Below are 71,834 nucleotides of genomic sequence, written 5' to 3' on the forward strand. Positions count from 1 at the left end.
CCAGTCCTGACATTGTTATTAGAGGTTCTATGAATGGAGCACAACAATTAAGTTTCTTTTGTTCTTGCTCCGTGGGGCCCACAATTGTGAATCTATAACTTGCTGTACGGATTCCAACTTATTAATCATTTGAAAGCAAAATTCTATGTAATGATTGAAATCGAAAATGAGGATTTGATAAAGGGAAGTGTCACCTGACACCATCTTCTTCCCCGGTGGATGCCAAGTGGCAGATTCTTGAGTTGCCCCCGACCCCAGAGTGGGTGGTGGGGAGCCGAGGTGTGGGCCAGACTAGGGAAGGCTGGAATGTTCCTGGGTGAGGGTGTCATCCCTGCCCCATGCACAGGTGTGGACCAGGCCTAGTGGGTCCAGGCAAGACCTTCGGTTTGGCCATGGTGGTGTTGGCGGCTGCCTCCTGGGTTTCCTGCCTGGTTTGCTGCCAGAACTAGGAGGCTGAGCTGGGAAGGGTTCAGCTTTTCGGGCCAGACCTCATCGTGAGAATTCTAAGTTCTCACACCTGGGCAACACTTTTGGATTCAGGAACTGTTTTACAACCACGGACCCATTTAACCTCACAGTGTTCATGGGAGGTGACAGGACTGGATTTATTATCCCCATTAGGTAGGTAGCAAACTGAGGAGCAGAAAGAAAAAGTGACCTGGCCAGATTACAGAGCAAGGACTCCAGTGAGGTCTCCTGACCTGTAGAGCAGTGAGCCCCCATCCCCCAATCACACTCTACTCTGTGCCAGGTTGGGCCCCTCCAGGGCGTCCAGGACTTGGGGCACAATGTCCAGGGCTAGGTCCTGGGAAGAGAAAAGGATCTACTTCTCTTTCCAACAGGATTGTGCAGTGGAGAAAATCTCAACCCTAGTGGTTTGGGGAAGGGAGTATAACTTGGTTTTTGTTTTAATTACTAAAATAAAAATTTTTAAATGGGGTCTATGCCCAACATGAGGATCAAACTCACAACACTGAGAGCAAGAGTCTTGGGCCACTCGCTATTTACAGGAAACCAGAAATGAATCACACTCCTATCTGCTGATCGGGCGAGTCTGGATCTTGGCCATTTGTGACTTGTTGGATGCTGTGTTTCAAGGCACAACCTTGGTGGTGTGGGAGGAAGGGTTTGTCCAAGGGGACATAATTTGGGGGCACAACGCCCCCTGTCTTAGTCCTCCTCAGCCTCTCCATGATTACTGTCTGCCCTCAATGCCCACGTTGTGACCCCAGATCCCTTGTCCATGCTGCTGGGACAGTGGTCTGGACTCTTAAGCCACCTTGAGAAGACCAGGAGTTCTCTTATTTTCAACTGATTCCATCATCCTTTGCTTCAGAAGGACGCTGCCACATCCACGTTGACACAGGGTGCTGCGGCTCAGAGACTGTCCCCAGGATTTAAGTATCGAAGGCAAAGGCCAGGGCTGGGTGCAGGAGACCTGGGTCCTAGCTCTGTCGCTGAGGTCCTGGGAGACCAGCACAGACTCTATAATTGCTCAGCACCTTGGTCTCCCTCCCTTTTATTTATTTATTTATTTATTTATTTATTTATTTATTTATTTAGTCTCCCTCCCTTTTAAAGTTGGACTCATGGCTCTGGTGCTCTTCCAGGCAAGGGTGACTGGGAGGCTGGTGTAGGAGCATGAGGAAGGGTTGGTGATGATGCTGGCTCTGGAAGGAGTGTCATTGTGATCCTAGAGCTAGGTGGCCTGAGTTTGAGATTCCAGCTCCTTCGCTTACTGACCTGCTTCAGTTTCCCCATCTGCAAGACGGCGATTAAAAAAATCCTGCCGGGATCCCTGGGTGGTGCAGCGGTTTGGTGCCTGCCTTTGGCTCAGGGTGCGATCCTGGAGACCCGGGATTGAATCCCACGTCGGGCTCCTGGTGCATGGAGCCTGCTTCTCCCTCTGCCTATGTCTCTGCCTCTCTCTCTCTCTCTCTCTCTCTCTCTGTGACTTTCATAAATAAATTTAAAAAAATAATAAAAATAAAAATAAAAAAATAAAAAAAATCCTGCCATAATAAAAATCTTTAGAAAAAAAAGGGGGGGGGTAGCCCCGGTGGCGCAGTGGTTTAGTGCTGCCTGCAGCCCAGGGCGTGATCCTGGAGACCCTGGATCAAGTCCCACGTCGGCTCCCTGCATGGAGCCTGCTTCTCCCTCCGCCTGTGTCTCTTCCTCTCATTCTCTCTCTGTGTCTCTATGAATAAATAAATAAAAATCTTAAAAAAAAAAATCCTGCCTGCTTCATGGTATTACCACGAGTATTAGCCAAGTTGGTTTTAGTAAAGCAACCAGCCTAGTGCCTGTAAGTAGTCAGCAAAAGGCAAGAGCACCGTTTCCTCGCTCCCCTTTGCAGCTGACAGCATCCCTATGGCATTGGGCAGAGGGCTTGCCTTCCTGGAGAGCCTTGCTCTGCCCTGAGTCCACATGGCTCTGGGATGTGGCCTGGTGGAGGGTCAGAGCCAACAGGCTGGTCAGGATTGGCTGGAAGACAGGTTGAGAAATAATGACCAACACAGAAGCTTTCTGGAGATTTTCTTGAGGGTTCTTGGTCTTTTTGCTAACTTCCATGGTGACAGTGCCAAAATCAAGTTCAATAAGAGAAAATGTTACGGTGTTGGGGAAGGGAATGGATTTTGATGCCCTCTCTCTAGCTGTGCGGCTTGGGGAAATTCGTTTAACCTTGCTGATTCTCAGTTTCTGTATCTACAAAGTGTGGGTAGTGGTCCTTCCCTTTCAAGATTCTTGTGAGAATTATCTGAGACGATCTAAGTAAATAACATAGCCTCTTTGTCTCAGATTAAACATGGCCACAACATTTTGTAATTAAGTTTTTATTTTAATTTCAGTTTGGTTAACATAACAGTGTAATATTAGTTTCAGGTGTGCAATATAGTGACTCAACACTTCCATACAAAACCCAGTGCTCTTGACAAGTGCCCCCTTCACCCCCATCCCTTCACCCACCTCCCTTCCTATAACCGTGTTTGTTCTCTATAGTTAAGAGTGTTTCTTGTCCTCTCTCTCACTCTCTGTTTTGTTGCTTAAATTCCACATATGAGTGAAATCATATGTATTTGTCTTTCTCCGACTGACTTAGTTTGCTTAGCATTATATTCTCTAGCTCCATCCATGTCATGGCAAGATCTCATTCTTCTTTAGGGCTGAGTAATATATATATATATATATATCACCTCTTCTTCATCGATTCATCTAACAATGGACACTTGGGCTGCTTGCATAATTTGGCTACTGTTGATAATGTTGCTATAAACATAAGGGTACATGTATTCCTTTGAATTAGTGTTTTTGTATTTTAGGGGTACATATCTGATAGTGGAATTCCTGGATCATAGGGTAGTTCTATTTTTAATTTTTTTCCCCACAACATTCCATTTATACACAGAACTAAATAGACAAGCACAGTCACTAATGCGGTTAGAAGTTGGCATCCTGGGAAAAGGAAGGAACAGGTGGGGAACTAGGGTGTCATTAAAAAATACAGGTCCCCCCAAACTGGGGTGCCTGGGGGGAACTTGGTCTGCTTCAACCCAAGAGGAATCAGAAGATCAAAAGCGTTTTGGGAAAGCCAGAACCGTCAGGGATAGAGAGAGGAAGAAGGCCCAGGGGATGAGGGGGCTGTTTGGCAACTGGGGTGAAGAGATTGCCCTCCCCTTGCTGGGATCCCCCCAGCCCCTCCAGTCTAAGCAGGAAGGGGGCAGCTGCAACCCCCATGGGCAGGTCTGGAGGGGGCTCACAAAGGCTTGCCCTCCAGAGAGATGATGGCACTGCCCCCCAGTTTCTCTGCCAGGGTGCAGTGGACCTTGACCTCCTTATAGCAGATTGCTTAAAATTCATGCATGATCCAGGTCCTCTTTTTCTTGATGGCATCCTTGGATCTGGCATAAATCATTTTTCTCTTAAGGAGTGCAGACTCAGGTGCCCAGAAAATAAACACCAGGTCCTCCTTCTTGCTCTCCTTGGTCTCATAGGTTGCATCATAGAGGGCATAGCGGCAGTCCTTGTCTGGTAGCATCTTGACAAAGGTGGCGTAGAGGTCGTCTACAGTCCGGCCCACATCACCTACCAGGATCTCCTTGCCCTCCTCGAGGATGATGTCCTTCTTGTCTTCGCTCAGGCAGAAAAGTACTGCCTTCTTACGCTTCTTCACCTCCTCTGGTGTTGAGGACTTAGGCACCTTCATGTCATTGAACATTTTGATGACACCGTCAGAAACCACCACGCCAGAGGCCATGTTTCTGGAAGTGAAAGGGAGGTAGCAAAAAGGGTCAGAAGAGATGAGAGCCACTGCAGCTGCTGCCAGGATCCGACTGAATCTATTTTTAATTTTTTGAGGAATCTCCACACTGATTTCCGGAGTGGCTGCACCAGTTTGCATTCCCACCAACAGTGCAAGAGGGTTTCCCTTTCGCCAACACCTGTTTGTTATATTTTTGATTTTAGCTATTCTGACAGATGTGAGGTGATATATCACTGTACTTTTTTTCTTTAAATTTATTTATGATAGTCACACAGAGAGAGAGAGAGAGGCAGAGACACAGGCAGAGGGAGAAGCAGGCTTCATGCACCGGGAGCCCGATGTGGGATTCGATCCCGGGTCTCCAGGATCGCGCCCTGGGCCAAAGGCAGGCGCTAAACCGCTGTGCCACCCAGGGATCCCTATCACTGTACTTTTTTTTTTTTTTCACTGTACTTTTGATTTGTATTTCCATAAAGATCACTGATGTTTAACATCTTTTCATGTGCCTGTTGGCCATATGGATGTCTTCTTTGAAGAAATGTCTGTTCATGTTTTCTGCCCATTTTTAAAATTGGATTATTTGTTTCTTGGGTGTGGATTTGTATCAGTTCTTTATATACTTTGGATACTAACCCTTTATCAGAGATGTCATTGGCAAGTATCTTCTCCCATTCTGTAGGTTGCCTTTTAGTTTTGTTGATTGTTTTCTTTGCTGTGGAGAAGCTTTTCATTTTAAAGTAGTTCTATTAGTTTATTTTTCCTTTTATTTCCCTTCCCTCAAGAAACAGATCTAGAAAAATGTTACTATGGCTGATGTCAGAGAAGTTATGCCTGTGTGCTTTTCTAGGATTTTTATGGTTTTGGGTTTCACATTTAGGTCTTTAATCCATTTTGAGTTTGTTTTTGTGTGTGGTGTAAGAACATGGTCCAATGTCTTTCTTTTATATGTGGCTGTCCAGTTTTCCTAGCACCATTTGTTGAAGGAACAGTCTTTTTCTCATTCTGTATTCATTCCTTATTTGTCAAAGATTATTGACCATGCAGTTGTGGGTCCATCTCTGGGTTTTCTATTCTCTTCCATTGATCTGTGTGTCTGTTTTTGTGTCAGTATCATAGTCTTGATCACTACAGCTTTGTAATATAGCTTGAAGTCTGGAATTCTGAGGAGTCCAGTTTTGCTTTTTTTTTTTTTTTTCCTCAGGATTGCTTTGGCTATTTGGGATCTTCTGTGGTCCCACACAAATTTGAGGATTGTTTGTTCTAGTTCTGTGAAAAATGTTGTTGGTATTTGGAGAGGGATTACATTGAATGTGTAGATTGCTTTGGGTGATGTAGACATTTTAGCAATATTTGTTCTTCCAATCTATGATCATGGAATGTCTTTGTGTCATTTCACTTTCTTTCACCAATATTTTATAGGTTTCAGAGTACAGGTGTTTCACCTCTTTGGCTAAGTTTATTCCTAGGTGCATTATTTTTGGTGCAGTTATAAATGGGATTGTTTTCTTAATTTCTCTTTCTGCTGTTTTGTTATTAGTTTATACAAATGCAATAGATTTCTGTACATTGGTTTTGTGTCCTGAGACTTTACTGAATTCATTTATCAGTTCTAGTAGTTTTTTGGTGGGGTCTGTGGGGTTTTCTATATATAGTATCATGTCATCTGCAAATAATGAGAGTTTAACTTCTTCCTTACCAATTCGAATGCCTTTTATTTCTTTTTCTTATCTGATCACTGTGGCTAGAACTTCCAGTACTATGGTGAATAAAAGTGGTGAGAGTGGACATCCTTGTCTTGTTCCTGACCATAGGGAACAAGCTTTCAGTTTTCCCTCATTGAATATGATGCTGGCTGTGGTTTTTCACATAAGGCTTTTATTATGTTGATATGTGAATGATTCTTTAAATGTAACATTGGATTCGGCTTGCTAGTATTTTGTTTATCAGAGAATTGACCTATAGTTCACTTTTTGATGCTGTCTTTATCTGGTTTGGTATCAGGGTAATGCTGGCCTCATAGAGTGAATTGGATGTTTTCCTTCCTTTTCTATTTTTCAGGATTATTTTGAGAAGAAGAAGAGTTGTTACCTCTTCTTTAAATGTTTGATAGAATTCCCCTGTGGAGCCATTTGGTCCTGGACTTTTGTTTGTTGGGAGATTTTTGATTATTGATTCCATTTCCTTGCTGATTATCAGTCTGTTCAAATTTCCCATCTCTCCCTTACTCAGTTTTGGTAGTTTGTATGTTTCTAGGAATGTATCCATTTCTTCCAGGTTGTCCAATTTGTTGGCATATACTTTTTCATAATATTGTCACAATTGGTTGTATTTCTGCGGGGTTGGTTGTTATTCCTCCTCTCTTGTTTGTGATTTTGTTTATTTGAGTCCTTTCTCTTTTTTTCTTGAGTCTAGCTAGAGGTTTATCAATTTTGTTGATTTTTTTTTTTTTTTCAGAGAACTGGCTCCTGGTTTCATTGATCTGTTCTATTGCTTTTTAAGTTTCTATATTATTTATTTCTGCTCTAATCTTTATCATTTCTTTCCTTCTGCTGGTTTTGGATTCTGTCTGTTGTTCTTTTTCTAGCTCCTTTAGGTATAAGGTTAGGTATAAGGCTTATTTGAGATTTTTCTTGCTCCTCAAGGTAAATAGGGCCACAACATTTTGCTACTCTTTCTATAGAGGAAGAATCTATTTCCTGACCTCTGAATGAGGCCTGGCCTTGCCACTGGCCTTGCCCAGTGCAACACAGCAGAAGGGACATTGCAGACTTTGGAAGCTCGGCCTTATGGGGCAGTGCAGCTTCTGCGTTGGCCCTCCTGGAAGCTGCCCTGAGCCCACTAGGTCAGGAAGCTGGTCTAGGCTCCTGCAGGAAGAGAGGCCACACAGAGGGCCACCAAAGTGCCAAGCCAAACACCCCTGCACAGCTCCTTGTCCCGTGAATGAGCACACCCTGGGACTCTCCAGCCCAGGGGAACTTCCAGCTGAAATAAATAAGAACTGCCTAGCCAACTTAGAGAATTGTGAGAAACAATACGTCGTTGTTGCTTTGTCATCAAGTTTTGGGATGGTTTGTTAATGTAGCAAAGGCTGCCCCAAATGGTCCACAGTATAGACTGGTTGAATTGAATAATAGTAGAGGTGAGCACAGTCCTGTGGAAAATAGAGCCTGTGCTTTTAAACCCAAGCTGCTAATATCATTATTGTCCACACTGATTGGTTCTCATAAGAAAATAAAGTAACACAATGGAATAATCATTATTGGTTGATGGCTTCTTATTTCCCTCTCTCCTGGGAGAAAGACCACAGTCAGGTGGAAAGCTTCGACAGGCCAAAGGAACAGTAACTTTCTTTGTGCACAAACCTTTAAAATCTCTATCTTTTCATGTCTGCAGTAACTGCGTCGCCTCATTTGGCCACCTGGGATGGTGCCACAACTCCTATTAATATTGCCGTACGTGGCAGCATTGCGCTCCAGTGCCACGCTCTCGGCTGCCTGTGTGGGGCACAGAGCCTATTTTTAGTGTTTTACATCTATAATTATGTATGTTTCACTGCCTCTCAAATGCATATTTGTTCTGGGGAGAGGTTACGGTTATGTAATCTAGGTTATTTTTGATAGGGCAAATGTGTTATACCAACCTGCTAAGTCTCTTTCAACCAGAGAAAAATGTCCAGCTGTTTCTCCCTCACTCAGACTCCCATGGAATCAGGGGTGAATTTAAAAATATTGAAGTCCTAATAAATCAGAATAAAACCAGCCATTACATCAACTGATATGTATGAGGTGGATATTAGTCTCGCTTGTAAGGACTAGTTCAGTCTATGACTCAATTTGTGATTTTTACAAACTAAAGTTCCCTTCAAGGAAACTAATCTACTGGGAATAATGCTGGTCTTAACAGGATGATATCAACCTTGCTGACTGCTTGGATCAATTTCCCAAGGTGTCACGCATTTGGCTAAAACGTTTCCCCAATGGTGGTTTCTAACCCAAAAGGAAGGACCAGCAAAGCCAAGGCTAAGTGGGTGGGCCCCAGGGAGGGAGATCTGGAGCCAGGACTCACAGATGGAGCAGGTGACCTGGGGGGCGGGCACCACTGCGGCAGACCAGAAGGAGTCTAGGCAGCACCCCCAGAGCTTGGAGCTGCAGATGTCTACGCAGGTAGATGGGTGGAGGTTAAGGTATCAAAGCAGCTGGAAGCAAGAAGCAAGCAGCTATGGATAATCAGGCCAGCAAAATATACCCCCCAAAAGTTAATTTTGCTTGGGCAAATGCATATCATTTTAAAAATGATTTATTTATTTACTTAAAATTATAATTAACATACTATGTCATATTAGTTTCTTTTTGGGGGGGGGGTACAGTATACTTTATTGATAGTAATGACAAGGTAGTGCTCCCCAAGCCCCTCCCCTTCCTTGGGGTCTGGGATGTAAATTGAAGGTCAGGAGATTCTCAGTGTGTTGGGGGATTAAGTTGGGGCAGGGACTCCCCAGCAGCTGAGGGCCTCTCTCTTCCTCTTGTTCTTGCTGGGGTTGGTGGTCCAGGAGGCTCTTACTGCTTGGAGGCCATGTGGACCATGAGGTCCACCACCTGGTTGCTGTAGCCGAATTCATTGTCATACCAGGAAATGAGCTTGACAAAGTGGTCATTGAGGGTAAAGCCAGCCCCAGCATCGAAGGTGGAAGAGTGGGTGTCACTGTTGAAGTCACAGGAGACAACCTGGTCCTCAGTGTAGCCCAGGATGCCCTTGCAGGGCATCCGATGTCTGCTTCACCACCTTCTTGATGTCATCATATTTGGCAGCTTTCTCCAGGTGGCAGGTCAGATCCACAACTGACACGTTGGGGGTGGGGACACGGAAGGTCATTCCAATAAGCTTCCCGTTCAGCTCAGGGATGACTGCCCACAACCTTGGCAGCGCCAGTGGAAGCAGGGATGATGTTCTGGTCAGCCCCTCGGCTGCATGCCACAGCTTCCCAGAGGGGCTGTCCACAGTCTTCTGAGTGGCAGTGATGGCGTGGATGGTGGTCATGAAACCCTCCACGATGCCAAAGTGGTCATGGATGACTTTGGCCAGAGGAGCCAAGCAGTTGGTGGCACAGGAGGCATTGTTGACAATCTTGAGGGAGTTGTCATACTTCTCGTGGTTCACGCCCATCACAAACATGGGGGCATCAGCAGAAGGAGCAGAGATCTTGGCCCCGCCCTTCAAGTGAGCGCCAGCCTTCTCCATGGTGGTGAAGACCCCAGTGGACTCCACAACATACTCAGCACCAGCATCACCCCATTTGATGTTGGCGGGATTTCACTCCTGGAAGATGGAGATGGACTTCCCATTGATGACAGGTTTCCTGTTCTCAGCCTTGACAGTGCCGTGGAATTTGCCGTGGGTAGAATCATACTGGAACGTGTACACCATGTAGTTGAGGTCAATGAAGGGGTCATTGATAGCGACAATATCCACTTTGCCAGAGTCAAAGGCAGCCCTAATGACCAGGCTCCCAATACGGCCAAATCCGTTCACTCCGACCTTCACCATCATGTCTCAAGGACGCGGCTGGCACTGCACCAGTAGATGCGACTGGCTGTTGAATGGGGAGGAGCAGAGAGCATGTCATATTAGTTTCACGTGTATATTCAACAATTCTATATTGTATTGTGTTCCCCGTGGTAAGTGTGCTCTTAATCATCATCCCTTATTTCACTCATCACTCTCCCACCTCCCTCTGGCAACCAACAGTTTGTTCTCTGTAGCTAAGAATCTGTTTTTTTGTTTTTCATTTATTTGTTTTATTTCTTAAATTTCACATATGAGTAAAATTGTATGGTATTTGTCTTTCTCGGACTGACTAATTTCACTTAGGCTTATACCCTCTAGATCCATCTATGTTGTTGCAAATGGCAAGATTTAGTTCTTTTTTGATGGCTGAGTAATATTCCGTTGTATATATATTTCACATTTTCTTTATCCATTCATCAATTGGTGGGCGCTTAGGTTGCTTCCATATCTTGGCTATTGTAAGTAATGCTGCTGTAAACACAGGCATGCATATATCTTTTTGAATCATCGTCTTTGTTTTCTTTGGGTAAAATACCTAGTAGTGCAATTGCCGGATTGTAGGGTTGTTCTAGTTTTAATTTTTTGAAGAACCTCCATATTATTTCCAGAGAGGCTGTACCAGTTTGCATTCTCAACAACAGTGCATGAGTGTTCCTTTTTCTCCACATCCTCGCCAACACCTGTTATTTCTTGTGTAAGATACACCATCTTTTACTCGCTCACTCATTCAACAAACATTGACAAAATATGCACCGTGAACCAGATACTATCTTAGTTACTGAGGAAACATAAAAATTGCCCTAAGCATCCACCTTAACTTAAAAGGTATCTTTTTTCCCAGTGTATCAAAATATTTCTCAGTTTTCTTAGAAAATGGAAGAAAGGAAGAAAGTTCATCATCTGGATTCCCATCTCTTAGGGAGAATTCTTGTCAATATCTCATATATATCTTTCTTACTGTTTGTATATAATATTTTTTTCCCTAAGTTTGTTTAGGTAATCTCTACACCCAACCTGGGACTTGGGCTCATGACTCCAAGATGAAGAGCTGCACACTCTTCCTACTGAGCCAGCCAAGTGCCCCTATAATAAATATTTTTTTAATCTCAGAATTGAGATCACATCTTATAAACTCTTTTTTCTACTTGGTATTATATTGTGAGAAGTTTCCTATTCCTCCAATATCCTTTATGAATATGACTTTTAATGGATGTAGAGAATTCTGTCTCAGGAACATGCAGTATATCACCTAACCAGCCTCCAGTTGCTGGTCAAAAATGTTGTCTCCAAATAAAGAATTTTCCATCCCCCTTACTTGTCATTTAAATGCCATGAAAAAATGCCACCTACTGCTTTCAGGAAAAAATGAAAAGCATCTAAATAAAGAGTGGAGGTCTCTCCCATTTGAGAATTGCATCAGGGGAAATTATAGAATTAGAGCAAATAACCTTCAATTTGCTCTAATTTGTACAAAATTTTTCAAACTTCTGTACTTCTGATACATTATTTTCACTATTATTGCTTGCAGAATGATAATCACCAGTGTCAGCAAGGGCGGAGAGAAAGGAACACTTATATATTTCTGGTGAGATTCAAACTTCCATTGTGTTGAAAGATTTAAAAATACTCAGATCCAGCATTTTACCTTCTAAGAATTTATGTTAAGGAATTAGTATTAGAGATGTGTCCAAAGATTTATGAAAAACAATATTTATATCAGCATTATTTTTGTGCCTCATACACAGTAACTTCTAAAAATGGAAGCTATAATTACTAGTATTACCATCAATTCCTTTTCCAGCCCCATCTGGCTTTTAGAATAAGAATATTATAATTAATATATTTTTACATTGTATGTCATCTCTTTCCAGAATTATTTTTTGACACTTACATTGTTTTATAATCATGTTAACTGCAATTATTGAGAAATTAACTTTAAGTTTTTTGGTTCTCTGCTTGGCAATCTTTCTTTTATACTGCTTTTCCTTCTATCTGAATTATTTATTTCGCTTCCTTTTTCAGCCACCTGGAGTATTTCTTTGATCATTTTTTTTTTCAACAAAGTAATAGCCATGGCATATGTTCTGAGTCCTTCCATGTAAGATTTCCAAATATACAAATGGCAGCATAGCTACATACACAATTCTTAGTTCCCAGTCTCCTTCCTCCAAAAGTCTTCCCATTTTGAAACATTTTATCCTAGAATTTGCTAAGAAGTTTGGCCTAATGCAACTTTTCCCTCCCTTTTTTTGAGGGAATTTGGGATTTTTTTTCCTCCAGAGGACTAAATCTTTATAGGATTTAAAAAAAATTGTATCCTTGAAATTCAAATATCTTACCCACATGTGTCCCAAAGAACTCTTATAGGGTCAACAAACCTTTTCGTAAAGGGCCATGGAGTTTTGTGGGCCTCGGTGATTCCATTCTGCTATTGTAGCCCAAACACAGCCATGGAGGATACAGTAACGAGCAAGTACGGCTGTGTTCAAATAAAACTTTATTTACAAAACTGGTTGAATGGCCCACAGAATGTATTTTGCCTTTAGATTCTAAAGGCACAAGTCTTTCTTCAGCTCAGAAGAATTCTCCATCAAATTATTAATGAAGTTTTTCTCCCTCATTTGTTATCACCATTTCAAATCTCCCCTACATGGATATTTGGTCCCCAGCATCGAGTTTCTTCCCTCTCCCTTTCTTTGCCTCTCTCTCTCTCTTTTCTCATTATCTCCATTTGTTTTCTCTTTCTCATTGATTTCGGGGAGAGTTCCTTGAGTTCATTTCCTAACTCACAGATCCAGTTTTCTGCTCTATTAAATCTGTTCTTCATTGCCTTCATGGCTTTAGCGAGTTTCCAGGATTGTTTTTCACTGGGGAGCTATCTCTCTGAATTTCAGGCTTTTCCATGAAAAGAAACAAAATCTAAGCTTATGGGGAAATACTCCAATCAGAGATTTTTTCCCCCTTATTTCATGGTACAGTTTTACATGGGGAAATTTTTTAGCACATTTTCTTTGATTTCTCAGAATGAGCTCCATTTTGTAAATCACAGAAACTTTACACATGCTTGTTAAATTTTATCATATACACTCACAGAGAGAAAACCTGTTTACCCACCACTGCAAATTGAAGTTCTGTGAGAATCTTTCTTTAAATATACTACTCACAGAGGGAAAAAGAACTTCATTTTCCATCCTACAGTTTTATTTTTTAGTTTGGGAATTCAACTGACTGTAAGAAGCAGGATGTGAATTCCTGGGGAGGGTGAATGGGCAGCCCAGGGTTTGCCAGTTTGCTGGTGCGGGCATGGGACTTCAGTGTCTGAAGCCACCTGTGGGGCTGATATGTACTCTTATGGCTTCGTCCTCTCCCCAGTTACACTCACCTCTGTCTTTCAGGTAATAGCTCCACTTGGTCTCATTAGACAGAGAGGTTTACTGCTGCCCCAAGCACTATTCTGTTGTGACTATAATAATAGCCCTAAATGAGGGCACCAAATTCATTCCCTCAATGGCACAGTCATTCTCATTGTGAGTCTCCTCAGCAATACCTTTTTTTTTTGCTTTGCTCACAATTCATGCTGTGGGAAAGGCCGGGTATTGGTAGTACTGTTGGCTATTTCCCACTTTCCAAAGTCCTTGAATATGTCCCATACCAACTGCTCTGTTGGCCAGCTTAATAAAGAGCAAGACTCCAAGTTTGAGGGGGGGGTTTCAGACTCCTGGGGATTTATTCTTCCTCTGACTGGACCTTCCCCACCCACTGGACTGTGAGCTTCCTAATTCTTTACTTCAACCACTTCTTTCTCCCTTATATCTTTTAAAAAATCCTCCAAGATTCTAGTTCCATCATGGCCTATTCTCAAACATTGATCCGCCTTCCTCCCTTCCTTCCTTATTCCTTCTTCCTTCTTCCTTCCTTCCTTCCCTTTTAAATTTTGGTCCTAATGAGGTTTTGAGAGGAAGGTGAGTTAAAAAGATAAGCCAAAGAGCTACCTAGAAATGGAAGCCACAGTTTGTTCTTGATTCCCTCTAACTAATTGAATTAATGATCTTAGAAATTTTTCTTGCTTCTTGCAATAAGTCAACTTTCTTGGAAGGTATCTGTAGTCCCTCTTTCATTGAACAGTTCTGTCCTCTCACAGGGCCTCTGATTTTTCTTTGCTTCTCTGTGTCACAAGGAGTTCTGTGGGAGATTGTATGGGTTCCTGTCTGAGTCATTCAGGCTGGGGTGATAGGACAATGGGATGGATTAAACACAATGAAGTTTTATTTTGCTGATTCAAAGGTCCAAAAGCTGAAGGGAGAGGGAGCTAGATATGGATAAGGTAAGGGAGTTGGAGTTGGAGGTAGTCACAGCAGGAAGCCCCAGCTCTTTGCTCAAGAGTCCCTTTTTTTGTGTATGTTTTGTCTTTTATTGCAAGTGACACAGAATCCAACTCAGACTGGGCTAAGTGAGGAACAGAAATCAAAGGGCCAATCTGGTTTCAAGTGAAATTGGATTCAGAGCATAAACTCTGAGACTTGAGAATAAAGTCTGTTCTTGAGAATAAACTCTGTTCTTGAGAATCCAGTTTCTTTCTATTACTTAGATTTGCCTTCAGCCATCACCTTCATTTTCAATGTAGCCCTTGGAACTTCTGTGTGGTAAAGTGGCTACCACAGCCCTGGCCACTTGGAAGGCATAAAATGTAAATTTTTTGTAGGCCATTTCCTGCTTTGCATTGTGTTGTCACTAAGCTTTTTTTTGTAACAGCTTTATTGAGATGCAATTCACATATCATACAATCTGCCCATTTGAAGTATACATTTCAATGGTACCAGTATATTCACAGAATTGTGTAACCACCAGTCATTTTAGAACATATTTTCATCATCTCAAAAAAAAACCCCATATCCATTAGCAGTCATTCCTCACTCCTCACCTAGCTCCCAGATCTAGGCAATTACTAACATATTTTCTGTCAACAGATTGGCCCATGCTGGAAATTTCCTATAAATGGAATTATATATCACGTGTGGTCCTCTATAACAGGCTTCTTTTGTCTAGCACATATTTTCATCCATGCGGTAGCATGTATCAGAACTTCATTCCTTTTTATGACTGAATAACATTTCATTGTATGGATGTACCACACTTTGTTTATACATTCATTGGCTGGTGGACATTGGTTTCTTTCCACGTTTTGGCTATTATAATGCTACTCTAAACATTTGTGGACATTGTGCAGACATTTGGTTTCATTTCTCTTAGGTATATATTTAGGAGTGAAATTGCTGGGTTGTATGGTAACTCTATATTTAAGCTCCAGAGGAACTGCCAGACTTCTTTTCCAAAGAAGCTGCACCATTTTACAATCCCACCAGCATTGTGGGAGCATTCCAATTTCTCCACATCCTTGGCAATCTTGGTTAGTATTTATCTCTTTGGTCACAGCCATCCCAGTGGTGTGAAGTGGTATCTCATTGTGTACACCCACCAAACTTCTGAGAGCCATTCTGATTAGACTACCCTGGGTGGTATGGCCATTCCTGAACTAATCACTGTGATCCATTTGGTGCTGTATTGGCCAGACCTAGATTATGAACTCTACCTCGGAAATCTGCCCAGACCAGGTGGACTCAGAAAAAAAGAAGGATTGATCCCAAGGTTTTGTTTTTGTTTTGTTTTGTTTTTAAAGGTTTTATTTATTCATTTAACAGGGAGAAAGGGAGTTAACAGAGAGAAAGGGAGCACAAACAAGGGGAGTGACAGGCAGAGGGAGAGGGAGAAGAAGAAATAGGCTCCCCTCTGAGCATCCTCTCTGGGCTACTTCAACAATCCAGTACATACGGAGCCCTTGGGTGGTTACCACAGTGTTTTCATTTGCAAGTTGGAAGAAAAACTCTTCCAAAAAATCTGCAAGTCCCCTTTCCGCTGTAAATGTCAGGATCCCACATATTATCTGATCATAGGGTCTACAGCAGGTAAGCACGGCCTCATATTTTCCATCCTGATTTCTCTGTCTTTGTCTCTCTGCACACCACTCCCTAGCCCATGTCATTTGGTCACCTCCAAGGGGCACCCTGTTCCTGGATCCTGGAAAACTGTCTGGGCTCTAGGAATAGCTATTTATTTCAACTTTAGCTGAGTCTTGGATCCTGTAGTCCTGCAGGTGGAGGTCTGAGCAGTGGGTCCCTGGCATGCTGTGTGTCCAACTTGAGAAATAAAAGGCCAGGCTGCAGGATGGATAAACAAACTCATACATTTGCTACCAAAAAAAAAAAAAAAAAGGGAAAGAAAGAATGAAAAGATATTGATTATGTGGCATTGAAGTGCCTGGGGCTTTAACAGGCATTCAAAATTGGATGCGTTGCTCAAGATCAATAGGAGGTTTTATGCTTCTGACCTTAAAAAGTATAGCACCATGTAATTTCAACACAGACAGCTATAAGTAGATCTCCTAACATCTGGCATGTTCTCCTCAGGTACTTCTGACACATGCATGCACATCTCTGGGGCCATTTTCCTTCTTTGCCAGCGGATAACAGTGGACAAATATAAGGATCTTTGAGAATGTAGAATCAATTCTTCCTGGTCTGGTTACCTTAAATGATACCCTCACGAAGCAATGGTGAACCCCGGATGGGCAGCTCATAAAAGGAGGAAGGTAGGGTGGGGTTTGGAGGTTGGAAACAAATAAGAGAAGGGTTTTGGAGTGCCCACATTGAGTCTGGGGCTGTTGTGAGTGAGCATGGGTTCTCCTCTGTCTCTGTCACAGCCCCATGGGATGGGAGGCGACCAGGTTACAGAGGAAGAAAAAGTCAGTTGTTTCCCTAATTGAATAGGAGTATGGCTACAGCCAGAGGGATGGACCACATGGTTTCCTTTTTTTTTTTTTTTTTTAATTTTTATTTATTTATGATAGTCACACACACACAGAGAGAGAGAGAGAGAGAGAGAGAGAGAGAGAGAGGCAGAGACATAAGCAGAGGGAGAAGCAGGCTCCATGCACCGGGAGCCCGACGTGGGATTCGATCCCAGGTCTCCAGAATCGCGCCCTGGGCCAAAGGCAGGCACTAAACCTCTGCGCCACCCAGGGATCCCAGACCACATGGTTTCTAAGGGGATGTTATTGCCCAAGATTTCCTATCCATGTGTACACACACACACACACACACACACACACACCACTTCTCCCTAGCATAGGATAAAGTAGAAGCAGAAGAGTATCACCTTTATGGTTAGGGGTCCTGACAGCCTGAAGTTCAATCTCAGCTCTGCCAGTTACTAGCTGTGACTTGAAACCAGTTACCTACCTTGATGATGCCTTGGCTTCTGCGTATGTAAAATAGGGATAATGATAATAATTAATAATAATATCTATGTGTTAAGTTTCTAGGAAGACTAAAAGAGTTAATATAGGTAATTTTAGCATGTAGCAAACATTCAAAAAATGTTACGTGAAGTTAGCTACTAGCAGACAAAAGGCCTAGCAAAGAATGTGGCTGTCACGGGTTGCCCAGGTGTATATGTATAAATTGATTTCTACAGAGATTCTGATTCAGTTTGGCTGAGGAGGGCCAGAACCCGGCCTAATGTCCCAGACACATGCACATAATGCAAAGCTTGCGGCCAGCCTCCCAGGCAGTGGATTCCTACCTGTTGCCCCATCTCAGGCAGTGTCTCTTGGGGTCCCCACCAGAGCACTCTGACTGGGTGAGTCTGCAGCACTTCTCAGTGCTCTGGCTCCCACAACCCCCGCCCCCACCTCAGGGACACTCTTCCCCCCCTCTATACCTTCTTTGTTTACAGGCACATGTGTATTTGTTGGGCAGAGTTGTACAGAGTTCTTTCCCTTAATTTTGTGGCAGGATAAGACGGCTAATCTGTTTTGACATGCTATCTAAACGGCCCTCAGATCAGTATACGGAAGAAGTCATCCAGAAGTCATGTCTTTTATACACATGTACTGGTGTGTACAAGAGAAAGAGTTATATTGGCTGTGAGGGGTTGAATAATAATGGCCGTTATTATGGCGAATTCAAGGTCCTCACATTCACGCCACATATCAAATCCTCTTTCAATGAGACCAGTTCCATCAGCTGTCAGATTCTATTAAATATATCCCTCAGACCTACTGACCAGCTGACAGGAGAGAAACTCAAAACCATACACCCACCATTAGCATCATAAAATGTGAAATCAGCTGGAAGGAATGATAACAGAACTGAAAACAGAAGAGATGAAAATCTGTAATGCCCTTGTGTGCTTCTAAATAGAAACCCCAAGAGTTACAAACACACCCATAAAATACTGAGGTAAAAAAAAACAAAAAACCCAAAAAACCCCACAAAACCAAAACAAAACAGAGGTCGTCCTGTTGTATGCTTCATAACATATAATGGTTCTTTTACCTTTTGTTAATGAGAGATTTGCATAAATGTTTCATGAGGTTAATACAATGCATAAACCGAAACATTTATTAGGCAACATCTGTGCTGTTTTCCCAGATAATGCAGTGTTTCTTCCAAGTCAATGAAATATAACCTATCATAAGGTTAGGTTGTTAAAATACTTGTGCAAGGGCTGTGATCATATTTTACACGTTTACAAATGCTCCAGTCCTCCCAGGGAATTTCTGAATCAGGCAAGAGTGGGTGATGGCTGGCACCTAAGGAGAAAGTGGAGAGGTTCTCTTGGAGGCAGAGCATCGGTCATTCAAGGAGATGGACTTTGTAAAGACAAGAATAAAATGTCTGTGTGTTGACTAGATCTGCTTCACCATTTCTTTAGTCTAACTTCAAGTTTGGATATATTTATTTATTTATTTAGCTGAAATAGTCACTTAATTCTCTGCAGGGGTGGGGAGGGGTGGGAATTAGATCTGTACTTAAAATCTTCTAAGAATCCAAGAATCGGTCATAATGCCCAATGGCTTTGTGCAGCTACAATCCTATCATGAGATTGGATCCATATGGGGGTCTTTAAAGCAAAAAACAAAAAAAAAAAGTTATGAGACCAATAATTTTTAATGAAACTTGGCTTAGCTCACAAGCAGGTCTAGCAGATGAAACAGCAGTCCAAGCTGGAAACATGACTTTTCTTCTTCCTGGCAGGGATAAAAGAAAGCATCGTTTCAATTAAAGAAGACCCTAATGGAGATGTGTTTTGTATTATCAATTTTACGCAAGTGGGGATTAAGGCATTGTCTCTTTTACCACATGTCTCTAAGCAAGTCCTCTCTTGTTCTCACAGAAGTGTTAGGCCATTTTGAAAGTGGGACTCTACTGGATCCTGAAGTTTGAGTTTTTTTAATTCCACCCTTGAATTTTGAATTTTTGGATGGGAACTTTCAAATTTTTGTTGGAAAGTTTTAGTAGGATGTAGTATTAGTCAGTATGGGCTGCCATAACAAAATAGCCTACAGTTGGTGGCTTACACAGCAGAAATTTACTTCTCATGGTTTTGAAGACCAGGAAGTATAAGATCAAGGTGCTCCATTCCCCAGTGAGGGCTTGCTTCCTGATTTGCAGGTGGCCACCTTCTCACTGTATCCTAACATGGCCAACAGAGAGAAAGGAAGCAAGCTCTCTGGTGTCTAGTCTTATTGGGCACTTATCTCATCATGAGGGCTCCACCATTATGACCTCATGTCAACCTAATTACCTCCCAAATGCTCCATTTCCAAAGATCATCCTGTTAGGAGTCAGGACTTCCACATATGAATTTTGTAGGGGACACAATTCAATCCCTAACAATGTTCTTTGAAAGCTCCTGTCTTCCTAAAACTTTGGAAGAATTTGGGAGGCAGAAAGTCTTTAGAAAATGAGAGTGGTATTCTCTTGTGCTTTCTCTCTCTCTCTCTCTTTCTCTCTCTCTCTCTCCAGTGCCTTTGTATATCACTTTAGTGTAAGGTTTCTGAACCTTGGCACTACTGGCATTTTGGACTGGATCATTTTTGTTGTAGGGGTCTTTCCTGTACATTGTAAGATAGTTAGCAGCATTCTTGGCCTCCACCCACTAGATGCCATTAGCATCTGTCTCCCACTTGTGACAACCAAAAATGTCTCCAGACATCATCAAATATCCCTTGGAGGAAAAAATCACCCCCAGTTGAGAATACTAATTTCAGTGTTTTCTGACCTTTGAACATCAATAGGTATTTACCACCATATCTAGCTGTCTCTGTAGGATCATTTGCTTAAGAACAAAGGTGACTTTTTACTTAGAAATCATCAAATTCAGCTCATGTCTAATGGTATAGCACCATCTATGTAGGGAAATCTCACACATTAGAACACAGAGGAGGATGCTGCAGCTGAGGTCAAGAGGTTATTGGTTGTGTTCTCCTCCAAGATTTTGGTGGATTCCTGTCTCACATTTAGGTCTTTCATTCATTTTACCTGCACCCCAATGTTTATAGCCCCTGTGTCCTCAATAGCCAAACTATGGAAAGAGCCCAGATGTCCATCAACAGATGAATGAATAAAGATGTGGTATATACATACACAATGGAATATTACTCAGCCACCAAAAAGAATGAAATCTTACTATTTACATTGACATGGATGGAACTGGAGGGTATTATGCTGAGTGAAAAAAGTCAATCAGTGAAAGGCAATAATCATATGATTTCACTCATACGTGGAATTCAAGAAACAAAACAGAGGATCATAGGGGAAGGGAGGGAAATAAAAGAAGGTGAAATCAGAGTGGGAGACAGACCATAAGAGACCCTTAAATATAGGGTTAAGGGTTGCTGGAGGGGAGGTGGGGGGGGATGGGGTAACTGGGTTCTAGGCATTAAGGAGGGCATGTGATATAATGAACTCTGGGTGTTACATGCAACTGATGAATTACTGAACTCTACTTCTGAAACTAACGATACATTACATATTAACTAGTTGAATTTGAATAAAATACGTTAAAAAAAAGAACACAGAGAAAGAAAGCTGTTGCAAGTAGTGGTATTACCTGTACAACCTTAGGAAAAAAGGAGCCACAGGACCTTCTCATCCATCTTCCTGCCTTCAGATGGGACAAATAGGCAAAGAGAATCCGTCTTGCTGTTATGAGTGCCAAGGTGGGGAAGGAGGATCTTCCTGTTAACCTCCCCTTGCCACTGCCTCTGACTTCACTCTGCTCTCTATTCCCTGGTGCTCTTACTGCTAACTGAAATTATCTTGCTTATTTATATGTTGACATTTGTCTTTATTTTCAATGGACTGCCTCCCTGCTAGAATATAATCCCCATTAGAGCAAAGACATTGCTTGCCCTAAGTGGCCGTGGACCGATTTAGCCAAACTTGGGGGTCCTGGTATCACACTGCCGGGATTGAAACCCAAAACTTGCTCCTTATGAGCTTTGTTGACCTTGGCCAGTTATTTAGCTTATCCAACCCTCAGTTTCCTCCTTTGTATTTATTAATAACTGAGTTAAATAAAAAGGACTGATTTTGATCATATAGGACTAAGTGGACTAATACTTATCATATAATATGTGTTCAACAAATATAAACTCTTACTTTCACTGCTGTAATTATACCACTCAAAGTAGTTCCTGGAACAGGAAGAAACACAGTAAAGATCAGTAACATGAATGAATGAACGAACAAATGAATGAACAAATGAAATCTCTTTTGTCTATCTCTGATTTTCAATTATCCCTGTTGCAATTGGTAATTTGCTGCCTATCCAATCCTTCTTTCTATTTTCACTATAGCTGGGAAGCAAAGGCCTAATCAAATGTTTGCTTCTAAGCAAGGAATCATAGCAATCATATACAGATAAAAAGGCCCAGGCTTGGGAACAATATACTCCCATTAATTTTTCATGGTAACATCTCAAATTCTCTACAAGGACTCCATTGTTCTATGAAGCTCAACTTTGAGCTGACCCCAGAGCACTTTCCTTCCTTGTGGATTTGTGGGGGCCTGTCCATGCCCCACACCAGGCACAGGCTGGACAGGGATGATGGCAAGTGGCCTGCTTGGCATCGGAAGGAAGCATAGCTGTGAAATGGAGAGGCAAGGCTGCCGTTGCGCGTGGCATCCGCTCAGCCTCCTCCCGCATCCAAATGGTAAATCACCATTTGTAAGAAATGTGCTCAATCAGAGAAGAAAAAGAGATGTAATTATGTCGTTTATAATGAATTCTGAAGAAACAAAGAATTTAAGGAGAAAACTCTGGAGACGACCAGGAAGCCAAAGCCTCTCGGATCATCTGAGCTGCCCTGGAGAAGACGCATAGCTGATCAAACATTTGTGTTGATCACAGGGGGGCCCGCCTCGCCCCTGAGAATGTTCGCAAGGAAGCAGGAAAACTCAGGAGCCCCAGCAAACACAGGCCGACTTTTATTAAATAAATTACACGCTCCTCTCAGCTTCCACCAGCATCAATAATATCAACTTTTGGACAAACGGTTCTCTCTGGGGAACGGGTTCTGAGATTCACTCCTAATCTTCTTTCTTTGAAGTGTCCAAGGGCTTAAAGGCATGTGTCAATATCTGGGGCCTCTGGCCTTTGTGGGAGGGGGGCGGTGAGAGGGTCCTGCTGTGGAGGGGAGTGAGACCACCAGCATCCACATCCCCCCTCTCAGGCTGACTGTTTCCATGCAGCCAGTTTCCAGGGTTCTCCAGATCACCACCCGCCCACACGTGGATAAGAATTCCCGAGGGTCCGATGTCTCCTAAGGAACTGGTCTCCATGAGCCTCCAGTTGTAACATGGCAACACTCACGGGTCTTTGCTTTCAAGAATAATTAAAACAACAACAACAACAACAACAACAACAACAACAAACAGCTATCCCAGAAGGGGTCTGGGTTAGTGACCCTAAACCTTAAGCTGAAATTTCTAAATATTTCTAGGAGATTGACTATAGCATCTGTTTAACCAAAAAATATGGGTTACCATTGACTACTTTAAAAATTAACAGGAGAAACAAATTCATTAATACCTTTCTAGATTCTCTTTACCAGCATTTCCCAAGCGTGTTGATAGAACGAACACTCAGAATTCAGCACTGGTGTCCTATGTCACGGGTCGTGTATGGTCACTCACAAACTTCCTCATGTGTGTTCTTCACACCGGCCCCACGAGATAGGGATTATTATTCTCATTTTATTGGCTCCAGACCCTATGTTTTTAACCTATGAGCTATTAAGTTTTTGTGGTCAAATAAGTTTGTAAAAACTCAGAGTTAACCAAGATTAACGGGTTCTATGACTATAGGAATTCTCAGCCTTTTAATCTAGTTAGCTCCATTAGAACTCTCAGAGACAGAGAATAGAATATATAGAATTTTGCCGTATTTTGCCCTGGAATGCTTATTTCCCCTGGTGCATTTCCAAAGATTATTTTTCTCCAGGAATATGAAGGTTATACTTCTAAGGAGACACAGAGTCATCACTTTGTGCATTAGGCCAAATGTCACAAGGCTGATTGTTGAATGACTTCTTTTAAAAAATAAATGATGCGTTATATTCCTACAAACCACTTACACAAAATTGTAAATATTAGAATTGAAAACTTGGAGTAGAGCCAGGCTCGTGGCATGCTGGATACCAAAAGTCATGGGAATACTTTGGCAGAACTTTTCACTGCTTTTGGAATCTGTTACCTCCTTCCTCATTTTACCCTCTAAGCAAACTGCTAACCTATGGGATCTTCTCCCATGTTTGGAAGAGGTCATGCAGACAGAAGCTCTACACTGCTGTACTACAGCAGGGGTTAGCGAATTGTAGGCTCTAAACTAAATCTGGCCTATCACTTGTTTTTGTAAATAAAGTTTTAATCTTTTTTTAAAAATTTTTATTTACTTATGATAGTCACAGAGAGAGAGAGAGAGAGAGAGGCAGAGACATAGGCAGAGGGAGAAGCAGGCTCCATGCACTGGGACCCCAATGTGGGATTTGATCCCAGGTCTCCAGGATCGTGCCCTGGGCCAAAGGCAGGCGCTAAACTGCTGCACCACCCAGGGATCCCAAGTTTTATTGGAACACGGCCATGCTCATACATTTATATATCTTTGGCTGCTTTTACGCAGTTGAGTAGCTGTGACAGAGATCTAATGACCCACAGAGCTTAAAATACTTATTATTTGACCCTTCACAGGAAAAGTTTGCCTACCCCTGCTCTAGAGCGACATGTTTGCAATATAGAGCCTGGTTGAAATGCAAAACGTCTCCAATAGAGGCCACTGTTTAGAATACCATGTGTTCAACGTGAGGCAAGCTACTACCATGATTATCCGCTCTTGAGTTCAGGAAATCCTATATGATAGATGTTTTCTCCAGTGAGGGAGAGACACCAAGAGAAGGGATAGACACCAGCATTTACTGAGCTGTGGTTCATCTAGAAAGGTGCATATGTTGTCTACTTGCAACAATCTTGGTAAAAAGGTATGACCCCATTTTATGGGGAAGAAAACAAACAGGTAAAGTTACTCGACCAAGGTTACACAGTAAAGATTCTGCATCTCAAAGTCTCTAACTCACAAGTGGGCCCTGATTCTAAAGGACTGGTTGAGAATGCAGGCTTTGGCATTACCCCACTAAGATTCAGATCCCAGCTCTGTCACAGATCAGCTTTGTGACTCGGGCAAGAGACTTAACTCTGGGATTCAGTTTCCTCACCTGTGAGGTAGGAATGAAAATAGTACTCTCCTCTCAGGGTTGTTATGAGAAGGCAATGAGTTGATTCATGGAAAATTCTCAGCATGATGCCTGGCACAGTAAGGGCTCTGCACAAATGTTAGTTGTTACTGTTTAATGGGGAGGGACAGGGAAGTCTCAGGGCTAACATCTAAATTTCTGGCTCTAAAAAGTTGGGCTGGTGCATTTGTCTTTTTTTTTTTTTAAGATTTATTAATTTTATTTGAGAGTGGGGGAAGGGCAAAGGGAGAGGAAAAGAATCCCAAGCAGACTCCCTGCTGAGCACGGAGCTCCATGTGGGGCTCGGTCCCAGGACTCTGGTACCATGACTCAAACAGAAATTGAGATTTGGATACTCAACCAGCTGAGCTACCCAAGTGCCCTGGTGCATTTGTCTTTTCACATATATAATGAGCCTCTTGAGGGCAGGAGGTATTTTCCCGTGTCTTCTGTAAGAGTGTGTTGGCCAACATATTCCATCAAAGTGTACTGGTATGTTGAAGGCAGAAATAGGGGGAGAAGCTTGTCAGAAAAGTGAAATTCTGAGCGCTCCTTAGTTGTTGACAGAACAAGCCAATGTGGGGAGCCTGGTCAACACAAGAGACTGACATTTACTTCAATTTCAGAGGACTGGGCTTTTGTCTGATATTTCAGTTATTGCCCATCCCAAGCTTAGTCTTAGGACAATAATCATTTATTATCTTTCAAGATTCTGAGGTTGATTGGGCTCATGCAGGCTGTTCTTCTGTTGCAGGTGTTAGTGACTAGAGAGCCTCTGTTCCTCTGGGGCAACCAAGATGGTGGTCTCATGCAGTGGGCAGTTGGTGCTGGCTGTGGCTGGACGTCCATTCCAGACTGTTGACCAGAGCATGACAGTTCACCTCGATGTGTTCTCCACATTTGTCTCAGGATTCTCATGGTGTGGTTGTTGGGCTCAAAGAGGAAGAAAACATAATTTTCTATCCTCTCAAGGCCTGCACCTGGAAATTGTGGAAGGACACTCCCTCTGCAGCACCTGGTCAAAATAAATCACTGGGGTAGGGTAGCCCAAATCCCAAAGGAGAGGAAACAGACTGTCTCTTGATGGGAGAAATGGCAAAGAATTTGTGGCCATTTGTAATCCACCATATCTGAACTCCCTGGACACCTGCCTCACCTCACCATAGAGCTGGTCACCTGCGGTCAGGATCCTCCTCCCCTGATGGGACGCTCCCATTATTCTGTCCTTGAGATTACCAGGGCCATAGCTCTCAGTGAGCATCTCACTGTTTGACCAATGTCATCTCTTCAGTGAGGCCAGATGCAGGGGATTCCCACTCCCAGCTCTTGACCTTTCAGTAAACTTCCTAAAACAATGTCAAGCTTTGCCTCACGTCTTCCTCCTCTATACCCCAATAATTTCCACTTGTCCACATTTCCAGTTAAGAGACACATCCTCCAGGAAGTATTCCCTGCTTTACACCCACCCCACCGGCTCTGTGCTCCCACAAAATTTGTGATTTAACCTCCCCTCACCAACCCCATCCACCCAATTGTTGCATTTCTCCACCTACGTCATCATTAACACTTATTCCTCAGCCCCATTGACAGAAGGTTTCATGGGGCGGGGGGCAGGTAGAGACTGTGTCACACTCTCCATTATATCCTCAGTGCCTCCTGTGGGGTTTGGCTAGCCAGCTGATACTCAATAAATGAAATCTTCCCTCTTGCTCTCAGAACCTGCTCTATCAGGAATGCTAAAGCTTGGGTTTGGCAGAGCAAGGCCAAGAGGATGCCAGTGAGGATGGCCTGAGAGCCAGAAGGAGGGAAAGAGGGAGAAGTGAAGAGCAAGATGGCAGGCAAAACGGCCAGCCTTGCCGAGCCAAGAATCCTGGTATCATCCACTCACATTCTGGCCTATGCAGCTGTCCCCTTGGCTTCCCAAGCTCTAGTAAAGACTTAAACCCCAATAAATGTTTTATTCACATCCAAACACACCTTACATCCTGGCGTGGCTCAGAGACTCTGGCTGCGAAGGAGAGGCAGCTGGGGCTGGGGTGAGGTGTTATAGGGGGTGCAGTGCCCATCAAGAAGGCCATGTCTTTGGGCTCTCCCACTCCGAAATTGTTCTTCCAAAGCAAACACACATGAGTTTGTAAAGGCAGGTTCATAAAAGAAAAAAACCAGAGGGAAAGTAGTGAATCTATTAACACCCCAATCCCTTAGACCTTTCCAGAGGCACCTGGGGCCTGACACCCTAGTCAGTCTGGCTGCCCACCCTGACGACCCCTGTCCCGTAAGCTGAGAGCCCTGGGGAGGCTGCCATGGTCCCTCTGCTGGAAATGTCGCCTTGGCTAGTCTGTAGCTCCAGGGTGGTGGCCGTGCATGTTTATCCATAACCTCCAGCAGGGAGGCTGAGCAGGGGCCCCACACGTTCCCCATGTTCACAGCCATACAGACTGGTTTCAAAAGCAGCCCCCCCTGGGGACGCCTGGGTGGCTCAGCAGTTGAGCGTCTGCCTTGATCCCAGGGCGTGATCCTGGAGACCCGGGATCAAGTCCCGCATCGGGGTCCCCACAGGGAGCCTGCTTCTCCCTCTTGCTTGTGTCTCTGCCATTCTCTCTGTGTCTCTCATGAATAAATAAAATTAAAAAAAAAAAAAAAAAAAAAAAGCCTTGCAGGCTTTCTCTCTGAGTATGAAACGAAATTGCTGCTTCTCTTTGTAGTTCACTTTTCCCTACTTCTTTTTCCCTAAAAGCAACATTCCACATTCCAGCTCAGGACATCAACCTCTTAGCTCTTCCATACAACATACAGTTGCGTGTTTCTCCACCCTTGCTTTGAGGCCCCAAGGGAGAAGAGGATCTGAACTCGAACTCGGGGGTCGGAAAGAGCAAAGCCGCTGTCTTCCCGAGCTCCCCAGGCACAGCACCTACGCACCAACATTTGTCACCCGCAAATGAACGCGTTCTTCTCAACATGATAAATTTCACATCAGTCCTGCTGACTTGGGCTTACTAATTGCCTGATAGCGTTTTCTTTGTTAAGCTTCACTGTGATCATCACACTTTTTGTTGAACTGACAGCAGAAATATTCCGCAGCTGACGACCTAAATGCAGCCCGATGCGCGACTTCCCTAATCTTTCGTGGTGGGGCTCTATGCAGGTGGTCTTGTGTAGGCCCCCAGCAACCTCTGAAACTGGTCTGTCCCCAGCACTGCCATCATGCACCACTCCAAGAAGGGGCCATATATGCTGTACTTTTGTGCCCAAATGCCCCCTGCAAGTGAGCAGAGCGTAACCTTGGCAATCTGCACGGTAGCCCTGGGCAACCCCATTCTGAATGTGGGGGTTTTGACAGGCAAGACGCAGGGGACACTGTTGAGCCTGTTTATCAGACAACAGGAGTAGGGCCCAGGAGGAGCATGCCCATGTTCATACCCCCATTCTAGGTTGTGCTTTCTAGATCCCGCACTGTCTGCTGCACCACCTGAGCCCTTTGATGGAGGCCTGGCTAGTTTTGGCAGGCCAAGTAGAGCTGTCAAGTGATACCCAGAGAAAGAGGGGCAGCCTGGGTTTGATGCAGGTAAGAGGAGACCCTCTGAAGATGAGGCTGTCTTCCTTGGAGGGGTGGGGACAGAACAAACCACTGGGAGGTCTCCTCACCCCCAATTTGCATGCTCCCTCTTAGCAAGAGATGGAGCACTCTTATCAGCTCAAGAATTCAGCCAGCCAGTCAGGGCTGCATACCACACGGTGGCTGGGCCTGGCTCGGCTGTCTAGTCAAGAACAGGCTTGTCTTTGTTCCTGTGTGACTGGGGGTGCTGCTTGGGGATGGAGGATCCAGGGTGGGTACAATTATGGGATTTTTTTTTTAAGGTATAGAAATTGTATCTTTCATCTCAGGCCTTGGGAAAGTAAACCGAAGAAGGGAGTGTGATGTTAAGGGGGCAAGTGGAATCATTTTCATTGCTGGCAATTTCTCTTCCCAAAAGTGACCTTAAGAGCTCATGTGCCTTCCTATTGTCAGAGGAGCCACCAATGGTGTCCAAACACTGTATTTAACTTCCCAAACTCTGTTCACCTTACTCTAATGTCCTCTAAGGACTCAGAACCCTAAAGTCTTGGTTTGAAAAATTCTTATAAGTCATCCACCCACCCAACCATCTGTCCACTTATCCATCCATCCATCCATCCATCCATCCATCCATCCACCCACCCACTCATCTATCCATCCATCCATCCACCCATCCAATCAGCCATCCATTCACCCACTCACCCTTGTATCTACCTATCCACTCCTCCATCCAGCAATCCATCTATCCACCCATCCACCTACTCACTTATCCATCCATCCATCTATTCAGCCAGCCACCCACCCACTAACCTACACAGCCATCCAAGAAGCATTTATTGAGCACCTACCACATGCCATCCAGTGGTGAACAAGCAAGACAAGGTATCTGCTCTCATGGAACCGCCATGCTATTGGGGAAGATGGATAGGAAATAAGGAAGCAAAGAAATAAACAAAATCATTACAAGATACTGGTAAGGGCCCAGAAGAAAAAAAAAAAAACTCCAGGAGACATGTAAGAAGACATGGGGAGTCCTGGGATGGTCAGGAAGAGGCTCCCTAAGAAAGTAACACTTAAGCTGCGAACGGTTTGCCAAGGAGACAACCAGACTGAAAATCAGGACAAGAGTGTTCTAGCGGAGAGAGCAGCAAGCATCGAGCGGAGGCTCTGAAGGGGGCCCAGGCTCGCAGTGTGAGGGGCAGGAAGGAGGCCTGTGCTGCCGGCAGAGTGAGATCTGCAAAAACCACTTGTTCAAATGAAACACTGCACAGAGCCTAACATGAAATAAACCAAAGCAAAAAGGATTCAGATAAAGTCACTTTAAAGCCGCTGATAGGATCCAGGGGCTGGCAGAGGTGCAGATCTCTTCTGGAGCATTTACCAGTTGTTAGAAAGCTTTAGTGATGCTAAATCATTGCCTCCAACATCCGAGGAGATCACGAGGACGGGGTGGGGAGCCGGGCGGGGGGGGTGGGGTGTGCTTCCCGAGTGTACAAGTCTCCAGGAGGTGGGTGTTGAGCCGGGCGGGGCTTTCTCTGGGGACACATCCTCCTGAACAAAACGGCTGCGCGTGTGCCGAAGGGTTGATCCTCTGTCGGCCAAATCACGCCGGGGTTTCCCCTCCTGGCTGCGGCCGGCTTAGCCCAGCTGCTTCTTGCCGAGCCGCGCACAGGACATATTTCAGACCAGGAGACTTTGAAGTATGTGTTCTCTTAAGGCTTAACAATGTCAAGCTTCATAACCCAAGAACTGGCTTGCTAGCTTCCTACTTTAAATTGCTCATAATTTGAAACATGCAAACATTTCCACTTTATCAAGCAGGGCTACTAAACATATTATTGCTGGAACCTGCATGTTTTATGGTCTCCATACAGCCAGGGAGCTGAGTTTTATTAAAATAGACTGTTAAGAGGCTCAACTCATTATGGAATCTTCTAGGTCTCAGAATGAAAGAGTTTTGTTTACTAAGGGCAGGGAAGAAAGGGCTGAGAAGAGGGTGGGATGAGTGTGTGTGTGTGTGTGTGTGTGTGTGTGTGTAGTGAAGAGAGAGGTGGGGAAAAAGCAAAGACCACCAACAGTCTTGGCCCTGCCCCTCGATGCTCCTCCTGCTCCGCTCTTGTGTCAGCTGCCCGTCCGAGGCCCAGCATGTCCATGGGGCTCTAAATCTGTCACTTAAGGCAAAGTTGGGTCTGGCTGCAAAACAACTAGAATTTAGGGAAGAAGGGTGATTTCTTCCCTTAGGGGGCAAAAAAAAAAAAAAAAAAGGTCAGGGCCTCCACTGAGGGCAAGCACGCCTAAAATGTTCACACCAGATCTGATAAACATACACTGTACACAAAGTTTCTTAAATGGGGGCTGATGTGACAACAGGCCTGGCTAGGTCTGTCTTTTCAGGGTTCTCCCTGGGGCTGGGGGGCAGTATTTAATGATATCAAGGGCAGGATCTTGTAATATAATCATTCCTATGGGGACACCTGGGGGGCTCAGAGGTTGAGCATCTGCCTTTGGCTCAGGGTGTGTGATTCTGGGGTCCCGGGATCGAGTCCTGCATCGGGCTCTTGCATGGAGCCTGCTTCTCCTTCTGCCTGTGTCTCTGCCTCTCTCTCTCTCTCTCTCTGTGTCTCTCTTGAATAAAAAAAAAATAAAAAATCTTAAAAAAAAATCCTTCCTATGTATTCGGGGAGCCCTCTTTGCTCACCAGAGCAGAGACGGTGTGCTGCTGCTGGCATGCTGCATCTCTGGCATCTCTGGCTCCGCAAGTTGGCCTTGGAGACGGGAGAGGCCCTGGGGCCACCTGGGGAGGGGGAGAGGGACCCGGCTCTCCTCCCATTCCTGCGGAACCCGCCGATAGACTCTAGCCCCAGCCCCAACTGGTAGCAATGGCACCAGACGCCCCGAGTGAGATCGGTAGAGCTGCCTGGCGGGACCTTGTCAACCCACAGAAAGGTGAAGGCCATAAATGGTGGCTGCCGTTTGTTTCCAGACCCTAAGCAAAGTGCATGCTGAGTGGTTATATAGCAGTAAGTAGCGGGAACCCCTTCCTTGAACTCTGGCAGGGGGTGGGGAGAGCAGTTCTCAAGAGCAGACAAAGATACCTTCCAGCCTTTTGGGTCATAAGGATGATGATCAGAGTAAGGGCAGCTGCTCTTTATTGAGCATCTCAATCCCGCGGGGACTACTGCTGCGTGTTTCACATGTTTTTAAATGTCACCTGCGGTACCTTCAATTATTGCCTCCACTTCAAAGATGAGGACACTGAGGCTCAGAGTCCGATGCTGGAGTCCTAGCCTGCATGAACACAGAAGTCTCCCCGGCCACCCCACAGCGGGGGCCCCCCACTCTGCACCCTGCATGCAGCGAGTGCTCGGTGACAGCATCGGGCACAGTACACCGGCCCACTCCTCGGGAGCCACCCTGCGTCCCGCATTTACTACGTTAGCACTGGTTGTCAGAACTGTGCCGGATTCTAGGAACGTCCCCAGAACTTGGTGTGGAGCCCGGGCCTCCCTCCCGCCGACGCTTTAGCTGTCCTGGTCCGTGGAGTCGCCAGTGCCGTGCTGTCGTTCCCGCCCTGCGGCACCTGCTACAGAGGCCGAGCCTGCAAAAGCAACCAGTGTTCACGACATGGGTTCATGACATCATCATGTGTCAACCAACAAGGGGTGGCGGACGGATGGATGGACAGTGGGTGGATGTGTAAACAAACGAACCGCATCCTGAGGCACACATGTTTTAAGAAGCCCGCTCCGGAGTATCTCTTGGAGCGGTTTAAATTTTATAGGAAGGTGTCATTCTTACCAATCTATGATTTTTTTTTTCTTAATTTGGCCTAGGTGCAAGGTAAAGAGGGTTGGCGAGTAAGATCTGGCAGTGAAGGAGGTCGGAAAGGTGTTAACAAGCTATAAATGACCTTCCCAGCCTATTCAGGCATAAGTAATGTCCCCAAATTGCCTACAGTCAAAACTGCCAATTCCGAGCTGATTGCGATGAATCAGGCCTCCCCCTATACGCAATAATGTGATCAATTTCTCATTTCGCTGAATAAATAAGCTGGAAGATGGGGAACTGTCTCTGACCCACCGTTAACCTTCTGCCTCATTATTCATATCAGACCTATGACATGCATGTACGAAATCCCTGGTTCAATTTTAGCTAATTATTTGTTAGGACTGAAGGCTCCGTGAAGTGTTACTGATGGTACAAGTGCCCAGGGACCTCAGGGCGGAGAAAATCAGACTGAGAGAGTCTTTGTCTGGAAGGAGGGAAGCCAGGAGCATCCGCCCTTTCTCCCCCAGCCATAAGCTTAGGGTTGGCACGTTCACGCGCTTGTGCATGTGTATTTGCCTCCAAGTGAGCTGGCCTCATAATTTATGACATCTTTGACTATTGTTAACCTACATCTTTTTATCATATCTCCGCGAAGATCGCCCTCACAAATCAATTCTTTTATCAGAAAGAAATCCTGCCAGAGGCTTTCCCCTCCTCCCCCTCCCCCACGTGGCCTCGCCCTGGTGGGGACATTGAGGGACCAGAGCTTTGGGAAACATTAAAATTTTTTTTTGTTTAATTGGCTAGCTGCCTCTGGAGAGATTTCTGGAGCAGCTGCAGAAGTAAGTTTGTGTGCGTCGGGAAGGAGGAAGCCCACGTGGGGGATTGGGCAGGTGCTGTCTACAGAGATGGAGAGGGCTGTTGGCCTGGTCCCAGGGGCCTCGGTGGCTCCCCTGAGAGAGGATAGCCATGGTATCCCAGGGGAGGGGAACATTGGCTCAGCCTGGAAGACCTGGTGCCTGCCCCTGGGGGTCCCCCCAAAATGGAAGGGCTGTGACTGGTTGCCCTTGCCTGGAGTCTGTCTGCAAATCCTCATGGGTCACTTCCAAGGACTCTCCCAGGACCAGAAAAGCACAAGGTCTTTTGTTGCATTTGTGTTTCCTTAAGAGAACAAAGGCACTAGCTGTCATGGTGCCTTCGAACAGATCTGGCCCTTTGTATTTTCCGAGTTCTTGAGAATTTCCCCCAAAGCACGCTCACTTCAGACTTAATGAATCGGCTTGTCCATCCCTTTCACCCAACATAGTTTTCCAACATGGCTCATGCTCTTGAAGGTGTGGTCAAGGAGGAGTAGCATATCAGGTACAGTCTTGTCCTCATGGAGCTTTCTGTCTGGCATGGAGACAGATGACATTCAAGATGCCATTGTGGGGATACCTGGGTGACCCAGTGGTTGAGTGTCTGCCTTCAGCTCAGGTCATGATCCCGGGGTCCTGGGATTGAGTCCCACATCAAGCTCTCTGCATGGAGCCTGCTTCTCCCTCTGCCTGTGTCTCTGTCTCTCTCTTTCTCTGTGTCTCTCATGAATAAATATATAAAATCTTAAAAAAAAAAAAAAAAGATGCCATTGTGATGAGGGATATGAGGGGGAAGATTTGGGTGTGGGATGCAGAGGAGGATTTGGGGGGCCAGAGAGGCCTCCTGGAGGTAACCCTGGGGGAGGGGGCCCTGGTGATAACAGGGAGGAGGTAGAAGGGGGTAGGATGGTAGGGAAGGGCAATGTCCCACTAGAACAAGCAGCACCCAGGTATCTTGGAGGTAAGAGGCAGCATGGCAGGCTGGAGGAAGATTTGATTGCAAAGAGGCATAAGAGGCAGTCATAGAAGTAGTAGGACCAAATCGTGAAAACATTCTTCTGCTTCTGGATATAAATGTTCTAGTTTGAGGGAAGAGGGGAAAGTGGGCTCCACGAGCAATTACTCTAGATCTTAAAACTGGAGGATACCAGTCTTGATCAGGACTGCTTCAGACAAACCAGTGTTTGAGTCACCCTATTTGAAAGTCAAGCACAGAAACTGGGATTTCTTAGATTTTACCCCAGATCCCTTGAAAGTAGATGACAAGGTCAACTTTGCATCTTATGAAGATCTCTGGGGGCGCCTGGGTGGCTCCATTGGTTAAGTGTCTGCCTTCAGCTCAGGTCATGTTCCTGGTGTCCTGGGATCGAGCCCCACATCGGGTTCCCTGCTCAGTGGGGAATGTGCTCCTCTCTTTCCTTCTGCCCATCCCCAGCTTGTTCTCTCTCTCAAATAAATAATTACAATCTTAAAAAAAAAAACGAAAGCTCTCTGGGTGCCTGTGGCTGATGTTTTGGACGAGCGACCAACCAAAATGGAAAGAGGCAGGAGCACCCTGTGCCTCCCGTGAGGCGAGCTGCACAGACCAGGTGGGATTATCTCCATCCTGCAAAGACAGACTCCAAGACAAAGGGCCTTCGCAGTCATTAACGATCATTAGGTGACCAGCCTCATCTATCAATGAAAGAGAGGCCTGGTATGGCTGTTTTCCACCACGGGAAACCCATTTTCTGTGGAAGAAATGGGTACAGGGCCTACCCTAATGCCAGTATGGAAAGCCCAAGGAAGCCATCAAAGAGGATTTTGGTTGTGTTTTTTCTGCCTGACCTCAGAGAGTCTATGGTTGTTGGTTTATGATTTGCTTGAGCCTCTAGAATGTGAGCTTCCTGAGGGCAGGGGCTCTCCCTCCCTCACCCCGGTATTTCCAGTGCTTCACATATAGTCAGTGTTTAATAAGAGTATGAAATGAATGAATCAATGTTGAAGTCATGGCTCCTGTGGCGGATTCTCAGAGGGGGCTCTCTGAGGTGCTGAGAGGGCTTGGTGACTCAGCTCACTGCCCGCCGTGACCAGCAGCTCTCTCCCTCCCGGAACCCTCCTCATCCCTGAGGCCAAGAGAGGTCCAGGCTCAGGGCACGGCCCAGGAGAGATTTCTTTGGACGATGAATGACGGAGCGACTTGCATGAGCATCTCCCCGTTACATCTCCCCTGGAGTCCTGGCCAGAAAGAACTGTGGCCCCATGGGGAGTGACAGCATTATCCTTATGGGAGCCACCATTTCTCAGTGGCTTAGGTGCCAGACACAGTCTAATCGTTTCACATTTCTTATATCATTTAATCCTCACAAACTCCCATTAATCGGTACTGCTGTGGTCCCCATTTAATATGAGAGAACACTGAGACCCAGCGAAGTTAATAACAGAGGATACAGCAAGGACGCAAGCAGTCAGGGTTACTATCCAGACCACCTGTCTCCCCTGGGAGCAGGGAGTGGAGTGGGAACCCAAACCCTAGGTCACATCTTGTAAGTGCACATAGCAGAGGAGGGCCTCTGTGGCTCTCTCTCTCTGCAAAGGAGTGGGACAAGGTGAAATTCGCACCCTGGGACTCACATGAGTGGGGAAGACATGGCCCATCTCCCCTAAGACTTTTGAAGATCCCAGCCGAGAAAGAGAAAGCATCCCTACCTCCGTGTTGACAACTGTAGACTAAAAGCACACTCTCTTGGGATAAAATACAAACATGCAAATGAATTTAGACTTCCTTCCTTTGTTCATTCATTAATTCAGCTATTTTATTGAGTTCTCTCTATGTGCCAGGCACTGTTCCAGTATGGGGCTGGGTCCCAGGATGGCACTGGGCAGATGGGACCCCACCCCTCCCTGAACAGACCACCTCATGGGAAAGATATTAACAATATGGGTACAAACGTGGTGCCAGGGACAATCCAGGAGCTGAGGGAGCAAAGAACAGGGGTGCTGAGACTCCTCTAAAGACTCCTACCCCCTCCCCAAGACTACAGAAAAAGTAGGGGATGGGGCAGGTAAAGACTTTGGGGGAAGGAAGGAGAGAGCCATGGCCTTTGCTTTCAGGGACCCAACTCATATGCCCATGACCCCTCAAGCAGTGCAGGAAGAGGAAGTAGGTCTCTAATTTGAGCAGGGAAGTAGAGCCTATGCCCAGAATTAAGAAGGAAATCGTGTTGGTGGGCACCCATCCAGGGCAGGGAGTGGGGCTGAAATCCTGCTCACCAACCTGCTGCCAGTTGCACCCTCAGAAGCTGCACCCACTAGAGCAGACCCCCTTTTTTTTTTCAAGTTCACACCCATTGCCCTATGGGCCAGCGGTGACTCTCCTTCAGATTACTTCATCAACGTGCCCCCGACGTGTTTCTGCTCGTTGGAAGTGGCTTAGGCTCTGGAGGGCCAAAACAAATATTTTCCTCTCTGAGGTTGATGTGCCTGCATGGTGGGGACAATTCATGGTCAAGAGGCTGATTTGGGAGCTAGAGGCTCAAGGGCCGTGCAGCCTTCCCTCCTCAAACCAGTGTAGGGTGGGAACCAGCCTCCGAACTGGTTGTGGGGAGAACTAGCCTAAGGCCATGTCTCCAGGCTATCTTCAAGGTCCTTTTCGGAAAGTTATCTTCGTATGTGTTTCAAATTCAACATATACCCCACTTTAAAATTTTTCTTGCTTTTTCCATTCTTTAGGATTCTTCACACAACAAATATTCACTAATGGGCTTATGCCATGGCAGGTCAGGGTCTGCCCCTGAGTGGTCCGGGCCGACCCTGGGTCCTCCCAGGGCTGGGCCCCTGGCCTGGGTGAGAAACCAGCCACAATGAAGTTTGTGTGAAGAAAAATGAAGGCCTCTCCCCTACCACCCCCATTTCAGCGCCCCACCGTCTGCTCTGACCCCGAGCCAGGGAACGGTGACCAGTATCTCAAGGGCTGTTTTCCATGACAACTTGCATGCCTGAGCTCATTCATCAATTTCTATGCAACAAAATCAGTTTGTGGAAAACTTGCATGAGTTCCTGAATCCGGGGGCAAAGGGGGGACACGGTGAGATACAAGACAGACTTTTCCTGTGATGGTAGGAACATTTCCAGCTCCCCCCGTCCAGGCCTCCCTTCTGATCCCCAGCCACAGTCTCACTTTTTCCATGGCCTTATCAATTTCTGATAGGCGGGGATGAATCCAGCATTCGAGGGAAAAGAAGGCCCTGGGAAAACCAAAGCCTGCCAGGTCCTTCCATCACGCACATGTGCGGCCCCACATGGGCTCAGACCCGGCCTCAAAGCGTGACATCATCCAGCTTGGTCACATCTCCTCTTTCCTTTGTGCGCGTGGACTCTGGAATAGGGAGGAAGCTGAGTTGGACAGGAAGTCATTAGTGATAGAAGGCAATGGATACTCTGACTAATCCCAGCTTCAGCCTCCAATACGGAGGAGGAAGACGGGACTTCCTGAGACGAACTATTGGCAGCCTTTGGATGTAGTTGTTTGTTATTCATTCTGTGCAGCAAGTATGTCTGGTCCTCTCCCCTCCTGGGCTCCAGGTGGGATTTTACTTCCTGGCCCACTCTGGGTGAGTAGGCCCATGTGACCAATGCTAGCCAATGGATTGCTGGAGGAATTTCTGACATTTACAATCAACGCCATCTCCCAATTAGCTGGCAGTTGTTTTTCTTTCTTGGTGGCATATAAATAATGCTGTGTCTTACTTTCAAATAGTGTCCAAGTTACTTGAATATGGTGGTAGTGGACACTCTCAGGAAACAATAGAAATCATTCTTTTTTAAATTTATTTTTATTTTATTTTATTTTATTTTATTTTATTTATTTTTTTTTTTAAAGATTTTTTTTTATTTATTTATGATAGTCACAGAGAGAGAGAGAGAGAGGCAGAGACACAGGTAGAGGGAGAAGCAGGCTCCATGCACCAGGGAGCCCGACGTGGGATTCGATCCCGGGTCTCCAGGATCGCGCCCTGGGCCAAAGGCAGGCGCTAAACCGCTGCGCCACCCAGGGATCCCTTTTTATTTTATTTTTTAAAAGATTTTATTTATTTATTTGAGAGGGAGAGAATGGGGGAGGGGCAGAGGGAGTGGGAGGGAGAATCCCAAGCAGACTCTCTATTGAGCTTGGAGCCTGACACAGGGCTCAATCCCACAACCCAGAGATCATGACCCAAGCCAAACCAAGAGCCAGATGCTCAATTGACTGCACCACCCAGACACCCTACAGTTGAAATTTTTATCTTACGTGTTACCCATTTAACTTTTCAGGATTTGTCCTATCTAGAAAATGGAATCATAATCATAACCTTGAAGGAACTAATGAAGTGGAAATGCTTTCAGAGTATCAACTGCCTGGCAGTAGAATGAGTAGTAACCCTCCAGGGACACTGCCTTCAGGAGGGCTTCCTGTTCATACCCTCTCCAAGCCCATCCATGCATTTGGAACATTTAGTTCTAATGGGGCTCTGAGGATGACCACACTTATGGGGCAATGGGAGTTGGCACCGCCAGGTAGACACAGCAATGTCCAGCCAAGCCCAGTTGGAAAGAGAGCTGGAGTACAGAATTATTCAGCCAGACTCAGGCTGAAAAACCATTTTCATCTCTCAGAAGCCATGGGTCCCCCTTAGATAATCTATCCTTTCAACACCTCAGACTTCTCTTTTGTAACATAGGGACATTTCTAGATTTCTTATTGGATTTTTATAAGCACTATATAAAGAGCATAGAGCAGTCCTGTCCAATTTTGTAATCACTGGACATATATGTGGTTATGAAGCACTTGAAATGTCACCAGTCCAACTTAGGGTATGTTGTACATATATGATATGTGCGGGATTTCAAAGATTGAGAATGAACAAAACAATGTAAAATATCTCATTAATACTTTTTATATTGATATTGAAATGATAATATTGTTGAAATGATATTTTGGATATACTGAGTGAATTAAGACATATTATTAAAAGTCATTTCACCTGTTTACTGTTTCTTTTTTTTAACAATTTTTTTGAAAGTTTATTTATTTATTTTTAGTAATCTCTATCCCAACCAGGGGCTCAAATTCATGATCCTGAGATCAGGAGTTGCATGCTCTTCCAACTGAGCCAGCCGGGCATCTGTTTGTTCTTTCTTTTATGGCTACTAGAAAATTTAAAATTATATCTATGGTTCACAACTGTGAGTGCATTATATTGGTCTAGAATGATGCCCAGCCTATAGTACATACTCAATAAAAGTTGGACAGAGGGGTGCCTCGGTGGCTCCGTTGGTTAAGCATCTGCCTTTGGCTCAGGTCATGATCCCAGGGTCCTGGGATGGAGCCCCATGGCAGGCTCTCTGCTCAGCATGGATCCTGCTTTTCCCTCTCCCTCAGCCTACCACTCCTCCTGGTTGTGCTTGTTCTTTCTCTTTGTAAATGCATAAATAAAATCTTTTAAAAAGTTGAACAGAGACAGGCAGGGTGCCAGGAGCTTATAGGAGAGAATTCTGGGGTTGTACTAGAGAATAGCACTAAAGAGGAAGAGAAAGCATCTTTTTTTAAAAGATCTTATTTATTTCTGAGAGAGAGAGAGAGCGGGTAGAGGGAGGAGCAGATGGAGAGTGAGAGGCAGAGAATCTCAGACTCACGCTGAGCGCAGAGCCCTCTGTAGGGCTCGAACTCAGGATCCTGAGATCATGACCCAAGCTGAAACCAAGAATCAGATGCTTAATTGACTGAGCCATCAAGGTGCCCTAAGAGAAAGCAAGCAAAATTGTCTTAATAGTTTCAATAGGAAAGAGGGAAGGCTTCCCGTTTTGATTGTAGCAGAGATGAGGCTACAATACACCTTTTGTTTTATCCCTTGTCCCACACTCCCTCCCCTAACTATGCTGGTGATTATGCTCCTCAGGCCTCAGAGGTGATCTTTTCTGTGACCTCGTTTGTCCTCCTCACTAAAATGCCAGCTCTCTGAGAGCAAACCCCACATCTGTTATGGTCACTCTTTTATCCCTGACATCCCTGGCATGATGCCTGACTCAAACAAAGTACTCAATAAACGTTTGTGCAAAGAATAAATTCTTTCCCCCAAAGGGTCTTAAAACATTGGACACCGACTGCTTTTTGTTTATTTCCCAGATTTTAATATGAGAGTGGTGTTTCAGAAGTGCTAGAAATTAGGGTTCCAGCTACGTATGCTCAGGCAGGGATACAACTTCTTAAGCCTCAGTGTCTCCATCTATCAAATGGGAATATCCCATCTTCTCTTTTACATTTACTTTATATTCATATTTATTTATTTTATTAAGTATAATTAACATACAATGTTACATCAGTTTCAGGTGTACAACATAGTGATTCAACAACTTTACAAATTACACGATGCTCACCGTGATCAGTGTGGTCACCACCTGTCACCAAACCACGTTATTGCGATCTTATTGACGGTATTCGCTATGCTGTACTTTTCATCTCTGTGACTTGTTAATTTTATAACTGGAGGTTTATGCCCATTAATATCCTTTATTTATTTCACTCATTCCTCACTCACCTTCCCTCTGGAAGCTCCAAGTTTTTACTTGGTATTTAATAGTCCATTTGTTTGTTCATTTGTTTTGCTTTTACGTTTGGCATGGTATTTGTCTTTCTCTGTCTGACCTATTTTACTCAGCGTAATACCCTCTGGGTCCATCGTGTCATCACAAATGGCAAGATCTCATTCTTTTTTATGGCTGAGTGATATTCCATTGTGTATATACACACCACATCTGCTTTATCCATCCATGGATGGGCACTTGGGTTACTTCCATATCTTGGCTATTGTAAATAATGCTGCAATAAATATAGGGATGCTGATATCTTTTCAAATTAGTGCTTTCATTTTCTTTGGGCCAACACCCAGTAACGGAATTACTGGATCATATGGTAAGAAATAAGCCTCTTCACAGCAACACTGTCAAAGTGATTTTGCGCATGCCAGGCACCAGACATTTTACTGTGTTCTCAGCTGCTCCGAGCTAAGAAGAAGCATTGAACTGCTCTCTCTGGAAAGAGTACTGTCTTTATGTGGATCTGAGCTGAAGCCGTCTTCTGCAAACGTAATGCAGGGAGAGTTGGCCACACTCTGTGGAGGACACTCTGAACGCGCACTCACATGCCACATGCGCACCTGATACACAGCTTGGGGCTTGGGGGGTGGGTGGACATTTCTATTTGCCCTTTGCTGACCATTAATGTGGGGGCTCCCAGAGCATTTTGCAGATGACAGATCCCTGGATGTAGGAATGTGATAATAGTTATCATGATAAGGATGAGGTGACGATGGTAATTTTTTTTCCTATAAAACACCTGAGAGGAGAAGTAAATCAGTAGGTGAAAGTTATAGAAAGATGGATTCCTCGTGGTGGAAGATGATCCAATCAGTAGCAGAAGGCCTGAATTCAAGTGAGTTCTGTTCTTTTGAGCCTCGGTTTCCCCAACAATAAAATGGGGGTGGGCTGGCCCCTGTCTTGCCCATCCTGAAGAGCCACTGAAAGATGAGACATGACGATGGATATAAAATCACTTCATGAACTGTGATACCCTTTACAAATGCAAATGATTATTGATTATCGTTAGAGCATCTGTCAGCAAAAGATGCTGCCTCGTGAAGCCATGTCAATTGGCCAAAGATGATAGGGAGCAAGATCACATATTGAAAGACAGGTAAGATGGAAACGGCCCAGGCCTACATCATGATGTGAACACACATGAGCTGGGGCTGCAGTCAGCTCAGGGGCAGGTCTGTGTGTGGAGAGTCAGTCCTGGGCAGATGACAGCACAAGGGCCACCGCTGGCAGCCCCCTGGATGCCCAGGGCCGGGGAGGGGGGCACTCTCCAACTCCCACGATTCCATGTTCTAGACTCAAAACTGTGCCCTGCAGATGTTGGCTTCCTTAGGGGGCCCAGGCATGTTTCAGTTCGAGAGAACATTGTGCTGAGTAAATGGCTGGCATGAGTCTCTGGACATCAAACAGTTCTTAGAAACAATATTTTGAGGAGTTAAGTGTCAATGAATGGGGAACACATGGATTAAATTTCCATGAAATGCATATGGACGTAAAAATGAAAGAAAGGCTTTGGGCACTGCACGCTGGGATTCATTTTACCTAGAACAAAAATAAAATAAAGCCTCTGAGGCAATGGGCCTCAGATACCCTGAGGTATCCCAGAAGGATGATCTTCCTCTCACCCCCAAGAGCACCCTCCAGTTCCCGCAAGGTGGGCTGCTAGAGAGAAAGAAGGGGGGCACCAAGCTGGACAGCCCACAAAGCTGTGCAAGATGCCACTGCCCCTACCTTCTTGCCTCTTACTGTGTGTCACCTTAGGATAAAGGGAACACATGCCACAGCCCCTCCATGCTCTGGCCGTGGAACGGCGGGTACTGGGGGTGCTGGAGAAAAGCCAGCTGCCCGTTTCTGGGCCCTGCTCGGAGAGCGAGCTCTAGCGCTGATTGTGTGATGCATCGGAAGAAACGCAAGCTAAATAATGTTTAATTGACAGAGCAGATTGTTTACTTTCAAATAATTGCACTAAATTGCAGTGCTTAAAAAGTACTTAGACTTTGCAACTTGGCTCTGCCGGCCTGCTCCAGGGGGGCCGGGGGGCCGGGTCGTTGCGGGGGAGGGCGGAAGACCCTTGGAACGGGCAGCGGGAGGATTCAGCTGCAGGGAGGGTCTGTGGGGTCGGTTGGCCATGAGCCCATGAGACCACTGGCTTTGCTGAGGCTCCTTCGTCAGGCGGCCGCTCACCCGGGGAACCAGCTCCCTCTGAGCTTTGGAGGTCACTCCCGCTCCAGGACAGAGCGCTTTGCCCTCAGTGAACAGCCCCTCCCACAGGTCTCAAGGGTGCCCATGCCTATTGCCCACAGGCAGTGTTAACAGTTCTGAAAATCTGCTACTTTGAGTGGAAGTATAATTCTCATCTTGACAGGGGAGCCAGGGAGCCTGGGCATTGACCCGGGATCCCCAGGAGGCATGAGCACACATGTAACCAGAGCGGATTTTCAGCGGATCATTAAAACATTGAAATGTGGGGGCACCTGGGTGGCTCAGTCTGTTGGGTGTCGGACTTTTGATTTTGGCTCAGGTTGTGATCTCAGGGTGGTAAGATCCAGCCCCACATCAGGCTCTGTGCTGGGCATGGAGTCTGCTTGAGATTCCCTCTCACCCTCTCCCTCTGTTCCCCTCCTCCCCTTTCCCTCCCTAAAAAACAAACAAACGTTGAAATACTGCTGCACTGGTTGGGACACCAGTCTGCCTAAACTCCTGGGTGCCTCCTATCTTCCTGATTGTTCAATCCCTTCTCTGGAGCCCCAAGCTAACTCCACAATCCAGAGGCTAAAGAGTCAACCCAGGCACCAAAGAGGTCCTTGGGGACCCTACGGCAACACATAGGGGGTGTCTACTTTGTCTGCTCGATATCAACACTGGAGCACGTAGTCCATGAAGCAATAATGCTCTGATGAATGCCCATGACCCGGTAGGTGGCCGAATCACGTGCAAGCTAGCCTAGAGGACACTTGCAAGTCTATGGAAGTAAAGGCACCCAAATTATAGGATAGTCCTTGTCAGACCCCGTCCCACAGCATCCACCCCCAATTCCTGCCACTTCCATCCCGGGCTGGGCTGTTTAAAACATTTGGCACTCCAAGCAGAATATCTAAGCTTTATAATATGCTTCTCAAGGGCCTGTGAAAATATCTGAGAACTGGAAAAATATTTTTGGCTCTAAAATACAAAAAGAAAACCACAAAATTAAAATTAATATATGTTTAAATGTCTACAAACCATAACATTACGTCAATGACTCAACTGTAAGCCAACTCAATTTGTATATAGTTATATAAAAACTATGTTTAATGTGGACTGTGGGTGCGTTTTAATTTATTTGCTACAGTGGGGATGGGGCCCTCTTAAGAAAGAGTCCCAGGAGTCACAAGGCTCATAAATGTCCTTAAGTGCGGACCCAGAAGGCAGGTCCGATCCTTGTCCCTTGTCCCCTATGCTTCTGCTCTGCTGCCACGCTGACCACCCCTCTTTCTTCTCAAATTGTCTACTTCCTGGATGCATTTGTCGTGGTGGGATGCCCTTCTCCTCCTGCCTCTCTGACTGTTTGTGTCTAGTTCTCTCGCTGCAATATTTGCGATATTTGATATTTAACTGAGTGTTTTTGCTTGGACGGAGCCTCAGCCCTCTGCTCTTCTCTCTCACACTCTCTCATCCGCCCTGACAGTGTCAACTATCACCTCCACGTGGCGAGCTTCCAAATCCGTGTCCCCAGCCCCAGCCTCCAGCCCAGCTCCAGACCCGTATCTCCAAGCGCGGATTGAATGCTTCCTCTCGGGTGTCCTGCACTCGCCTCCCGCTCAACACGTCCTGAGGCCACCTCGCCTTAACCTCAACGCTGCACTCCCTGCCCCCCACCACACCCTGCCTGTCCTCTTGTAAATAATACCAAACACATTTTCCCTGCAGCCCCCTAAAACTCTAAGTCACCCCCGGCATCTCCCTCTTCCTCCTCCTGCCGGACAGCCACCCACCCCACAGCACTGTGCATTCTTCTTTTCTTTTCTCATGCTCACATCGGTCCTTCTCGGACATCCCAGTGCCACCACCTTGGTCCAGACCAGGATGAGCAAGCAGACTTCCTCCCAAGTCTCAGCTCTGGTCCACAGGTGGTGGCTACCCGGAGTTCAGAGTGATTCCAAGGCTGTCTTCCTTAGGCTTCTCTGGGGAAGATGTCCGTGATCAATTACTGATGTCTGCTGTGGACACAGGAGGAGGGGGAGACGGCACAAATTTTGCCATCTTCAGCCTAGGCTTTCTGAAGTTGACCCCTGAGTGGAGGCAGCTGTTACCTGCCTGGCCTCTTAGTCTTGGATGGCTCCCTCCCGGCACATTGTCCGGTACTTTCCAATATCAATCAGGGACAACTCTTGCATTCAATGAGCCCCCTGCCAAGAAGCCGTCTTTGACTATTTGCCCTACATGACATGAAGCCCAGTCTTCTGGGCTGGTGTTCAGAGCCCATTGGATCTGACTCTGGCTTCCTTCACCCCCTTGATGTCCTGCTAAACCCCAGTGCCAACACCTTGCTCCAACTAACCAGACCTAGTCCTTGGTCCCTGACTGGGTCTTACTCCACTCACCCTCATCATTGCTCATGATCCTCCACCAGCCTGGAATCCCCTCCTCTTTCCACTCCACCTACCCACATCTTCCACCCAAGTGTCAAGGTTTAGCTTCATAATAGCAGACTTACTGACTTTTCTCTCTGGGACAAGTGTGATTCTAAGCGATTCCCTCATTTAATCCCCACAACAACGCTATGAGGGAAGTATCAGTTATGATCATTTCGATCTTACAGGTGAGGCACAGAGAGGTTAAATAACTAGCCTAAGGTCACACAGCTTATAAGGAACAGGGGTGACATAAGAACCCAATAAGTCTGGCTTCAGAGTCGGCACCTTGGTTATCATGTTACCTTGTCCCATAATTTTCTACTCTTCCAGGCAGATCTCCTCATCACCCAGCCCGTCCTCTACAGCGCCTTTTGTCTAGGCCACTTTGCTTCTGCCATATGCTGCCCTTGCCCAACTGTCTCGGCTCCCTCTGCTGTATTTCAGATATCACTGGGGACAGGAACAAATCAAGCCCAAAGAATGGGAACAGTAGTATATTGACATAGGGCTATCACCCATCAGATCCCTCTCAAGTACTGAGAATTCCCTCCCATGGTGCTTTATACACATTATTTTATTTAATTTTTACTCCAGGAAGTAGGAGGGTATTATTATTCATACTTTATATATAAGGAAACTGAAGACCAGAAAAGTTAAGAAATTCAGCCAAGGTCACACAGCAATCAGCCACCCTCTCCCCTCTTCCTGACAGCTGTGGGTTTTTTTGTCTTGTTTTGCTTTCTGGGTGCACATGAAAGAGAAGAATGTGGCGGGGGCACATATGATGGGCTTCTCTTTTCTATGCTGCTGCACGTATGAATCAAGAGGATGAGACCCCTGATGTCCAGGGTCGGGGGTGGCGGGGGACACTCCTATAGCCTCAGAGCAGATTCAGTAGCCCCTCTGCTAAGAGTGGATGGAACCTGGCCCATTTCTTGGCCCCAACCTCTTTTTCTTTTCTCTTTTTTCTTCTTCTTTCTTCGCTGTTCTCTCTCCAAGGGTTTCTTTCCTTCCAACTTCACCACCTCCTATAAAATATGATTTTAGGCATTTCTGCGGGAATATGCCTGCAAGGCTCTCTGCACCGGACAGCCAGGCCCCGCCGGCTGCCCTGAGCCCTGGGACGCGTGGCAGACGTTCACGGTGCAGACGTCTGTGGGGGCGCCTGGCAGACGAGCTCCAGGTAATCCCCAGAGAAGGGATGTCTCAAAACAGAGTCTGTCGACTTCATTTCCAAGATAGAAATCGCATTTGTGTTTTTGAGAAAAAGGTGAAGCAAAAAAGATCCCTAACCGCCACCACCACCACCACTACCACAGGCAAAACAACTCGACTCTATCAACAAAGTGAGTTCATAAACCCTTCTGATCCGAGATAGTTTGTATTACCTGAGTTTCCCCTAAAATCCTAAATGAGGGCAATTGCCAGCTTCTAAATTTAGGCATTTGTGGGCGCCTGTTGGCAGAGAGAAGAAAGGCTCGCTTCAGTGCTGTGGGTTGCCTTGAAACCCAGTCAAGCCCCAAATTCCAAACACAAAGCAGCTGTTTGCACAGAATCTGAGCCGGGATGTTTCATATCGATGGCTCTCCCCCCCCCCAACATCCCACCTCCCCCCCACACCCCTTCTCTTTTTTCATTACTAAAGTGCCAAAAAAGCTCAGTGTGAATGAAAATTGGGATGGGTGCAAATTCAAGCCAGCATTATCTGCCATAGACGATCAAGGATTCTGGGGCGGGCCTGTGGGCAAGCCATCCGGGCAGACCTGCCCCAGCGCCACTGTTTACAGAAGAAAGGAAAAAATAGAAATTGATCTATGGCGTTGGTACAGGGGCTGGGTCAGGCGGGGCAAAGTATTCAGTTGCCACTCTTTCGGCCACACGAAATGCCAGCTGATCCCTATCGGGCCGCAACCGGGGTATCTTTAAGGTAAATCTCCTGTTCCACACTCGGAGCCAGGTGTCTACTTTCCGATGCCTGGGCAGAGTGGTCCACCACCGAATCCACCCCGATCGGGTGACGTCTCGGGTACTGCGGCTGGGCGGGCATTCTGACACCGCCCCTCCCCTTTGCGGGGCTGTTGGCCCTCTGCGGAGGAAGGTTCTGTCCCCAGGCCTGGCTCCAGCTGTCTCCAGAAAGCCGCGTCCCATTCACAGGACAGAGTCCTATGGGGTGTAGCCTTCTCCTGTGAAATGCCCAGGTCTCGAATTTATTCAAAATCAGTAACAGGGCATGACGTAGACACGTTCAGCTGACACCTAGACAGAGAAGGTACGTTTGTTGAGCGCCTACTGCATGCCAGTCTCCACGGATGATGGGCCCTGTTCATTCTCCTCACGCTCTAATGGGCATGATGTTTCCCATTTTACAGATGAGAAGGCTGACCCGTCAGTGACTTTCCCAAGGTCATGTCCCTAAAGCGACCAAGAGAGGGTTCAACAAAAGGACACATCTGATCCTAAGCCTATTTCTTCTCCCTGCAACCAGCTGCCTCCCACCAATATCAGAATTTTTTTATGTCAACCCACCGCTTAGTTCTAGATGTCTAAGTGTCCCTGTGGGTGCCTCCTTGGGCCTTGGCTTCTTCATTTGTAAATAAGGCAGTGGAAGGAAGGTAGCTCTGGCATTTTCTTTCCCAGCTCTGACATTTCTGAAATCCTGTGTCTATGGATACAGTCAGGGACTTTCAAGCAATAAATCAAGGTGCTTGAAAATTACAAATAAGCATGGGAAGCCAGGATTCGCAGTGGCTGGGGCCTTTAAGCCATGGTCTATAAAAATAAAGACCGATTTGAGAGGGTTGCTGTTGGCAGGCGAGGCACCCAGCTTAACTGGGCTCTTGCACTGGCGTCCTTGGAGCAGGGCTCCCTAACATGGCTAGACAGATGGAGCCCGCTGGGCACATTGGGTCCCCGGTTCATGGTGTGCCCCAATGGGCTCCGGGCCAGGGTGAGACGTGACTTCCTGAGGGATGGGGGACGGGGTTTGGGGAGCCGCATGGGGCGCTGTCAGACCATGTGGCAGGCAGATTTGGCAGGCCCCATGGTGTTTGCTTTGCACGGAGAGCTCTCGAGAACCAGTTCCCCGATCCTCTTTGGCTCCTGCCTATGACCCTCACCTTCCCTCTCCGGCCCCCCCATCCCCCGCCTTCCTGCTCTCAATGAGTGTGGCAGGAACCTGGCCAGCAACTGAGAGAAAATGAAGACATTTCTCAAATGGCATGTTCCAGTGGCTGAGCTCTGGCAGGCAGAGGCTGGGGGGAGTGGGGCCAGTTCCCTATCCATCCCCTAAATATCCTAAGTATGTTCCCTCCTTGGCCGCAAAACCACAGCAATGTCTCCCTTCCTCCCCTCCGCCCTCGGACCCAGGGTCTGCAAGGAGATCAGCCTGCCGCAAGCTCCCAGAGGCGCCACCACTGCCAAGGGCGGGGCCTCGGCCAGCTTGGCGCTCTGCGGCCCCCGGGCTGGCGCTGGCTGTCGGTGGCATCGCCTGTCCAGGCCTGGCCGCCACCCCCAGGGCTACTTGCTGGGGGTGTGAGTCCACTTCGTGGGGAAGGCCGGCTAGCCCCCTGGTTAGTCCTCCTGGGGAAGAGGCCTCTCCCGTCCCATGGTTCCTTAGACCGCTAAGCGCCGCTGGGCACGGAGCTGGCCTACTGGACATTCACTCCCAGGCCCATTTCTGATGCTGACCATAACCTCCCCGAAAGCCACTTCCTTCTCTGGGCCTCTCCAGTACCATGAAAACATCAGGGGCGATAGCGGGTTGGGAACTTTCTTTGGGGAGTTTGGTGAAGGGAATCTCAGACAAGAGGGAGATAGCCGACCAGAGATGTCAGGCCCACAGCTCTCAGAGCAGCAACGTTTTTACCTGTTACATACATTCGCTCAACCGACATTGAGTGCGTACTTTGGCTCTGCATGTCAAGACCACTACTGATGTCATAGGGCATAAGGACCTGTGACATGGTGCTTGTCTTTATGGGGCCTTCCAAGGTGACCGGGGATAGAATTCACACCGACAGAAATGATCAGCAATGGATCCAAGGAAGAAAGGATTGACAGGTGTCCTACAGTAGAGAGAGATGGGTCTTGGGGTAAGTGACAGTCTGTCCCTTCCCTTCTGCTTAGGGTTTTCCTAGAGTCTTGGGGTCAGAAGGGTCTTCTGAGGCCCTTCTTTGGACCAATTGATTGCTCCTGCTCTCTTTCTGGTACCCTCCAAACACCAGAGTTCTTGGTGTTCTGACATCTTTCTGCTGATGCTCTGCGCTCTCTACCTTGGTCAGCTCAACCACACTATGGCTTCCAATCCCACCTCACGTCCCTAAAGTGTGCATATGCAGTCCCAGTCCACTGTCGAAGGTCTAGACCTACAATTCTACCCACTTCTGGGCAGTTTTCCAACATGCCCTCCCCCTACCTCTCATTCAACAAGGGCACCAGTTAACTGTCCCAAACCAGCTCTCCCTCTGATGTCTCTGGTTTGGCTCTGGACACCACCAAATCCCAGGGTTACCCAAGCCCAAGTCTTCTTACTTTAGATGTCTGTGTCTCTCCCCACTCTCCGACCTTGCTCTCCTCTCTTTCCTCCACTCTGTTGACCCCTCCACCACCTAGTTCATGACTCCTGGCCATTGTCTGCACTCTTGCTCCATCCAGGGAAACTTCCTGGTGCTGCTCAGCTGGACGCTGGCTCCACTTTCCAGGTCAGACAGCATTTTTTACTTCCCTGCTTCTAGGGCCTTGGCTTATGGGCATCACAGAACTCAGAAGTGCCAGAAGGTCATCAGAACAATATTCCCTATCCTGCATACTCTTCTAGAACCGTGCTGTCCTCCCATCAAGGTATGAAGGCAGATGCACCCTCCCCTGGAACCTGAGGACAGGGAACGATTTCATGATTGTCTCAGCTGCAGCAACACAGTAGAAGTGACACTGGATAACATCTCAGGCTAGATCATGAAGGGCAATACCATTCCCACCTGACATTCTGTCATGGGACACATACCTCTCGAGTCTTAAGCCATCATGCTGAAGCCTCCATGCTGGAGAGATCACGTGGAAATGATCAGCCTGAGCAGTCCTCTCGGTTCTAACCACCAGCCCAGGAGCCAGTCAACATCTTGTGCAACCGAGGACCCATCCAAAGACTCCAGCGCTGTCACCATCTGGTGGAAACTGCTTGGGAGACACAAGTGAGAGCCACCAAGGTGACTCCTGTTGCTCCTCAAACCATGAGCTCATAATAAATGATCATTGGTGTTTATACCATTCATTTTGGAATGGTTTGTTACGCAGCAGTAGCTTACTGAAATATCAGGTTACAGAGCTACAAAGTCCTTGTTTGAGAGCCTGGCTCCAGGACAAGCTGCCTCAGCCAACTCGCTTGCCTTCTGTACCAGAGTTTCCTTATTTATAAAATGGAAGCGATAGTGCACACTCAGCATTGCTGTGAGTCTCACAGATGACACACGAAAATGTCTAGTACAGTATGCTTCACTCAACTTGCTCTCGATCAATGACAGCTGGCATTATTATTCCCTCTAAGTAGAGCCTGTCCTGTGCCCTCAACCACAGTTTAGTCAGATTCTGTTCTGCTCAAACCCTTCCTCTTCGATGATGACTTTCCCATTCCTCCAGTTGGATGGAAACCATCTCCACTCCTAACTTGGCACCAATCGCCTGGAGCTTCTCACACATCTCCTCATCTTGTGGGTATTTGGCATATTGCTCCTCATCTTGTGAGACTTAGGCACACTTCACTAGTCGGGGAATTGCTTACAGGTAGGGGCCACAGGTCACATCTAAGCCATCCTGCATTCCCCTGGATACCTCCTTGCTCACACATAGTGCCCTGCAATAAAGGTTTCCTGACCAGGACAGACAAGCAGCAGAGCATTTCCTTTCAAAACTCCCTATTTATTTCTGACCTGAGATCCTTATGTTACAGAGGTTTACATGCTTCAGCCTGGTCCCTTCCCAATGCCGTGTCCTCCCCTGGTGCCTCCCCTACCCGTAATATGTGATTTCTCCAATGCGAAGTGTACAACCCACCATGTCTGCTGGCCAGCCGGCACCTGCTATGCTGAATAGACAGACTGCAAGTAATGAGAGATTTGCCAGGAGAGTGGGAGGGCCATGGCCAAGAAGGAGATGTAGCTCAGAGGGCAAGAGCTGTGTGTCGTCCTCCTAGTAGGGAATGAGAATGAGGTCTGTCATCAACATCAGCGTCACTCTGGGTCAAGGACAAACAGTCTCCACTCTCCCCTGAAATTCTTTCCTTCCTCCCTCCCTCTCCTCCTTCTGCAAACATTGACTCCAGGCCTACTGTGTGCTATGCTAGGTAAGTGCCTCAGGACAAAATGGTGATCAAGACACATGGGTGTCCAAATAACTAAACAAGTAATCATCACACAATTTGATAAGTACTGGGCATAGTGTCAGAAGCTGCTGTGCCACTAGACCTTGGAGTTCAGGGAAGCCTTGGAGGAGAGGTGGCACCTAAGCTGAGTTAGGACAGTCAGGTGTGCAAAAGGGTGAATGGAGCAGAGCAGGGAAACCTGCAGAAGGGCCAGGCCATTGGGACTGAAGCCACAAAGGCCCACAGGTGGATGAGGACACACCCGAGTGCACATGGTCCCAGCACTGACCCAGAGAGGACAACTGGGGCCAGGTGGAGAGAGAGCAGGTGGAGAGGTGCTCAGGACTTGATCACTAAGGGCCTCATGGACCATGTTCAGGGGCTTGGCTTTATCCTTGAATCACTGATGGACCTTTGACCCATAGGCCAGTTTTGCATTTTAGAAAGGTCCTGACAACAAGATGAAGAATGCATTGGAGGGGCCATGACCCGTGTAAGGGCCCGGTTGGGAGATAATTGTGATTACCCAGGCACATGCTGGCAGTAGTGGCCAGGGTGATGGCACAGGGCTAGAGAGGAACAAGTGGGTGGCCCTGGAGAAGTAGAAGCACAGAAAACACAAGGCAAGTGGAAGTACATGCGGTGCAAGGAAGTGCCAGAGAACCTTTCAAAGGAGAGGGGCAAACATAGGAAGGAGAGGCCATTAGAGAAGCTGCCACCGATCAGAGCACCTGTCTGCTTTATTTTATTTTATTTTTAAAATTTATTTATTCATGAGAGACACACACAGAGAGAGAGAGAGAGAGAGAGAGAGAGGCAGAGATACAGGCAGATAGAGGAGAAGCAGGCTCCATGCAGGGAGCCTGATGTGGGACTCGATCCCAGGTCTCCAGGATCACGCCCTGGGCCAAAGGCAGACGCTCAACCACTGAGGTACCCAGGTGTCCCCACCTGTCTGCTTTAACCCCTGTTTATGAATGTCTACTAGGAGATACACAGCAGTGAGGGGCACTGGAAAGAGCAAGTGGCCTGGACCACCTGCCCGCCCCAAGCACTCCTGTCCCCAAGACAGAGACTCGGCCGACACCCATTCCTCAAGCAGCATAGCCTGCCTGGCCCTCTGGACTCTAGAGTAGGAGCAGTTCTGAATGATAAGAAAGAGCCATGTGGAGTGAAGGCCATGACGTCTACTAGCATCGCCATGCACTGCAAGTCCACAGCTTAGCAACCACAAATGAGAGGAAAACAAAATGGATGGCTCAAGTGGTCACAGAGAAGGCTTCGAGGTTCACATCCAACCTGTCAGGTGGATGGGGCTTGCAAACCCAAGAATGCTCCTACCCCCTGCTCAGCAGTGGAGCTTCAGTGTGCCCTCAAGGCTGAAGGTTCTGGGTAGGCTCGGTGAGAACTCTTCACAGAACCATTGCTTTCCTTCTAGCAACTGGATTCCGGGAAGCAAGTGGTGGAATTTGGCCCATGGCCATTCACTCGTGCATAGAGTGTGGCCAGTCTATGGACCGACTAAGTGAGCAAGCAGGGATGTTTACAGATCCGTGTGCGTGTTCTGCATCACACACTGTAGGCATACTCGTGTATGTGTGTTGTTTCTGCAAGCATATGTGTGTGTGCCCATGAGTGTGATTACCAAAGTGTGTGTGAGTTTACTTTTCTGTGCTATAAGTATAAGGTAATGCAGGGGTGTATGCATGGTAAGTATCTGCATGCTCCTGTGAGTGACTGCTCACATCTGTTCCCTTGTTCTGGGTATCAAGTCACCCCAAAACTTAGCAGCTTAAAGCAACAAACATTTATAATTTAATATTTCTCATAATTTTGTGGGTTGGCTGGGAGTTTCTTCGGAGCCTGTTCATGTGTCTGTGGAAGCTGGTGGCTCTGCTGAGGGATGGTCTATAGTGAGTGGCACGCCATCTCTGGTGATGGCAGTTGACTCGATGTCAGGGGATGACTTGGTCACATGGTCTCTCACCTTCCAGCAAACTAGCCAAGGCTGGCTCACATGGTAGCCTCAGGTTCCAAAGACAGCAAGACTAAGTCTCAAAGCACAAACACTTTTCAATCTCTGCCTGCATTACATTTGCTGCTCTCCCATTGACCAAATCAAGTCACGTGCTTAAGCCCAGAGTCAGTGTGGGGAGAGGGAGATTAGCAAGGTAGGGATGCAGGAAGGGGACTCAGCGCTTCTATTTTTGCAAAAAGTTGACACAGTGCATCAGTGTGTCTACCTGTAGGGGTGTACCCGCATACCCCTGTCCGCACACGCATACCTGTTTGTGTACATGTGCATGGTAACTCCAAAGAGCAATGGCGGGAGGCTGTATGTGAGGGCGCACAGCTGTGCCTCTGTGTGTGCATGCTCCCGTGTGCATGTGGAAGTACCTGGGTGCACATACATGTGCATGATTCTCGAGAGAGCTGTGAGCACGCCAGTGTGCCTCCCCATGTATATGCACACACATTCAATGCTGGTGTGGGAACCTCTGTGTAGGCACCCACCCATGGGTCTGCCTCTGTGTGTCTATGTACATATGCAGCATGACACGGAGCCAGAGTCTAGGCTAGCTCATGGGCTTGGGTCTGGACCTAGTTCTAGAGCTTTCCCACAGGTGGTTAAAGTCATGGAGACCAGCTTGTGGTCTCTAGTTCATACTTGCTGTAACTCAGCTCAACCTGCCACCACTGCTCAACACCCTTTTCCTTGGCATCCTTCACTTCAGGCCTCCCTGTCAAGAGTTCAGGTTACATGTCCCCTCCTCCAGGAAGCCTTCCTGGGTGGAACCATGGTGGAATCCACAGGGATCCCTAATCCCTTGTGTGCATTGTTGGTTGTATTAGTGCTAACTGCTGTCCGCGGGCACCTTGTTGCTGGTGCAGGTGTCTGTCTCTCCGTTGTCTATGGGCCCAAGAGGACAGTAGTGACATCATGTTTAGTCCTCCTGCCTCTCTTCTCCTACATGGTACTTTGTGCAGAGTAGGTGCTCAGTCTACACTGGTTGGGCTGGAAGGGGTGCGGTCTGCCATTCCTGCAGAAGCAGGGGCCGGGAGATCAGTGGCCTCTTCTCTCCAAGCCCCTGCCATCCCCGACCCCTTCCACAGGCCCTGCGTCCTGCCCCACAGCCGCACCATGCACGCACTCCCGCCATAAAAATAGTGATAATCCCCAAATTGAGTTGAGCAGCTACTCCATTATGAACGCTTGCCACCCTATCCATCAATTCTAAGACGGCTTTTTTTGTTTTTTCCATTTTCACATTCTGAAATTAGGCCCCATCTCACAAATGATGATGTCTCAAACCATCGGCCAAGTAGCTGTCTTGATGCAGTTGTCATTGCCTGGCGAGCGTGGTCATAGCCGTCCCCATTGTTGTCACTTCAATGGAGTGCTCTGCATTGTTGTGCTACCCGCGCTGAGTGTAATTGCCATTTTACGCATCTTCAAAAAGATCAGACTATGATTCAGCAATGAAATGAAAAGTTCCTGTGTGAGCAGAAAGGCACAGATAGGAACGACCGGCACGCAGCTGGGATTAGCAAGGCAAACGCTTATTGTTGGAGTGACCGCAACACATTATCTTTTTGCAAAGCCACCACAAAGTGCATTATGGAACTTAAAACAGGAATATATCCCAAGGAGATGAAGCTGTGTTGCTTTATATTACATATGAAAGAATTATCTAGAATCTGCCAAGAATGACTGGAAGGCGGGAAAAGTTGCCAAATACCTGGGAACACATTAAGAAAAATTTGAAAGCATCAAGAGGCTGGTCTAATTTTTGCCTCACATTATTGTTGATACTGCATCCGAGATTAATCAGATATTTTTCTTTTTCAGGAGTACGCAGCACAGTGTGTCCCACAGTGGTGACATGCAGTATGGCACATGCCCATGATTTACATGTTTTACCTCATTTCATCCTCTCAGGACTTTCAAGACTCTCCGATGTGCACATGATAGGGAAGTCAGGAGTCCTTATGGTCAAGTCCACTAGAATTGGTTTCACAGACAGGGACCCACAAGTCCAGAGTGTGTGTCCCATGGGTTGAGAAGGTTGCCTGAAGCTTCTCTTCCATGTCTTACCTCTGGATGTAATCAACACACAAAGTGGTCCCTCCTCTTTTTAAATAAATGGGCTCCGAGTAAACTTACCGATCTCTTAACACAAGGCATTGCTTGCTTCACAAATTCCAGTTAGTTGCAGACTATTGTCCTACTTTTTGTCATATCTATGTGTTCTTTGCTATTTCTTATCTAATTGCTTTTACTTTAAAGGTCAGCATTCTTTTCATATAGCTGTATCAGTCAGGATAAATCAGGACATGCTGCAGTAACAAACATCCCCATCAATCTTAGGGTTTATAATAGATTCTTGGGATTCCAAGATGAACAACCTGTCAACAAAGCAAACGGTTACACGAAGGAGATACTTTTACCTAAAGGAGACACACTGAAGCCAAAAGGAGAAGAAGAAAACTGTCCAGGAAGGGAAAAGCCAGCCTCGTCTTGAAACCACACGGCCTCATTTGTCCAATGAAGATTGTCAATTATTTATCCTTTGCCTCCTTCAAGCAAACCCTTCAAGAATCCAGTGAGATTGTGTAATCTTTTGGAAGTGTTGTTTTTTAGCTCCTGTTGGTGTTCTACACTTATCCTGCAGGCCTTATCATGTTTTCTTGCCTTGACCAACTCCCAACTGCCAGTATCTGAATTGTTTTGCGTAGAGCTGTTCTTTAAAACTTGGGAAGGCTGCTCTAGCTGTGTACAGAGCGGGCTAGACACACTCCAAATCTAATCAGCACCCTTTGGGAGCTACCCTTCACTAGTGACTGATAAGATTTGGCCTGCAATGTCCCAGCTTCTGCACCCCTTGGTAGGATAACTCTATGGCAGAGCTTTGCCTCATTTTCTGGAGATCCCAGGGGGATTATACTCTGGTTGCCACCTTGGCCACTAGCTAAATAACGCACCCTACATTTGTTTTTCACTTCCTAAACAAAGCACTTGTTCTCCGATCGATGTCTTTGGGGTTGCTTATGGGGAAACCCAAACCAAAAGCTTTGAAACCCCGATATGTGTAAGATGCATGGAAGAGGCATCGCTCAACTCAAGGCAGAGATGCCTCTGGTGGGGATTCCTGCTATATACTTTGCAGGTGAAGATTTACTAGATGTTAGCACCCATGTCTCCTCCCAATTCCATCCTGAGCTGCTGAGTATGGTGGCTGTGGGGGCAGAGGCAGGGCTCCTAAAGCCCTTCGGGAGAGTTTGATGTGGAAGGCCCTTACAGCTCTACCCCAACGCCAGATTCACAGACATTGAGCCCCAGAGAGGGGGTGACCAAGGTGCCATAGGTGGGAATCCTTTCAAACACATCTCAGGACACAACCCACAGATGGAGTTGGTTGTGGGCATCTCCTGATGTTTTTTTCTCCTTCCCTAGGTTTAGAACACTATTGATGATGGAAAGTAAGTCCATTTGTGGTACAAGCCACCAATGTATTTGGTCCTTGTCTCTGATTCCTGGCACAGAGCTCCTAAAACCCTTGGAATTTCCTGAGTGACAGGAGTGTCTTTTGTTATTCATAAGGCATCCAGGTCTGCAAGCTTGGATTTACAGCAGTGAGGTGACTTGCGGTGGAGGCCCCTGACAGTCTCAGAATGGGGCTGATCATCAGGAAGGCCAAGTGTTTGGAGGGCTGGAGCTTTCAGCCCCACCTACTGGCCTCCAGAGATTTTGCTCTATAAAAACTCTTGAACAAGACTCGGAGGGCTTTTGGGTTGGTGAACACGTGGAGGTGCTGGGAGGGTGGTGTGTCTGGAGAGGTCACGGAATCTGTATGGCCACCACCCCATACCTTACCCTATGCTTCTCTTCCATCTGGCTCTTCTTGGGTTATATCCTAACAAACCAGTAATTATAAGTAAGGTATTTCCCTGAGTCTTGTGAGCCATTCTAGCAAGTTGTCAAAACTGAGGAGGGGGTTGTGAGAACCCCCTATCCTTTGTGGCCAAGTCGGGCAGAAGTGGGGTGCCCTGGGGATCCAGTACTTTTGACGGGGGTCTGGGGACTTTCCTGTAGGGCCAAGCCCTTAACCTGTGGAGTCTGGTGCTAGCTCAGGGTAGTGTCAGAACCGGACTGAATTGTCCGGCATCCAGCTGATGTGGAAGACCAGGGACCTGACCACTTGGGTGTGTCAGAGTGTTGGCGGGAGCACAAACAGCTCTTCAGACCCTTGCACGGCCCCCAGTGCCTGCTCTGGCCCTTTAGAGGGGAGTCTCTTCCTGCTGCCTCACCTTCTGCAGCCTCCCACCCTCTGCCCCTCGGGATCTCTGCTGTCGGCATCTGGACCCCACTGTGTACCCAGAAGGAGCATCCTCTGATCTTCATGCCTGGGTCTGGCACTTGCTGACCCCTCACTTCCCCTGAGGGCCTTCCCTGCTCTGCCCTCTCATACCCCCGCCGTTGCTCTTTGACCAGTGTTGTCATCCACGTGGCACGTGTCTGCCAGATTCTCGGCTCCCCGCCCGCAGGCTGTGTCCCGTCCACAGCAGGCACGCGTCCAGTGCTTGTGAGGCGAACGGGTGTTGGCCAGGCCCACGAACTACCTGGAGGAGAGGGCCAAGGGGGTGAGTGTATTGACACAGGGGCTGGGAGAGAAAACAAGATCCTCTTTTAATTGAGCCAATGAAGTCAGTGGTGAGAGAGTGAACCCAAGGAGTTATAAATAGCCTTGGAAATCATGCATATTACATTAGGGGTGTTGGTGACAGCTTAAGTATATTTCCATAAGGTTCCATTATATTTACGTATTAGTTAATGGATACTTAAAATATTATGTTACCGTAATGCTCATGTTTTATTAGCAAACTATCACATCAAATGGAGTTGCTAAGTGTGATGGAAAATTGGCTCCACAACTAGATTTCTGTATTTTCACACTGAATTTTTGATTCTAATTTCCCGCCCACCCACCTCTACAGAGGAGGTGATTTTCCTCAGAACACTTGTGACCTCTGCCCTCCAGTTGACCGAGAGGCCTGGAAGTGCCCAGGGAGGACCCTGGCCCTTCACCACAGGGCAAGAGGTCTAACCTAGCTTTGTGAATGACCCAAGCTTCGTTATTTATTTGTTGTGTGACAGTGGAGAATTTACCTGCCCTCTTGGGCCTTGGTCGCTGCTCTCTGTTAAACGAAGACTCAGACTTGAGTGTTGGGGTTGGTCAGAAAACCAATAGGACATATATAGATAGATTCACACACACACACACACACACACACACAGATTTGTTTTGTGGAATTGGCTCGCACAAGAGTGGGGACTGGCAAGTCTGAAATCTACAGGGCAGGCTGGTTGGCAGGCGAGAGACCCAGGGAAGAGTTGGAATTTGACCAAACACTGGGTATCATGGCCTCGCCAAGTTGACAAATAAAATTAATCATCATAATCCCTAAGCTTCTTAGGGTTGCATGCGTGGAATTCTGGATTATCTGCGAGGGAACTTCAAACTTTGTTCTCCAGGTAGAGAAGGTGGCTGGAGGCCATCATATGTTCTCAGGTACCCTCAGGCTCCCCACAGGGTGTGGCAGGATTGAGGGATCTTGCCCTATATGGTCTTCACCTCTTCTCTCTTTCTAGAGGAAAAGGGCTTCAAGCTTTGCTTCTGAAAAGCAAAGGGGTTTGCTTCTGAAGGGCAGCCCCAGACAGCACCTGCCAAAAGGTTCTATCTTTTTCAGCCTTTCTTCAAGGATGCAGAGAATCTGAGCAGAAGAGGTGCTCCAGGTAGAGGGAAGTGGGGGCAGTAGGGGATGGGGAGAAACTGCTGGTGTTGGGGGGCAAAGGCAGCACAAGGGTGGGAGAAGGAACGGTGGGAGACTCTTCTGTAAGGAGTGCCCTTAGGCACCCCAAGTGTGATCATGGAGACCCTGATTTCATCCTGCTCACACAGGTAAGTCAAAAGCTGGCAAGAGGCAAGCCCCGAACTGCCCACCTCTCAGCCAGGCATCAAATGCACTTTGATGAAAGGAGTTCCAACTTCACCGCTTGCTAGCCACCTAACTACTGAGACAAGTTACTTCTCTGAGCCAGTACCTTTACATGCACAGGACCTCCTACTCTACCAGCTTGTGAAAAGGGTTTAATTTTTTAAAATAAATTTGTATAGTGAAAACAGTAAATGAATAAAACCTCTCATGGACTCCAGTATGGGCTCAAGAGCACATTCCAGCTGGATGACTTTGGACAGTTCCTATAGGTTTCTTGCTCCTTAGTTTCCTCATCTGAAAAATGGGAGTATTAATAGCACTGACCTCACAGGACCATTCATTCTTGTTATGTGCCAGGCTCCCTGCTAAACACCAGAAATCCACCGGAAATGCAGGCGACGAAGACAACAGGGAAAATCTCTGTCCTTATGGAGCTACCTTCTAGTGGCAGGTGTGTGTGTGTGTGTGTGTGTGTGTGTGTGTGTGTCTGGTGGCAATGGTAGTGTTATGATCAGCAACCTACAGAAGCAAAAATACATTAAAAAATATGGAGCGCCTGGGTGGCTCAGTGGTTGAGCATCTGCCTTTGGCTCAGGTCATGATCCCGGGGTCCTGGGATCAAGTCCCACATTGGGCTACCTGCATGGACCTGCTTATCCCTCTGCCCATGTCTCTGCCTCTGTCATGAATAAATAAATAAAATATTATATATATATATATGAGATACGATATGAGTTGTGGGAGAAAAAATAAAGCAGGAAAACAGGCTGAAGAATGCCTTGAGTTTAGTTTCATTTTAAATAGTCAAAGAAGGCCTCACGGAGGAGGTGACATCTGAGCAAACCTCATCCTCTCCTAGGAAGGAGAGTAAGTGAGATCATAGCATAGAACAGCGAAGGCAAACGGATGTCTGAGGACCGACCACACCCAGCCAAGCCCGTTCCTTGCGTCGTGGTCTGCGGCTGCCTTCACATGATAGAGCGGTTATAATGGACACCCTGCAGCCCAAACCCCTTTGCTTTTTCCCCCAGAAAAAGTTTGTCAACCACTTGCACAAAGCACTGTATGGATTATCTGAGCCCTACCGGGACTGACTCAACTAGTTATTATTTTGTTGCTGGTCCTCGGTGCCAGCTAAGTGATGCTGCCCCTGGAGACGGTAGGGAGGAACAGGGGATCGCAAGCGGCCCTCTCCCTGTGCCAGGCCATGCGCAGAGGTCTCAACTCCTGCATCTAGAATGCATAGCATCTTTAAAAAAAAAAAAAAAAAAGATTTAAATTTTCAGTAATCTCTCCACCTGACACGGGGCTCGAACTCACAACCCTGAGATCAAGAGTCGCAGGCTCCACCGTTGGAGCCAGCCAGGCGCCCCCAGAAACCATAGCGTCTTGACAGCCAGAGTCGGGGGTGGGGGCAAGGGGGGTGTGGGGAGGAGAAGTGTCCCCAGGCTGAGAAAACAGCCCGCCCGAAAGGCTGGTGGGGAATGACAGATTGTGTTTGGAGAAGGGTAAGTGGCACAGGGAGACAGGCCTCCCGTTTCCACCTCCAGAAATACCTCTGGAGCCAGGGCCTGCTGCTGGCCACGTGCGGGCCGGGGGGCTGTCGGGGGGCCATCGGGGGGCTGCCCAGCAGGGCCGTGGGCTGGAGGAGCCGCGTTAGCCGCCTGATTGAGTTATGACAGCTCCGTGCGCCCAACGGGAAGCCTGGCGAGGCGGTCCTAGCGGGGGCCTGCAGACAAATGATGATAAAGTGCTCACTTTAAGGAACCATCTCCATAATATTTCATGCTGCTGGCCGGGGGAGGGGGCGGGCAGGCTGCCCTGGTGGCACAGCTAACTACTCCATCAATTGATTTGATTCACGGCGGCAGCTACTCCCAGTCATAATATTTCAAATAAATGGGGCCGTGGATAGAAATAATATCTGCATCAATATTAACCCTGAAAGAACTAATGGACATAAGCTATAATTTCCTGGACATCCTAATAACGCATTTTGACCATTGTTGGCGTGGGACAATTTTTCTTTCTCCCTTTTCTCTCCTCTGCTCATCTGTCTGTCTCTCTCCTCCTTAACCTCCATGGGATCTGCTTTGTTCACCTCCCTCTCCCCAGCCTCTGGTTTGGGGGCCTCCGGGGTCCCTGCCCCCGACCAACCATAACATACCCTGTCTGAGAGGAAAAAGAAGGAAGCCTAGGGCTGCTTGGCCCATTTATTTGGAGCCGTTTGTGAAATGGCCCTGGGAAGCCGTGAGTGGAAATGCTTGGCGGAGGAGGGCTTGCCTGGCAGGCCTGTTAGAAAGGAGGCCCGGGCACCTGGGTGGCTCGGTGGTTGAGCATCTGCCTTCCACTCAGGGAGTGATCCCAGGGTCCTGGGATCGAGTCCCACATCGGGCTCCCCGTCGGGAGCCTGCTTCTCCCTCTGCCCATGTCTCTGCCTCTGTCTCTGTGTCTCTCATGAATACATAAATAAAATCTTAAAAGAAAAAGAAAGGAAGGAAGCCCAACTGGCTCTCTGCCATCACACATTCATGCACAGATCACTGTGTACCTACTACGCTCTGGGCACTTTCCTAGGTGCTTGGGATGCATCACTGAACAAAAAGAGGAAAAAAATAGTCAATTTCAGGGAACTTAACACTGTAGTTGGGCAGGGGACAGAAAGACAACTGGTAAACCCTAAACCCAAGTAATAAATTACACACCTGTAGCAAGGCCAAGCTACCTGCCATCCAGAAATGGCCCCATTTGCCGACCCAGCGTGATGATTGAATTAGAGTCTTCTCGGGCCAGGTCTTTTCTGCAGTGATCAAGAACAGAGCATCTGGGGATCCCTGGGTGGCTTAGCGGTTTAGCACCTGCCTTTGGCCCATGGCGTGGTCCCGGGGTCCTGGGATCGAGTCCTGCGTCGGGCTCACAGCGTGGAGCCTGCTTCTCCCTCTGTCTGTGTCTCTGCCTCTCTCTCTCTCTCTCTCTATCATGAATAAATAAATAAAATCTTTAAAAAATATAACAGAGCATCTGAGAGCTAAACATAGCCCTTGGGGTGTTTTACTTGGCCTATGTAATATTTTTTTTTTAATCTATTGATTACATTTAAAAAGCTGAAGATTTGGTGAAAAATCTGATTTCCACCTTCTCTTTAGAAATGGGATGATCTGGCACCCCCCATGTTCCCACATGGCAACAGTAGGCTGGAGTGGATTAGCATCCATCCCCATGGACGAGGCTGTGCTCTGCAGGTCACCGCACTGCTCCCAGCCGTTCTGAGCCCGGCCTGCCAGTCGGCACCGAGGTGGCCTTGTGGGCATCCACACATGAGGCCCCTAGCTTTCATCCGGGCGCTGGCTTCCAAACTCCCCTGTCCCAGCCCAAGCCTCTGTCCCCACAGACCCCTACTGCTGGCCACACCCTCTGGGTTCCTGCCTCCTCCTTGCTCCTCCTTTTCCATCACTTTGTGGCTCTACAGCCACATCACTGCACCGAAACAAGCACGTTAGCAGTGGGCTCGGGAACCAGGTCTCTGCATCTTCTATAGGATTATAGCACCAGTTCCTCCCTCTGCTGTTCAGCTGAATTTTGACCTTGAAACCTTCCTTAACTTAAAAAACAAACGGACACAAATATGAATGCAATTCAACCACGAATACAATAAATATATTACATATGTACGTGGGTGTATGAAATGTGTATAGCACTTTCCAGAGTTGCAGGCAGCAGCATTTGTGAGTGTGAGAGTCGTCAGTGCAACCAGACAGATCTGGGCTAAATCCAGCCACTGAGCTCCTGTTATCAGCGGGACCTGGTATCCTTGCTTCCTTATCTTTATAGAGGGCATAACAACAGGACCTATGTCATAGGGTTTTTTGTGAATAAAATGAGAGGATGTATTTAACACATACTGAGCATCCAGTAGGAACAATAACTAGTATTAGTTTTTTCAGTTATTCTTACTCTTACCTTTGTATTAGCACTCACTCGCCCCAGGGAGACGGGGTGGGATGGTGTGGGTGGAGGGGCGACCTGGAAGCCACAGTCTTCTCAGTGCAAAGGCCTGGGTGGCATTTCAAAGCGCTTTCCTAAGATGACCACACTTTTGAATGTCCACCCAGACTTTTGCTGGACGAGACTTCCACTGTACCCCGGGGGGCAAAGACAAGGACTGCCATGAATGGGTACACTGAGCAATAACCCCAGGACACCATTCATTTAGGCCGGCGGTGTGCAAATTTTGGCTCGCTTCAGAATCACCTGAGGAGATTGTCAAGGTCAAGATTGCTTGGCCCCGCCCCCAGAGTCTGAGAATTTTCTACCACATTGCCCTGTGATGTTGATGCTGCCGGTCTAGCACTCTGAGAACCACTAACTAAGACTAGAGTGTGGCAAGGGAGTCATGCTGAGTGGAGGTGGGGGGTAGCAAGACAGCCCCATGGGACAGAGGTACCAGCGAGCATCTTGCTTTCCACTGTCTGAGCCAACAGGCAACACAGGTAGGCGAATGAGCAAATGACTCTGACTCTGCACACACTCAGGACCCTGAACCCCTCTATTTCTCCAGTCGGTTTCCCTGAGTGGGGTTGGAGTAAGCAGGTTGGAATGCAGGCTCATAACAAGGACCCAGTGGCTGACGGCCATGGGCCAGAAGTGGAGAGGTGGGAAGGGGGAGACTCATAGGGCAGGTTGTGTTCCTGAGAAGTGAGGGTGAGGTGGGATCTGCAGGGATGGTGGCTCCAGCTGCGATCCTCATACCTGCCAGAAGGGAAACATGGTTACCCCCTATCCTGCACACAGGGGAGCTCCCTGCGCCCCACACCCAGAGCCCGGCCCTCCAGGAAGCTGTTGGCAGGCCATTTCCACCATCTTTTCTGGATCTGAGGGTGCTCTCCATCTACTCCTTTGTTAGAAAGGGGAATATCTGGGGGCACTCGGGTGGCTCGGTCGGTTGCGCTTCCAACTCTTGATTTCAGTTCAGGTCATCTCATGGGTCATGAAATTGAAGCCTGGCATCAGGCTCTGTGCTCAACTCAGAGTCTGCTTGGGATTCTCTCTCCTTCTCTCTCTGCCCCTCCTCACCCCCCTGCGTGCATGCTCTCTCTGTCTCTCTCTCTCTAAAATAAATTAATTAATCTTTTTTAAAAGGGGGGACTATCTGTGTATCAGACACCTCTTGTGTGACACTTCAAAACCTCTCAGCCTCACCTCCCACGCTAGCCACTACCGCAGCAACCAGTTCCATGCAAGTTACAAAGTTTCACAGCCTCACACACCTCCATGTGTGTGGGTCTCACTTCCTATCAATGTTCCTCTAACACTTCCTCATGGGATGCCAGTATTCATACGTGTACAACCTGGAAGTGAATGTTCCATCCCCCCTTGACCATAGGGGATGGAAACTGATGATCATTGCTTCCCGCTTCTCTTCATCCAGGTAGCAGTTCTACTATGTATGTCCTATGGCTCCCCTAAAGGTCCCAAGAGATCAAGTTCAGTCATCTCTATTAGTGGCCAACACCATACAGCATCCTTGCACTGGCCTTCCGACCTGTTTCTCATCTCTGTCCCACGTGCCTGCATCTTTGCATCTTCTCTTAATAAACTTCTCAAACAAAAGCCTTTGTGTCAGGCTTTGGGGAGGACCTCTGGTTAGAGAATTTCCTAAATTGAGATTCCAAGCTTGACAGAGATCATTCACCATCCAACCATTCAGCAAATGCTCTGACCCTGGGAGCCACATGTATTGGGTCCTGGAGAGGCAACAATGGACAAGGCAGTGAACAGGTCACAGGTCCTGGCCTTGGGGCTCCCACTGCATTGGGAAAGGAATCAATGAGCCAACGGAAGCTTTGAAGGGGAATAAATGCCAGAATCAGGAGAAATGGGAGTGGCCATCCCACTCACTCTGCCCAGAAGAGGTGATACCTGGGCTGAGATCTGTCGCTAGACCAGGACAAAACCCAAATTGGCTCTTTGGCTTTCAAAGTTCACCCCCAGAAAGATGGGAATTGAATTAATGCAATGAATATAACTTACTGTGTCATCATCTCTAAAATATACGGAATTGGGGGATCCTTGGATGGCTCAGCAGTTTAGCGCCTGCCTTGGGCCAAGGGCATGATCCTGGAGACCTGGTATCGAGTCCCACGTCGGGCTTCCTGCATGGGGCCTGCTTCTCCCTCTGCCTGTGTCTCTGCCTCTCTCTCTCTCTCTGTCTCTCATGAATAAATAAATAAAATCTTTTTTTAAAAAAGATTAAAATATACAGAATTTACTGATTTACCCTCAGCTCTCCCTTAAGTCTAACCAGAGCCTGGTTGCTTCCAGACTGTCCATTTTCTTTTGCTCTGGTGTTTGAGGAGATGGAGGAGGGTGGTCCCCATTACCAAGAAAGAGGAATGCAATCAGTTGTAAGATGGTCCTGCATTGCCAGGAGATTCTGTGTGACCCTGAGCCTCATTCTTTTTTCCGTCTCTACCACTTTTTCTTCATCTCTTGCTTCCACCTGGGTTCATTCCCCTCAGTGGCCCACGTTTGGTGAAATATTGAAGAAGGACTTCATCCTGGGGGCACTGGAACTCCCCCTCAAGAGAGAAGCTTTACTCTCCCAATGGAGATCAATCCCAGCCACCTCCTTTGCCCGCTGCCCTCTCAATACGAAATCACACGAGGCTGGTTGATGACTTGCAAGGGGTGGCCTCACGCATGTTCTGGCATCCCTAGGTGTTCTTCCTTGAATTCTCAAAGTACTCTGGTTTGAATTTGCTTTCGTTTCCGAAAAAAGCCATAAGGATAAAAATAAGCCAAATAAACCTTTTTCTGATGAAAGAACAGAGGTAGTCAAATTAAATGTTATCTTTCCTAATTGCCCAAAGATATGGGAAGGTCCAGCTTAGACCCATCCAATGTGGGACCAGCGTGACATAGACGCTCCTCAAAGTGACCCCCTCAGCCCCAGATGTAGCTAGATCTTTTTGTGCTTCTCCCACATTCCATAGGGCCACATGCCTGGGTCCCTGGGCTGCGCTACAGGGAGAGTCCCTGCTCTACTCTGCTGAACTCTAATTCTTACTCATTCTGGGAAATGTGGGTGCCAGCTCCTTTACAGAATGTGGGATCTGGCTCTTGGTTTCTGCTGAAAGCCAGCATTTCCTGGGGGCTGAAACTGGGCCAAGTCCTCTGTGTGACACAGCACATCCTTTTTTTCTGTCTAGCTCTTAGACCCCCTAGGTAGTAGGGTCACCAGAGGGACTTCGCTGAGGCCAAACCAAGTTCCCTTGGCAGCCAGCCCAGCCAGAGCTAACCTGCTCCTTGGCACAAACACTCTGAGGAAGGAAGTCAACCTACCAGGATGGTGTAGCTTGGGCACAAGATTGGCAGCCCGGAGACCTGTGTCCCACTCTCAGGTCTGCGACTACCTTGCCGTGTGACCTTGGATGAGTCACTGCCTCAACCTGCGTCTCCATGTCTCCATCTGTACAATGTGCAAGCTGGGGGGTGTCTCTCACATTCTGAAGTACTAACTAGGATTCCAGGAGCTCAGGAGAGAATATATAGGTAAGTACAAGCTTTGGGGAGGGGCCCTTTGCAACCCAGCAGCCTGCAGCATCCTTCTGAGCAAAGTAATGTATCTGGAATTCAAAGATCGCGAAGGTTCTTTATTGCTGAAGGGGGAAAGGTCCGAATATTGCTTAGCAAATTACCATCTGCTCGGGGCGCCATTATGCCTTGACACAACCATTGGTCAGCAAATTGGTCACATTATTGGTTAGTAAATTTGAGGCTGCAGAATTATTTATTGGCAAATTAGAGATGGCAGGATTATTGGTTGGCGAGGCCAGAATTGCAGCGATTGGTTAGCAAATTAGAGATGCCTGTTTTGGTCTGTGAATAAATCACGGCTGGTCAGGGTATTGGAGGCCAAATTAGAGGTGGCCGGGTTATTTATGGCCCAGCCAGGAAAGCAGAAAGCACACTTGCCAGGCAGAGAGGGGGTCGGCCCTCAACGTGTGGGGCTCCTCTGTGAGAGTGCCTCCAGGTTGGCACTTTTCAAGGAGCAATTATTATTTTGTGAGCACTAATGATGAAGCAGCATGAGCCGGATTCTTGCTCTGCACCTTCTAGCCCCCATCTCCCACCCTTTGTTTCCAAAGAGAGCTTAAAAGATGTTGGCTGCGTTGGGGCCGGAGTTCCAGCCTAAGAAAAGATTTGAGCAGAATTCCTTGCTAGAGAGAGCACGAAGTCTGATCCAGGAACAGGCTCTCCACAAAGATTGCTCGGAGTATCCTCAGGCCTGGCCTCGAATGGGGAACTACGGTGCATGCAGAGTACCTGGCTTCGGGAGCTCAGGGTCAAGTTGAAACTTCTCTTCTCCAAAGCTCTGGCCGAATCCGAGTTCCCTGGGAAGCCCACCTCTTCCCTGGCAGTCCGTAGTGATTAATCTTGTTTAAACCTTTCCTGTCTGGACCACTTAGTACTCAGTTATCTTCATACTGCTTTCTAGCTGCTTTTCTCGATGAGATTTCCATACCTCTGCTGCTAGACGAGAAGCTTTCTGAGGGCAAGACTCTGTGCTCTAGTCATGGAGCCTGGCACAGGACTGAGCGGATGTAGGTACATATTGGTGCTTACATGGATAAATGTATGGATGGAGGGATGGATCGACAGATTGATGGATGGATCAATGGATCAATGGATGGATAAAGGATAAATGGATGGATAATGAACAGATGAATGAGAAATGGATTAAAGAGTGGGTGAATGGTATTTAGATGATTGGATAGAAAGATAGATAATGTTCCACATTTATAGAAGCCCGAAATTCCAAAATGGAAAAATCTGGAAGGATTTGAGGCCATGCAATCCACCCCCACCTTTGCCTAGTCCAAGTTTTAATTAAAAATTTTTTTTAAAAGATTTTATTTATTTATTCATAAGAGACACACAGAGAGAGGCAGAGACGTAGGCAGAGGGAGAAGCAGGCTCCCTGTGTGGAGCCCGATGCAGGACTCAATCCCAGGGCCGCGGGATCACGACCTGAGCCAATAGCAGATGCTCAACCACTGAGCAACCCAGGCGTCCGCCTAGCCCACGTTTTTAAATGAAAAAACAAGGAGGCTGTTGTCACTGTTCACACATGTGGATCATAAGGTGAAATCAACCAAAATCTTCTAGTTACCCCAAGGGCAATGAGATTACTCATCTTCCGTCTGTAGGAGAGAAGTTTGAGGAAGAGCCCAAGAAGAATCTTAGAGCTAAATGAGGCCAATGATGCTAAGGGGAGCTTTCACCTTCATGGTCATCATGAAGTCCTAGATGAAACAGGGATTCTTATCATCCTTGCAATGACAAGTTGAATTTTAACTTTCCAAAGCACCTGTTTACTCACCTGTTCATTTATCCCCATTTCATCTTAGAGGGAAGCTTGACAGGGAATCTTCTCTTCATTTTATAGATGAGAAAACTAAAGTTCAGAGGGAAGGGATGATTTTTCAGGGGCCCACAGTGAGTTACAGCTAGAATCCAGTCTGCTAATCACCGTCCCATCTCCAACCGATTGACCTGCCCCTTCTTCCCTTCCACCAGTTTGCAATTCCCATGAGCACATCTGCACAGAAGAGGCACTGCACTGGTTGAATGGAAAGAAATCAAAGATGATATAATTCCATTTTATAAGCTCAATACCAATCCTTCACGTTTATGCTTATAACCTTCCTAGGACCCCTGGTTATTTGATCTGTTCTCCAGAAAGGCAGCTCTGATGTTATCCAGTGCGGGCAATTCTGTTTGCTCTCCTTCCAGACATGTTCTCTGCTCTGCTCACTGCCTGGGAGGCTAATCCTTATGGATTGTATTCTCCAGACTCCCCTGCCCTCTGGCTTCTGGTTAGGTTCAGCCAACTGGAAGCATCATCAGGACATCAGAAGGCAGGAAGAGAGAGAAGTTGAGGTATTTCTTGCCCAGTCCCTCCATGCTTTATTTCTACATCTCTGCTGGAGTTAAATCCCATCATGATAACTCCAGCCAGGTTGGTGCCTCCTCCAATTCTAGATCTTATGGGGCTCCAGAAACATGACTTTCTCTCCTCTTCTTTAGCTCTAAGGACAAATTTCTGGGGTATGGGAGCTCAGTATGTCCCTTGACACCTTCTTTAACCCCATTAACACCTCTGTCTTCAGGATCTTGGTTGAGATCTGTTCATTTGAACCATCGGTTGATGGAAGGGTAAATACACCAAACAAATGCCAACATTTGGCTTCCTCCTCCCAAGCTCAGCTCTGACCAAGTTTGGTCATGTCCTGCATGCTGCTTTCCATTGTAGTGGTGGAAGGTGCCCCTGGGGAGAGGGCATGAGTTCAGGGTGGATAACTATGCCCCAGCTTCCTCCACCTTTAAAAGCCACCATGAGCTCATCTGTGCTTTGTGACTCGGTTGTCATAAACCCCACTGTGACCTCCAACTGGGGACTTCCCCCTCTGTCCTCAGCCTCCTCATCTTTTAAATGGGGAGAGTAGCAGTGTTAGGACGATTGAATGAGATCATGTGTATTTAGTGTCTGTAGCATAAGGCATTGGATAAATGAGGGATACATTATCACTCTTAATGATAAACACAGCCATATTGTCAGACATTTCCATTATTTCAGCTTTTCGTTATCGTAAAGGATGATCTGATGAACATCGTTGTAGATAAAGCATTTTTCAGGGTTACTATGATTTTTCTTAGGACAGACTCTTGGCTCCAGGGAAGTTACTAGCCAAGTCAAAGCTAAGTTGGTAACTTTATAAATGCAGTCAAATCAGTCTTCCAAAGCTGCTTGGCTGAATGGGTTTTCATAGTCGCAGCCACTATTTATTAAGGGCTTACTATGTGCCTGGGATTGGTTTGTACCATTCCTATGAGGTAGGTACTTCATTATTCCCCATTTTCGGGACAGAAAACTGGAATAGAGGGGCACCTGGGTGGATCAGCAGTTGAGCATCTGCCTTCGGCTCAGGAAGTGATCCCGGAGTACGGAGATCGAGTCTCACATCGGGGTCCCCGCATAGAGCCTGCTTCTACCTCTGCCTATGACTCTGCCTCTCTCTGTGTGTCTCTCATTAATAAGTAAATAAATAAAAATCTTGAAAGTAAAAAGAAAGAAAGAAAGAAAGAAAGAAAGAAAGAAAGGAAGGAAGGAAGGAAGGAAGGAAGGAAGGAAGGAAGGAAGGAAGGAAGAAAGAAAGAAAAACTGGAATATAGAACAGTTCGATCACTTGTCCAATGTCATGGACTCTAGTAAGAGCACCACTGGAATCCAATGCAGCCACCTAACTCCAAAACCCCTACTTTCAATTGCTGGCTGCCCTGTTTCCATCTGTGGCTTTGTTTTAGTGGGCCTGTCTGGCCTCTCCCTCCCTGGCACCAAGCCTTTAAACCCAAGCTGGGGCAAAGAGCCCTCCACATACTCCCAAGAGGCTATGCTTGCTCGGCCATAGCTGGAGTGGGGAGGCAGGAACTCCATCACATCACCCTCCTCCACCCTGGGGCACTTCAGCCTCTTGCAGCTCAAGGGACATCTGAGTAACAGAATCCTAGGGTGTTAAAACCAGGAGAGACCTTACAGAGCCCTGAGGATGAGCCTTTTCATGCACAGGAAACATCTCTGGATGGTTGGAGGAATGGGATACAAGCAGGGCTGTTCCTCCAGCCTGCTTTGCCTTTCTCCATGTCATCGGTTTTGCAACGTTCTGTTGAAAGGCTCATTGTACAGATTTGGCCACAGAATCTTTGCAAACCCAAGTCATCTGCAGTAGCCCAAATCTATGACCTCCAGTGTCTGCATCTCTGAGGAGAGAAGCCGGTGCAGAGGGTCTTGGAGCAGCTGAAGGAGGAGAGATACAGATTTTTTCAGCTAGAAATGATCCCCTGGCAGCCCCTAGGTGCTGGCATCCCACCATGCCCTTCAGCAGAATCCCAGGACTTTCAGGAGTGACACTGGCTTCCTGCCTCCCTGGCTCCAAGCAGAAGTGACAGGGGCCACACTGGAAGATTTAGAGCAAACATTGAATTTTTTGGGTCCCAAATCAGACCAGGGTGGGAAACTCAGTCCACAGCTCTGTTCCCCTTCTGGGCTTGGCCTGGGAAGAAAGGCTAGGGCTTCCCTGGAGCAGATGGCATCCCTGCCAGCCTGGTGCAGCCCCGCCTACCTTCTCCCACCCTATGGAGCCCCCCATGGTGCTGAGAGCCAGCCCAGTCCCTGCCGTGGGAGCCACCATGCACTGGACCCAGACCCACGACCATCTGCAAACTGAGCCCAGCCATATCTTGTCTGGTCTGTGCAGAACTTAGAAAAAGTTGAAGTCTTGGCCAAGCTTTAAACATTAGAAACATGATAATCAAGTTTTGTGACTGTTGTTGAAAAAAACCGAGAGGAAAGAGACAGATTTTCCATTTACTGTGATGTCACAAAATTGTCCACTCCAATAAATGAATTAAAAGCTTTATTTATTGTTTGGAACAAGTCTCTTTAAGGGAAAGTGACAAGTCTGTGATATAATAGAGTAGGTGTGTGAACATAAAGAAAATTGTGAGACTGTCAGACACACGCACACACACACACACACAAATGACTGTGGCTTG

At 46.9% G+C, this 71,834-nt stretch overlaps 1 long non-coding RNA gene and 2 pseudogenes across 3 annotated transcripts; all 3 read right to left on the bottom strand.

Annotated features, from left to right (window-relative positions):
• Positions 1-3,832: 3,832 nt before the first annotated feature.
• LOC144313494 (cofilin-1 pseudogene) lies at positions 3,833-4,330 on the bottom strand (annotated as a pseudogene).
• A 4,382-nt stretch (positions 4,331-8,712) lies between these two features.
• Positions 8,713-9,805, bottom strand: LOC144313495 (glyceraldehyde-3-phosphate dehydrogenase pseudogene; annotated as a pseudogene).
• An 8,513-nt stretch (positions 9,806-18,318) lies between these two features.
• Positions 18,319-19,407, bottom strand: LOC144313496 (uncharacterized). 3 transcript variants are annotated; one of them, XR_013379141.1, is made up of 3 exons: positions 19,024-19,407; positions 18,858-18,914; positions 18,319-18,476 (listed from the first exon to the last, which is right to left on the bottom strand). It is a non-coding gene; the product is annotated as an uncharacterized LOC144313496 (long non-coding RNA). The 3 variants fall into 3 exon arrangements; XR_013379142.1 differs by lacking the exon at positions 18,319-18,476 and having other exon boundaries at positions 18,816-18,914; positions 19,245-19,407; XR_013379140.1 differs by lacking the exon at positions 18,319-18,476 and having other exon boundaries at positions 18,816-18,914.
• Between the last annotated feature and the right edge of the window lie 52,427 nt (positions 19,408-71,834).

The sequence above is a fragment of the Canis aureus genome, chromosome 5, assembly GCF_053574225.1.
Source record: "Canis aureus isolate CA01 chromosome 5, VMU_Caureus_v.1.0, whole genome shotgun sequence".
Taxonomy (NCBI): Eukaryota; Metazoa; Chordata; class Mammalia; order Carnivora; family Canidae; genus Canis; species Canis aureus.